Here is a 72,089-nt window from a genome sequence, read left to right on the forward strand (position 1 = left end):
ATAAAAGCTACCATTCACATTAAAATAAAGTATATTTTCAAATAACAACTAAATTCAATTTAACCACATGTTCAATCAAATATAGACATTGTTACTTTTACTTGATAAAAAGCTAAATTATTATGAAATCCATAAACAAAATATAAACTATGTTATATAAAAATAGAAAAAATGATGCACAATTAATGTGAACTTGTCAAACCAAGTCTCCCTCCACATTTATTCAAATTGCATCTTTCATTCATGCGTGACGATCGATATTTGCCACAAAGTATCGTGACGATTTATATTCGTCCCAAAGTCTCATCGTTGGATAAAATAACTAAAGTGGATAGACTTAAGTGAAGTGACCCAAAATTTGAAATTTTTTTAAGATAAAAGTTTGAGTGACCTAGTCTAATTAATAATGTTCAACTCTAAATTAGTGAAATTCCAAGTTTAATGAAAAATGTCTTTTTTTTGGTTTGTATGTAATTTAAATTGTTTAATAATTAATGGAATTATTAAAGACTATCCATTTAAGTCATTGTTCAATATTTGACTAAATGATATAACAATATTATTTTTTTCCAAAATAGTGATTATGCATATCAGAATCTTAATCATAGTCTTCCTTGTAATATATTTTATTGTTTTTTTTCCAAAATAGTGATTATGCACATCAGAATCCTAATCCTAGTCTTGGCTTATAATATATTTTATTAAATTTGATTAAAATTGCAAAATAATCGAATAAAAATCTTCATTATAGTATAAGTGGTCAATGTTTTCTTTTTACCCCCAAAAAACATCATTTTATTTATTTTCCAACTATATAAATATGAATGAGATTACATTTGAAAACTGAAATTGGTATAACTATAATTTATTTTTATTGTTTTTACTAAACTGAGGAATTTGTTATAAACCAAATCTTCCAAGAAAATTGGTCATAGAAACAAATGTTAAAAAGAAGGCAAATGAGTTTTCTCTATACTTACATATTCAAAGATTCATTAAAAAAATATTTCCAAATAAGGCTAGATGATTTAAGAGTTTGACAACAATTTCATTTGCAAATGAATTCCAACAACTTTGTTTGGATCACAGAAATTTGTCGTGTTTGTCGATGAATTCATTTGCAATTTCACAGCTAAATCCAATGAGGATCATTGTCAAAGACAATAATGAAATATCAACATCAAACAACTTTTAGTGGACCTAGAATTGGACCAATTTGAGATCAAAATCATTCCAGATCTTAAGCTTCTAACAAATTCTATCTATTTTCGTTCTACTCAAGACAAAACAATTCTAAGTAAACAGAAATTATCAATCTAGCATAAAATTCTGCTAAAGACTAGCGTACTTATTCCAATCAAACGTTTCAAATCAAATATAAATAGCTAAAAGTAAATAGTCAATTAAAACATCCTACTAGAAAAGAAGAAAATAAAATCATCAATAAAAGTCAAAATTCCATTCCACTCCTCAACCGGAGAGGACTCCAAGTTCATCCATCATTACTAACCAGTCCGACACTAAAATGATCTAATCAAACAAGGTACTCCCGGGGTGGATCTTGTTTGAAAAGAATTTAAGAAGATGTTGTTCAGCTTACTTGCTGTTGGTGGCTTCCATACATGGGATAACCTCCATATGCAGCAGCAGCATACATTCCAGGATCGTGATGAGGTGATGGATATGCGTATCCATAGCCATCATACATCTGCGCCCCACCATAGTAAGCCCCATTCCACGGGCTGCCATATTCACCTCTCATCTGCCAAACAAAATTAACTTGTCAGTAAGAATAGCAAAGGAATATTATAATATTCTTTTCATTTTAATATCTAAAAATCTATATTTGTGAAAAATAATATGATCATGAAAGTGAAAAGCGTCTTTGGATCAAGGTCTTTGTATACCAAATGAAGCAACAAAAATCACATTAATATAATCTGGATCATGATCAAATAGATAATCTGATTGTCATCCAGCAAAATCTTGTACCAAACAAAAAAAAAAATCCAATTTTAACTTCGCCTATTTTTCACTGGGACCATGATTGTGACAAAATACTTGTTTCTAAATAGGTTCAATAACTGTTTCAAAGAATAGATTCACATTTTATGTTTCTCAAATAAAATTTTCAGATCACCAATAAATATAAAGCAAGAGAAATCTAGCAGTGTACCCATAGCATTTTGACAATTATTACTACACCGTACCTTTTAGGCAGGGCCACCATAACTCTAAACGCTCTTTAAAATGTTACTATAACCTAATAACCTCATTTATAAGCATCCTATATTTCCAGTGATTTTCTACTCTCCTTTCGGAAGAGAGGCTTGATTTAAGAATAAGTAAAAGAAAGGGAATGTGTCCAACAAAATGGGCCAAGAATAAAAAGAAAAAGAATTAAGCAAAATAGAGGAGTTAGGAATGCAAGAAAATCACCTGCTTATTAGCTGGATTTCGACCCCAAGAAAGCCGCACAGTTTGCTTGCCTATCGTTGAATTATTCAGTTGACTGAGAGCATCTTCAGCGTTGTTTCTGATGTCAAAATTAAATTTTACTCAGAGATAAAGAAGAATTCATCTTTGCAACTCACAATAACAAAAAAACTATCATCAACAACAGTTACCTGTTAACAAATTGCACAAAACCACACCCTTTGCCAACAGGTATTTTCACAGAAACTATCTCCCCATATTGCGAGAAGGGTTGTCTAAGATCCTCGTCAGTAACAGATGGGTCGAGGCCTCCAACAAATATCTACAAAAGCAAAATTTGTGAGAAAAAAATTAATGAAATGATAGTATCAGTCCTGTAAATGCCAATGACAGATAACTGACTGTTGTGTTGGTAAAGTCAACTTCAGATTGAAGGCCTTGGTTTAAAGCACCATTTGATACACCTGATAGGAACAAAGGAAAAATAGAAGAAATAAAATGATATTGCAAAGCTCTCCATTAATTTTAAGTCTCAATTATGACATCCAACTTATAAGGTTGACTATGCTATAAAAGAAATATAAATAATTAATAACAAAATAGGTAACCTTGAGAAAAAAACTGATGCTGATAGCCAGATGATTTCCTTGGAGTAGCAGGACCAATTCTCATGGGTCTGCTTGAACAGTATACACCATTCATTTCATTCATTGCCTGTGCTCTCTCGCTCTCATCACCAAATCTAACAAAACCATATCCTTTTGAACGCCCAGTATTTGCATCAATGACCACTTTAGCAGCCTTAACAGATGGGTATTTAGTAACAAATGTTTCATGTAATAAGCTATCATTAACATCTGCAGATAAATCTCCTACAAATATAGAAAGATCAGAACCATTAGTGGAACGTTTATCACCCATGCTAAATGTTGCCCAATTTAAACGGAATTGTTGCTCTGCATTTGGCATTGATTTTCCAATATAGTTTTGCAGAACTTTATCAGCTGCAGCATGTGAATTGAACTCCACAAATCCATAACCTTCAGACACACCAGTTTGCTTATTACGAATAACCTTAATAGATGTAACCTGCAGAAACATACACACGTACAAGGATGTAAGACTTTATATATTAAATCAAATGCCTTACATAAGGAGGACTATGTGCAAACACTTTTGTTTCTATATTCGGAAACTATCAATAAGTTTCCAAATGTGATGTCATCTAGACCCACATCAGAAATTTGACATAAAAGGGGTTTCCAAAGGAACAGTGTATCTAATGTATAACTGCACCCCACGGGGGAAAGAGTCAAAACCAAAGCTTGACTTTTCAGGTCTAGGAAACTGCTGGCATTTGAAATCATTGCTTCGGAAACATCCATTAAGTTCAACACACTTCAAAAGTATTTCTAGAACTGGAAGTATCATGAAAATTGAAAGACTACAGAAAAAGATTCTCAAGAAGGCATAAGATCATTGTTGTTTTACAGTGATTTTCAGTTATTTTTTGGGGCAAATACAAAAGACTTCTTCCAAAAATAAAGATGGTTAAGTGACAAGGTCTTCCCATCAGTAGCATCATAGGGAGTTTACCAGCAAGAAAAAGCTATAAAATGAAATATCTAATTTTTCCTTATATTTCTGTTTCCATATCTCTTGTTTTATTACTTTTGGCACAAGCTCAGTGTCAGCTCGAATGAAATGAACCTTGTTAAAAAGAAACTTTTGCACGTAAAAGATAGAACAGTAGATGAGCATCTTTTGCAGATTATTTTCACATAAAATACTATAACAGAACATATTATTTTCAAAGAATGACTACATTTTTTTGGATCAATCTAAGACACGAGAGCTGAAATGTTTTATAAACTCTCACATGCGGCTCATTAATGGTAGATGAGAACGTAAATATGTTTCTCTTTATTTACTATTTTCGACACAAGTTCCACATCCGCTTGAATGAAATTACCTTATTAAGAAAAACATAGTTTGCAAGTAAAAGGTTATATAATAGCACTTTGCTTTGGCATGTACCAATATATTATTTGTTATTTCAAGCGGAGACATTAAAACGCACATCATCAACTAGTTTTACAATGAAATCATGATTTGCAAATAAGAAACTAAAATTCAAATAATGACATTCCTTTTATGTATCAATCTAAGTTACAAGAGTTGCAATATTTCAATTAATCTTGTCATGATTTTCATCTCTGATACAAAAATCCAATCATAATGATGAATTGTTACTGAAAAGAAATAGATGAAAAATACAATTAAATTGAGTAAAAAGCAGTGAAGGAGTGATGGCGATATAAGCCCGATCCTCAAGATTCAAAGCTTTAAATTGATCTATCAATAATAATAACTATTCAGTAAATGAAGTTATCTATCTCTACACAAATACAGTAACAACACTAAATTGGCCAATGAGTCTCTTTCTGCAGGGATATTGTATCTTAATTAACTCATTAAATGCAAAAAGTTTAATACAGTAATAAATAAGCATTCTCAGCTCCAGGTAACAGATGTTAAATAAAACTAATAAAGTTACCAGAAGCTTTCGTGGCAGAGCATTCACTATTGAGCTATTTATAGAAAGTTCTCCATATAGAAAAAAAAACTAGTTCAACATATATCATTCAAATCTTCAAAAACAATTACCCAATATGACAATCTCCAAACAAAGAACATTATTAGAAAAGAACTGTCTTTTCCCGAGTAAAGATAGCAACTTTAGCCATCCAAATTCCTAAAAGAGCATAATACAATACCCTTTGCGGCCTGGCTTACAGTTAATAATCAAGAACATGAATTTCTTTATACAAATAAGGAAAAAAAATTGAAATCATGGAGATCTAAACCTTATGCAGCATTGTTATTTAGTTTTGGTTTTGGTTTTGGTTTAGGTTTTTACCTCGCCAGTTGAAGCAAAAGAACTATGGAGGTAATCTTCATCCATCCAGTGATGAAGGTCACCAACCCAGATAGTCTTATTCTCTCCGTTGGATCCTCCTCCGTTTTGTTGTTGCTGTTGTTGTTGTTGTTGTTGGTGTTGATGATGATAAGGGTGATTCTGATAATGATGTGGGGTTTGATGATAAGGATGATGGTAGTGATGGGGATGGTAAGACATATAGTGCGGTGGGTAGTGAGGCGATGGCATCATCTGATGCTGCATTACCATCGCCGCCGCCGGATATTGCATAGTTACCCACTGTTGCTGCATAGGAGGAGGTGGAGGAATAGGAGAAGCCGTCGATGAAGACACAACCGTCAGCTGCTGCTGTTGCTGTTGTTGTTGTTGCGAAGAATCAGAGCCGTTATCCGGTTGCATCTTTATTATTGTTTCCTTCCTGTTTGATGATTATTATCTAAGAATTGGAAAGATTAAAGATTGATGATGATTATTATTATCTAATAAGAATGATGTACAGAAGAGAAGAGAAGTAACAAATCTAAGGGTTTTCTGAAGAATGATAAAATAGGGGGCGCGGAAGAGAAGGGATGCAATTCAAGAAGAAGAAGATGACTACTGGATTTATTTAGGGGAAGCCCTGGTATGACGCATGTTATATATTAACCGTTGGATCAATATGTAGGTATCTTTTCTACACCGTTGATTTCTTTTGCTACCACTTTTACTCTTTTTTCGCCTCCTATTTCATTAGCGGCACAATAATAATATTAATTATATTATTCTGTTATATGAATTTTTAAAATATTAATTTGTACCAATTTTTGCTAATTCAGTTATACTTTCTTCGGTAATTTTGTTGAATCTCATAGAATATAATATTAATAATATTTATTCAAAATTTAATAAATATTTTATGTAATCTACTAATATATTTATTTGTTATTTAATTAGATTTTATATATTTCTTTATATTTTATATAGTAATTAATAGTATAATTTCAATTGAATATGTCATTTTTAATTAATTAAAATTAATAACAATAAAAATAAATACTATTGATATAATTAGATTAATAAATATGTTATATATAATTTTGTATTATTAATATAGTTTATTATTACAAAATCATAAGAATTTAGGTTGTTTTACAAAATATTTTAACAAATACTACTTATAAATTAAAATATATATATATATATATATATATATATATATATATATATATATAATTTTGGCATCATTATATTTTTTGAAAATTAAGTTCAAATTAAACAAAGAAAAACTACAAATTATTATTTATTTAATAATACATTTATTGATATATACATATATTTTATAAGTTTAATAATAAATAATTAATTAAATAAATAGCTGACTTGGTTAGATTTATTATAAGTATTTATATTTTAAAAAAAAAGGTGTTTCTATTTCAAATAAATAATTTATTAATATGAATAGGTATCTTGTAAAAAAAATATCATTTTATAGTGACATAAAATTATATATTATTATATTTTATTATTTATTATATATGGTTATAATTAACATATAAAAATTTATAAAAAAAAAATTATAATTCTCTCCCCATTCAAACAGAATTATATATAATCCAATTTCAAGGAATAATTTTGAGAATAAAAAAGTTGAGAATATAAAAATTTGAGATTTTTAAAATTTTGTTTAATATTACATATAAATATTTATTAACAAAATTATATAATAATATTAAATATGTATGTAATTAATGTGAGATGAATGATTATGTGTTTTGTTTAATATTAATTGGTTGATAATAATTGATATATAAATATAAAATTATTAATATTATATAAAAAATATTATATATTTAATAAAATATTTACCATTTTGTACGATTAGTAGTTTTAATTCTCTTTTCCTTATTTTGAAACTAAATATATAAAAATGTTGTAAAATAAAATAAAATAAATATTATATATTCAATCATATATTTATAATATTTATGAAAATACTTATTTATATATCAACTATATAAAATTATCTAAGTGATATATACACAATTGCTTATTCAAATATTGTAAAATCTTTTTAAGAGAATAATTAAATAAAATCAACTGCGATTCTTATGGCATTTAATTTGGGAGAACAAATTCTACCCTATATGTTAGTTATAATAATCTTAAAATTGATATAAATAATTATATATAAAATATATAAATTTTACCCGATAAATTAATTATTAAATAAGTAATACATCTCTCTAATCCTTAGTGACATAGTACAACATAATAAAATACTAAACAGAAAATATATTATATGTTTAACAAAATATTTATCATTTTATATTATTCTAATATATATTTTAAGTTTTTGAATAATAATAAATATTTTACCTAGTCTCTTAAAATATCTTAATTACCTTTTCAACAAAATGAAATGGTATGTATTCAATCTTATAGTTATAGTATTTATAAAAATATTTATTTATACACCAATTACATGAAAATTATGAATTCAAATTAATTGTATAATTTTTTAAAGTGTTATAAAACTATTTAAGATATTAAATAACTAAAACTGATACTAGTGCATTTTATATCTTCAATTTATGATGACAAATACCCTACTTTTAATTAGTTATTTAAATTTAATACATAATAATATTAAAATTAATATAAATATAAATAATTATATATATAATAAATTAATTAAGGTAATATATTTTTTTGTCAAATTGACATGTATATTTTTTATAAAATATTATCATTATCATTAAGATTGAGATTCTCACATTTTCAAAAAAATATTATAAATATATAAAATTTATTAAACATGATCTACAAATTAATTTTAAAATATTAATTCTTAATAAAAAAAAATTCAAATTGAATAGATTAAAATTTTTTAAATTACAAAAAAGTTAAAAGCAATATAATAAAATTTTAAACCATAAATTAAATAACATTATAATATTATATGTGTGAATATGGGATTTTTTAAAAGATGAATTATATTAATTAAATTATGAGTTAAATTTACTTTAAAAAAAACAACAAGTTTGTCATAAATAAACGGTTCCTAATTGTCATTTAATCTTCGATATTTTTCCTCAAAACATATATATTACCATTATCACCATGTTTATTCACAATATTATTTTTAAAATCTTTAATATATTTTTGTATTCTTAAACAACTTTGATATATATAATATTATAACATTAAAAATTCTAAAATAATAAAATATTTACTTTTTAAAAAGAAAATCTGAGAAGGAATTATATGACCTAATGTATTAAGATTATATTAGAAGACTATTAGGTTAACTTCACACGTATATAAAATATTAATTTGTGTATGTATAGTGTTAATATAAATATTATATATATATATTAAAATGACTTTATAGATTTTATTTGTTAAGCTTAAATATATGATGAATATAAAATCTTTGATAAAATATAAGTGGATTTATTTAATTCCACAAAATTTATAAAATAAAAGATTTTTTTTAACCACTGAAAAAATTAAAAAGAAATATTATTTTGTTTTAATATTTCAATGATTTTTTAGTCTTTCATTTAATTTGGTAATATTTTATACTAAAATATCAAAGGAAAGAAAAATAGAGAAGGTAAAACAGTGATTTCATTATGACTGTTGTTATAAACATTTTTAATATTACTTGTATTCAGAATTCACATGCTACATTTAATTGTCCAATGAACTAAAAACAAAATTTTAGTATTATTTTAAAATACATTTATTACCTCAATGCATTATATTTTTTCTTTTTCTTTTTTTTAAATTAATAATCTCAGTGTGCATTAACTGCTCCTCCATTTATGGAGGTGCTTGATAATTAAACTAAATTATTGGGTTGTTTGTTTTGACCTTTTGGAATGTTGGATAAGTTAATTTTAAGATTGAAAACAATTTTAAAATATTAAAATTATTTTTGAAAACAAAACATATAGATAAATAGTACGTACTATTGGTGTCGTTTTATATATAAAAATAATTATAATATTTAAATTAATAATTTGACAGCATATTATTATTAATTGAATGTTTATGAGAATGTAAATAAGTATAAATACTAATTTATATAAATTAATTTTATACATAAAAATATTAGAATATAAATTTATAATTATAAAATGTACATTTTTTTTAAACTAAAATAGTTATGTTATTTAAAGATATTTTATTATTTTAACTTATTTTTGTGAGTTATAATATATAACCATTATTAATTTATGCAGTACATCAAATATTAATAAGTTTGACCTTATATTTAGAACCGTGTATTTAGTTTGATTTAATTTTTATTTGTTTGAACACTATATGTCTATGTTAATTTAAATAAAATAATTATAAATATATAATATTAAATTTTTAATCTTAATTAAGTATTTATATACACAAATAAATTCAGTTAAAAAATATATTTTAATATGGTATATAAATATATTTGAATTTAATTAAATACAATAAAAGAGTTTAGTCTCTCTTCATAATATTTAATTAAATAAAATATTAGGTACAATGCATTTATTAAAAATTTGAAATATATAATTTAAAATAAATTGTAGGTAAATTATATATTTTATAAAAAATATTTATTAATTTCTAGTTTAGACATTATATATATATATATATATATATATATATATATATATATATATATATATATATATATATATATATATATATATATATATATATATATATATATATATATATATATATATAGCATAAAGAGTCGTTTTAAGACTAGCCATGAAAAGCCAAAGCAAAGGAAGTAAGCCTTCTGACCTACAACAAATTCATTTCATATATATATATATATATAATTTTTTTAAAATTACAAATTAATAAATAATTTTAAATATATATTAAAATATATAAATATTTTAAAAATATACATTATTAATTTTAAATTATATATACAAACTTAAATATATTTATTTATATATTTACAAATATAAAATATATATATTTTGAGATTGAGAGGGGAATATAGATCACTTGACATTAAGACAATAAATCTAGTTTTTGGATTTTAAAATAAGTAATACTTCTATAAATTATTCAAAAAAATGAGTAATTACAAAAAATTGAACATTTGGTGTCATGAACGGTGTCGAAAAAGATGTGGCAACACATTAGTGAACTTAAAACCAATGTAGATCGAGGGATCCAAGGGTCGTATTTGCACCCGAGGATCCATTGAGTCATAGTCCTAGGAGTAACCACACAAGTTGAATTTTCAGCCCCTAGCCTTCTAAGGTTTGGCCTTAGACTATTTCTAATAATTCATAGTTATTGAAGAAGCCATAAAAAAAAAAATCTCCAACAATTTACTTATTTTATCTTTACTAAGTGGATTTATAATAGTCAATCACAAATGAAGATAAAGAACGTGATAAATAGCAAGAACTAAAAGCTTATTTATGTTATCTTTGTATCATCTGGGTAAAAAGGGGTAAATATATATACAAAAGATTAAACAAAAAATGATTTAAGGAATCCGAATCTCGCATCATGGATAACCTTAACAAAAAATAATAATCTCATTAGATCAAACTAGTATGTATCCCGTGCATTTGCACAAGTAATAATATAAAAAACCGTGAAAAAATATTACGGTAAAATTTTTATGGGCGGGTCAACCCACAATCCGACCCAAGTATCAATTTACTCTCACATATATCCAAATTAATCACAGTTCTCGACCCGACAATCCGGATTAAAGTGTCATTATATATATATAGATTAGTTAGTTAAAATGTTGAACTTATATTGTTAAAATGTCACGCATTTATCAAATTTTGGGTTGAATTTAAAATATAGTGTTATTAGCCTAGTTGGTTAAAAAGTTGTATCCATTTACTCTCACATATATCCAAATTAACCACAGCTCTCGACCCGACAATCCGGACACTTTAAAAATTAAGCATCATTATATATATAGATAACAAAAGTGATTCTTAAGATATCTAATATCACAAGTTCGATTATTACTTAAAATAAATTAAATAGAGGTGAGAAGACATTATTTTGAAGTGTCATGCTAATAAAAATATTTTAGGTGAAAAATTATCATAAAACAAAACTCGTTCAAGCTTATTTGTTACAATTATATTTTATTTTTATTTTTTTTAAAATTAAAATCAATTATTTTTGTTAATAAAATTTGATCAATTTTATTTTTCAGCTTGATTTAAAAATATATCAAAAACTTATTTTTTTCACCCTTCACATCTCACCTAAGAAATGTTTCTTCTAATTCAATTAAATTTTCCATATAAAATTAAGAAAAAAGACAAATTTTTATTTTATCAACTTTGAAAAATGATTAACTTATGAAGAAATAATTATCTTGCACTTATTATATTCTAGCATAATGAGAAAGAAAAGCACAATGAAGAAGCTAAAAAACATTATTGTCAAAGGGTCAAAACCCTCCAAATTCTATAAATTTTATGTATTGAACTAAATATATTTTTAAAAAATGACACTTTCTTTATTGGTGTTAGGATTATTTGCATTTATACATGTAAAAAAAATATTGAGTTATGTTACAACTATTCTCTTATATATAACCTACTTAATGATAATTTTTTTTATTAAGTTTTATTAGAATTATTCTCTTATATATAACCTCCTAATAGTTTAAATGATAATAACAAGTATTTATATAATTAAATGTCATGAGTTTTATTTTCACTAAACTGTTAGACTAGGGTGAATGTATGAATATGAGGAGAGTATTACTAGTTTCTTAAATTAAAAAAATAAACTCATATAATTTTCTTTTCTTTTCTTTTCCTTGATGCTTTTCTATCATATACAACCAATGGATAATATTATATCATAATAATGAGAAGGAGAAACAGAAGTAACCTTGACCAAGTAACAAAACTTAGTGTGATGGTAACATCCTCCGAGTTCTAATTTTTTAAATTTAATTTTGTATTGAATTCCTAAAGGTGTAAACAATGCACCTAGTGTAAATATTATTTTATTTTATTTTTAAAAGAAACACAACCAATTTAGGGCCACCAGGGGATAAACACCCTCCAATTCTTTAAATTTAGTTTGTATTGGAGTAATTGTTTAAAAAAATAGAAGACTTTTTTTTTTTTTTTAAGAGAAATGATTGTGGAGGAAATGATGTGGCGCAATTGTGGTCATTCCCTCTCCCTATCACTCAACCTTTTTTTTATCGGTGTTCGACTTGGATGTAAATGGTTTGGTTCAATCGTTTTTTGTACCAAAAAATTTATCTTAAATATTGGTGTGAGTTTTTCAAAATTTTCATCCGTCGGTTCATAAAATAAATGTCTGAGCCCAGGTTCGAACTGGGTACCTTTAGTGTGTGAGACTAACGTGATAACCAACTACACCACCCAGACTAATGTGTTATTTTTGAATAATGAAATATATTTAAATAAATACTATCAAGGATATTAATAATTCTTTTTAAAATGTTCATTAAATATGATATAAATAATATTGGTTTAAAAATGACAACAAAAATAATACAAAATATGAGTGTTCACATTGTTAACAAATACACTTAAAACACAACGAGATTAACCATTTGGGAACACTAAGTATGACAATTAGGTGGTTCGGGACGGGGAATGCATTTATCACCCCATCCTATTTTTATTTCGGGGATTTAATACTATTCTCATCTCGTTCGGTTTTATGGAATTCCCGCTGTACATCATTTATAAAATATTTTTTAAAAAACAAAAAATTATATAAACGAATTTTTTAATATAATATATTTTATAATATATTGAAAATTTTATATTATTATAGAGAAATAAAATTACAACTCTTATAAAATATAATAAATAAATAAATATATTGGTGATTTTATATATTTAATTGTGTTTATAGTGTTCGTGGTAAAGTTAGGGTGAGATCGGGGAGGGGGACACAAATATCATCCCCACCCATCCCCGTTCGGTTTCGGGAAAAACTACCCCAAACGGGGCAATTTGCTTCGATTACCGCGGGGCGGTTTCAAATTGTCATCCTTAAGAGCAACAATGAAAACATAAACAAAAATTTTCACCAACGAACAAACATAATAAAAAAATTAGCGTTAATGAGCTCTAATATATTCAGAAGATCAATGTATTTACCGACCCCCTTCATCGATTTTCTAAAATATATCTCCCATATCGTCATAATGATAACATTGTGGAGTAAACGCATCGGTTGACCGCGATTACTAAAAGTCCTAAGGTTCGTTTCGAACCAAACTTAACTATCATGAATGTTCAAGTATGCTAGATTTGATTTATCAGCTCGCCAAAACTACTATAGTGATTTATTATGCAAGACAACTTATTAACACTTATATACTGAATCAAACTAGTCTAAAAATGAAAAAAGAATAATTGTGTGAGAGTAAACGGTATCGAAACTCCAAAGGTTCCTTTCGAACCAAACTTAACTGATAAATGCTCAAGTGTGCTAGATTTGATTTATCAGCGGCACTTTATTGAAAGTCCTAAGGTTCCTTAACAGATATAAATAATGGCATGTGCAAGCCTTGAACTTGCGACCTTCATGTTATTAACACAACACTCTAACCAACTAAGCTAATAGGCATTTTTACTTGTATAAGAGTAACGTTGCTAAAAGTTCTAAGGTTCCTTTCGAATTGAACAATCATAAATGCAAAGTTTACTATATTTTATATATAAGCGGTACTTTATTCGTTAAAACTACTATAATAGTTTATTACGCAACAACACTTATTAACACTTATATACCAAATCAAACTAATTCAAAAAAAAATTGTGAGTAAACGGTGCTGAAAGTCCTAAGGTTCCTTTCGAATCGAACAATGATAAATGCTCAAATATACTAGATTTGATATATAAACGATATTTTATTCTCTAAAATTATATAGTAGTTTATTATGCTACGCAACTTATTAACACTTATATACCTAATCAAACTAGTCCAAAAATAAAAAAAATAATAATATTTTTGTGATAGTAAACAGTGGTTAATTAGTACGACGCTCTAACCAACTGAGGTACTAGGCCTTTATATTTGTATAAAAGTAAACGGTGTTAAACTCCTAAAATTCCTTTCGTTAAACTCCTAAAATTCCTTTTGAATTGAATAATCATAAATGCTCAAGTATACTAGATTTGATATATAAGGGATACTTTATACGCTAAAACTACTATAGTAGTTTATTATTCAACGAGACTTATTAACACTTTTATACCAAATCAAACTAGTCCAAAAAAAAATTTGTGAGTAAACGGTGCTGAAAATCTAAGGTTCTTTTCGAATCGAACAATGATAAATGCTCAAGTATACTAAATTAGATATATAAACAGTTTTTATTCGCTAAAACTACCTTTGTAGTTTATTATGCAACAAGCAACTTATTAACACTTATATACCTAATTAAATTAGTCCAAAAATGAAAAAAATAATATTTTTGTGAGAGTAGACGGTGGTTAATTTGTGGGTATTGCAAGAAACTCAATATTAAAGATTATCTATGTATTTCTCTATCTTGTTACACATTATCAGCACGAAGCTCTATACTAGATTTAATATATAAACGATATTTTATTTATTAAAACTTTATTATGCAACACAACTTATTAACACTTATGTACCGAATAAAACTAGTCCAAAATAATTGTGAGTAAACGGTGCTGAAAGTCTAAGGTTCCATTCGAATCGAACAATGATAAATGCTCAAGTATACTAAATTTGATATATAAACGTTTTTATTCGCTAAAACTATCATAGTAGTATATTATGCAACACAACTTATTAACACTTATATACTTAATCAGATTAGTCCAAAAATAAAAAAAAATATTTTTGTGAGAGTAAACGGTGGTTAATTTGTGGGTTTATTGCACGTCAATATTAAAGATTATCTATGTATTTCTCTATCTTGTTACGCATTATCAGCACGAAGCTCTATACTAGATTTGATATATAAATGGTATTTTATTCATTAAAATTTTATTATGCAACACAGCTTATTAACACTTATATACCGAATCAAACTACTCCAAAAAAAATTGTGAGTAAACGGTGCTGAAAGTCTAAGGTTCCTTTCGAATCGAACAATGATAAATGCTCAAGTATACTAAATTTGATATATAAACGGTTTTTATTCGCTAAAACTTCCATAGTAGTTTATTATGCAACACAACTTATTAACACTTATATACCTAATTAAATTAGTCCAAAATTAATATAATTTTTTTTTGTGAGAGTAAACGGTGGTTAATTTGTGGGTTTATTGCACGTCATGAAACTCAATATTAAAGATTATATATGTATTTCTCTATCTTGTTACGCATTATCAGCCCGAAGCTCTATACTAGATTTGATATATAAACGATATTTTATTCATTAAAATGTATTATACAAAAACAACTTATTAACACTTATATTAATATACCTAATCAAACTAGTCCAAAAATGAAAAAATAATATTTTTTTGTGAGAGTAAAGTGGTTAATTTGTGGGTTTATTGCACATCATAAATCTTAATATTAAAGAACACGAAACTCAAACAAAAATTAATAATGGCGAACACGAAACTCAAATAAAAATTAATAATGGCCTATGCAGGTCTCGAACCTGCGACCTTCGCGTTATTAGCACAACGCTCTAACCAACTGAGCTAATAGGCCTTTATATTTATGTAAGAGTAAACAACTGTAGTTAATTTGTGGGATTATTACTCGCCATAAACCCAATATTAATAATGGCCTATGCAGGTCTCATCTGCGACCTTCGCGTTATTAACACTACACTCTAACTAACTGAGCTAATAGACTTTTATATTAATAATGGCTTATACAGGTCTCAAACTTATAACATCGCGTTGTTAGAACTTAACTTTCATAAATATTCAAGTATTCTAAATTTGATTTAATTATAAGCAATACTTTATCCACAAAACTACCATAGTAGTTTATTATGCAATGCGATTTATTAACACTTATATACTAAATCAAACTAGTAAAAAAAAATAAAAATTATGTGAGAGTAATTTACGACAATTAATTTATGAGTTATTACCCATCATGAAACCCAATATTAATAATGGTCAATGCAGGTTTCGAACTTGCGACCTTCGCGTTATTAACATGAAGCTCAAGCTCAAGTATGATATATTTGATTTATAAGTGGTACTTTATACATTAAAACTATTATAGTAGTTTATTATGTAACACTACTTATTAACTAACACTATATACCAAACCAAACTATCTAAAAATTTATGTAGGTAGCATTAACCATAGGGATGACAATGGGGCGGTTCGGGGAGGGGAATGCAATTATCATCCCCGCCCCGTTTAATTTCGGGGATTTTTTTAATACCATCCCCGCTCCGTTCGGTTTTTTTCGGTTTCGGGGAATCCCGCGGGGCACCGTTAATAATTTTTTATTTAAAAAAAAATAAATATTATACAATAAAATTATATAAACCAATTTTTTAATATAATATATATTGTAATATATTAAAATTTTATATTATTATAAAGAAATAATTTTAACACTATTATAAAATATAGTAAATAAATAAATATATTGGTGATTTAATATATTTAATTATGTTTATGGTATTCGGGGCAGAATCGGGGTGAAAACGGGGTGAAATCGGGGAGGGTCGGGGCGGGGGACACAAATACCATCCCCGCCCCATCCTTGTTTGGTTTCCGGGAAAAACCGTCCCAAACGGGGCAATTCGGTTCGGTTTTCGCGGGGCGATTTTAAATTGCCATCCTTAATTAACCATGCAGAACGTGTCATTAATGAAAAACAAATGTGATATGTTAAAATGATATCTTCTTGACCCACAACTCACTCCACGGATGAGTTTCGAGTTTCTTACGAAAGCCATCATTTTTTAGAGGTCTTCCATAATAATAACAACGAGAAAGGAGAGCGTGGATCACCCTGTCTGATCTATTAGGAGCTCTCGAATAATTAATGAGAACTCCCATTAACAATGACAAAAAACTTAACCGTTGAGAGGAAAAATCTAATCCAACTAATATATTTTTCACCCATTCCCATTATGTCCATTACATCTATCTTTTTTGAAATAGAACAAAATAGATATAAATAGAAAGTAAAGAATGTTTTCCACAAAAACTCTCAATTGACGCAATCATAAGCTTTTTCGATATCTAAATTGACAAAAACACATGTGAACTCTTAAATTAGCGAGTCTATGCACTCATTAACTATTAATACGACATCATAGATTTGACGACATTTGATGAACGCAATTTAATTACTAGATATATATGACCATCTCTAACACCATTCGAAACTTGTTAATCAAACATTTTGCGACAATCTTATAGAAAAACGAAACGAGACTAATACACCTAAAGTTATTCACATCAATAGTCCTTAAAGCTTTACGAATGAGACATATCAAAATAGAGTTCCGACTCTTATCAACTAATGAAAAACAATAAAAATTATATTTTTCTCTTATCTTTTTATAATAAGTTCAAATATAATTATATTTTTGTTTTTTATATTTGAAAATATTCTCATAAAAATAACAAGATAAATGATGATAAAAGAAAGAAGAAGGAAATTTGTTATACTTGTAATGAGAACTAAATGGAAATTTTTTATATAGCCGTCCTTTTATTAAATTTAGAAGGATAAAGTAATTTTTTGATGATTTTTTTTAGAAAAGTACATTTAGATTTTTTTCACTTTTAAAATAATCTTGATATTTTAACTTATTATTTTTATAATGTTTTCACTCCAACTCTAGAGAAATAAGTGATTATAAATATATTTTTTAAAATATATTTATTTTAAATAACTCCTTAATATATTGAATTAAGTGATAAGTCAAATTATCAAATATTGCCTTAATCTTAAATAAAATAGAAATCAAATATTTCCTAATTAAATATATATATATATATATATATATATATATATATATATATATATATATATATATATATATAATTTTTAGCTAGGTACTTCATTTAAAAATAAAATTAAGGAAAATTAATAAAATAAAATAAAACAAAACAAAACAAACGGATCCTAAGAAATATATTTTGGTTGGAAAATATTTATTTTATCATTTTTTATTTTTTTAGATTAATATAAGTGTAGAAAAAAACTGAAAATCAGCCACCAAACAAGGCTTAGCACCACAGGGTAAAACCCTGTTTTGGTGGTTCGGTCGAGGCTCGAGTGACTCATGGGTAGCCTGGGCTCGGTCGCAGCAGGTGGGCTGATCGGATTTAAGCGCATCGGTCGAAAACCAGGACAAACATCCTTGGTCTTCTGTCTGAAAATGAAACTAATGTTCGGAAACCAAGTCATCCGTAGAAACTTGGCCACAGTCGAAAATTGATTTTTTTTAACCAGAAACCATTAGTATTAAAGACTCCAAATCCAAGAAGAATCTCCCTTAAAGACAAAATAGTTTCTTTCTTAAAAAATGCCTCAACGTTCAGAACAGATAAAAGGACAAATTTCTTTGACCCCTACACTAATTGAAAACGTATCATCCAACCAAGTGTCCAACTTTTAAAGCAAAAATGGAACCTAAAATAAATGCATGTTGACATTTGAAGATATAGACATGTACCTGTTTTTATTATTATTAAAGAGTAATGGTTTAAATGTTATCTTAGTTATATATTTCAATGAATCTGAATGTCTTAACTTAAATCACAAACTTGAGTGGTGTACAATCATTTAGAAAATGAACCGAGCCTAACTCTATTAGTCTATTTGAGCACTCTTATCTCTTTCCTTCCATTATTATTTTATTAAATAAATATAAGATGTATCAACCATGAAGGAATGAAAACAAACAAAAATACAAGTTATAACAACAAATTGTCACTAGATTAAGGTTAGGACAATAACAACATAACATAAAGATAACATAATAAAAAAGTCAAAATATGAAAAGTTCATGAACCGCAATCTTATTTGCGCCGTTTAATCTCCACTTTCATTTTACTAAGACATACACTACATCAAAACAGAAACAAGTACTACTCTAGAAAGTCAAGATTCTCGAAAGATTTACTCCACTCGGCGTGATTCTGGATTAATATATTTTGATCCAATTTGGGTAATTCACTTTCCTTTATTCTATTGATCCTTGTTTTTGTGTGATTTAACTTTTATTGACATTTCTTTCTAACGTTCCTTTTTTTCGATAATTTTTGTAATCTTCGTTGCTTTATTTTGTTTCCATAAAATCTCACCTAAACATCTCCATATATTTTGTGACAACAACTCATGGATTTGCATACATTTAATGGTAATTTTACTGTTGAGTTGTCTTGAATTGATGATGCAAAAAAAGAGAATATTGAACAAAAAAAATATATCTTTTTGGTGTATAATTTGTTGAGTAGACTTGAATAATTGAGTTAACAAAGAAGATGTTAAGTTGTCTTGGAGACAACTCTAGATTTAAAAGATAAACAATAGATTATCTAGGTCATCTGGCATTGACTAATGTTTTTGGGCCACCTCTGGCATTGCCTAATGTGTCCATGCCACTTCTAGCATTGACTAATGTGTTTGGCCACATCTATGACATTGTCTAATGCATCTAAGTCACCTATGACATTGACTAATACATTTGGGTCACCTCTGACATTGACTAATGCATCTGGGCCACTTCTAGCATTGACTAATGCGTCTGGGTCACCTCTGACATTTACTAATGTATCTGGACACCTTTGGCATTGACTAAAACTTCTGGGTTATCCAACACCAACGAGTGAATATGGGTCATCCGACACCGACAAGTGCATCTAAGCCAGCCTATATCGAAGAGTGCATTTGGGTCATTCGACACTAACGAGTTCATCTGGGCCATCTGACATCGGCGAGTGCATATGGGCCATCATTAGGTACCGTCGAGTGAATCTAGGCCATCCGATACCGACGAGTGCATTTGGGTCATCCGACACTAACGAGTTTATTTGGGCCATTCTACATTGACGAGTGTATATGGGCCATCATCCGACACTGTCGAGTGCATATGGGTCATCCGGTACCAACAAGTGCATTTGGGTCATCCGACCCGATGAGTTCATCTGGGCCATCTAGCACCGACAAGTGCATATGGGTCATCTGACACTAGTGAGTGCATATGGGTCATTATCTAGTACCGTCGAGTGCATCTGGGCCATCCGATACTAACGAATGCATATGAGTCATCCGACACTAACGAGTTCATCTGGGCCATCCGACATCGGTGAGTGCATATGGGTCATCCGACATTGAAAAAAATGTATCTGCACCATCCAACATTGACGAATGTATTTGGGCCATCTAACATTGACGAAAGCATATGAATCATCCGACTCTAATGAGTTCATCTGGGCCATCCGACACCGACGAATGCATATGGGCCATCTGACATTGACAAAAATGCATCTGCGTCATCCAACATTGACGAATGTATTTGGGCCATTTAACATTGACGAATGCATCTGTTAAGTTGTCTTAGGGCAACTCTAGATCAGATAGAGGAGCTAGAATATACGGGCATTGATTAATGCATATCTATAAGTTAAATTTTAGATATTTTTTAACATATATTTTATATTAATTATTTTTAAGTTTAAACATTTCATATTATTGACTGCAGGTAAGTACGTGTTATGCTTGAAGAACAGACTTAAAAAAGATTAATATATTGAATGTTCAAACAATTTATATTATTTTGTACTTTAATTTTGAAATTTTATGTTTTATAATTTTGATTAGTAATGGTGGTTTGATGTTTTTGGAGTTTGGACTATCATTTTTGAAATTTTGAATATTTATGATTGTTTCATATTTTTATTTTAAAATATGTTTTAAATGTTGAATATGTATGAAAGTTTGATATTTTCATTTTGAAAATAAAGATTTGAGTTTGAGTTCAAGCTCGATTTCGAGTTCGAGCTCGAGCTTGAGTTTGAAAATTTAATTTTAGTTCAAGCTTTTTGAGTCGAGCCGAACTTGTAGTTTAATAGTCGAGCTCGAGTTCAAACTCAAATTTATAAACTCGTTCGAGCTCGAGTTCAAGCTCAAATTTATAAACTCGTTCGAGCTCGAGTTCGAGTCGAGCTAATAAAAACTAAATCAAGTCGAGCTCGAGCTCAAGCTGGTTCGAGCTCGACTCGACTCATTTGCAGCCCTAGTTTTAATTACAACGAGATGAGACATTACTCAACACAATGTCGAGAAAAGAAGAATGAGGTAGCACACCTTACCCACGCGGACAACGTCGAACCAACATTGCTTGTAGCAATCTCGGAGGAGATTCCGTCAATTAATGTTGTCATGATGAATGAAATAAAGCTAACTCCAGAAATTCGAGAAGCTAAGAACGACAAAACATCAAAAGATGTTTGGTTCTTGGACAACGGTGTCAATAATCACATGACTGGCGATAAAGAGAAGTTATTTGAACTAGACGAGGTAGTCATCGGGAAGGTGAAGTTCAGAGACGGATCCACAATACAAATTTGTGGAAAAGGTTTTATCATGTTCGAATGAAAAAATGGCAACCAGTGGCTTCTCGATGGAGTTTTTTCATTCATTCTTTACAAATTAATCTAGCGAGTCTCGGACAACTTACCGAGACGGGTCACAAGGTGGTGATGGATGGAAAAGAGCTTGAAATCTTCTCTAAGAACTCTTCATGACTTATCTTGAAAGTGAGACGAACTCATAATCGACTATATCAAATTTGCTTGAAATTAGTAAAATTGGTTTGCTTTTTAGTTAATCTTGAAGATCCAACATCGTTATGGCATGCTCGTCTCGGTCATGTTAACTTCCAAGCACTAAAGTCCCTCATAAATAAGTGAATGACTACTGGTGTTCCGAAAATTTCTCCTCCAAAACAACTTTGTCGAACATACCTAGTTGCAAAATAGACGAGACAATCGTTTGCGCTAGAAGCCAAGTTTTGAGCAAAAAAGTCACTCGAATTGTTGCACATTGACTTATGTGGGCCAATCACGCCAATAACCCTAAGAGGAAATTGATATTTTATGCTGATTATTGACAATAGTTCCAGGTAGATATGGCTCCATATGTTGAAAGCAAAGGACGAAGCATGCTTTTCGTTTAAGAAGACGAAGCAATTGGTCGAGAATGTGACCAGACTTTGAATCAAAGTCATTCGTTCGGATAGAGGAGGTGAATTCTTCTCGAAGGAGTTTGCAGAGCTATTCGAAAAAGTAGGGATAGAGTGACAATTCACTGCACCATACTCTCCTCAACAAAATGTGTGGTGGAGAAGCGTAATCGAACAGTGATGGTCATGGCTAGGTCATTACTCAAAAACATGATAGTCCCGAGCAAGTATTGGGGGGATACAGTTCGTCAATAGTCTATCTTCTCAACCGGGTTCCAACCAAAGTTGTTATAAATAAAACCCCATTTAAGATGTGGATTGGAATGAAACCGCACCTAGCACAACTTCGTGTGTTTGAGTGTACAACGCATGTCAAGGTGACCACTCTCCATCTGAAAAAATTATATGATAAAATCCAGTCATATATCTATTTTGGTGTCGAAGAAGGAAGAAAGGCACACAGATTGCTCGAATCACAAAATGGCAAGATCCATGTGAGTCGTGATGTTGTGTTCGAAGAAAGTGTAGCATGGGATTGGCAAATTGAAAAGAGTGATTAACCCTTCAAAGTTTAGGAAGAGGTTAATCACAAGTATGTTGGAATTCGAACGGTCCCATTCAAGAGTGGATCGAAAATAGGACAATCTACTTCAAGAATGTTCCAATAGCTTGTCTCGAATCCTCCGCAACTCGAATAAGTGATTGAACAAATGGACCAAGGCGATGGTCTACCCACTCCATGGTCAGGTTGACACGTTGGGAGTGATGAAGGACCTGTTCGATATAGAAACATGACCGATATCTTGGAAGAAGCACATCGAGTGACATTTGATTTTGAAGAGTTGATGTTAGCATAAACGGAGGAGCCGTCTTGCTACAATGAAGCGACTGGACAACCACAATAGGAAGAAACAATGACTAAAGAAATTGAAGTCATCGAGAAGAATGAGACGTGATCACTCGTCCCATTGCCAGTCGGACACAAGGTAATTGGACTCAAATGGGTATTTAAGATCAAGAAAAACTCAGAGAGTGAGGTGATCCAGCACAAAGCTCGTTTAGTTGCAAAGGGATATGTGCAATGACAAAGCATTAACTTCGAAGAAACCTTCGCTCTAGTCACTCAAATGGACACAATTCGAGTCATTCTTGTCTTGACAGCTAATTGTGGTTGCCAAATACATCATCTCGATGTCAGCTTTTCTCAATGGAGAACTGGAAGAGGAAGTGTACGTGACTCAACAAGAAGGATTCAAAGTCATAGGGAAGGAAAATATGGTGCTTAAATTAAAAAAGACATTGTATGGCTTAAGGCAAGCTCCTCGTGCGTGGAATCTAAAGTTGGACATATGTTTGAAGCAAATGGGCTTCGTAAAGTGTACACATGAGCAAGCGGTGTACACAAGAGGCAACGCTAATACCCAAATTATTATTAGTATTTACGTGGATGATTTTATTTTAACAGGTGAAGATCCAAAGGGTGTCGAACTTTTCAAGAAGTAGATAATGGGGGTGTTCGAGATGAGTGATCTTGGATTGCTTTCATACTATATTGGAATTGAGGTATCTTAGTTCGAAGGAGGTGTCTCGATCAAGTAGACAACATATGCAAAAAAGTGCTGAACCAATTTAGAATGCTTGATTGTAACTCAACAAAGACACCAATGGAGCATATGGCTCAACTCTATAAGGATCCCGAAGAAAAACCAGTTGATGTAACTAAATATTGAAGAGTCATTGATTGTCTATGCTTTCTCCTTCATACAATGTCAAATCTTTCTTATGATGTTGGTGTTATTAGAAAATTCATGGAGAGGTCAACTGAGATACATCACAAGACAGTGAAGCATGTGCTTCTATACCTTCAAGGTGCTTTCTCCTTCATATAATGCCAAATCTTTCTTATGATGTTGGAGTTATTAGCAAATTCATGGAGAGGCCAACTGAGATACATCACAAGGCAGTGAAGCAAGTGATTCTATACCTTCAAGGCACTATACACTTAGGTCCAGTGTTTTGAAAAGGAGGTGGTGACGAAGAAATAACGGGTTACTCTGATAATGATCTCTCAGGTGACCTAGATGACCGGAAAAGTACAAGGGGCATGGCGTTTTACATTAATGATAGTCTTATTTCGTGGAACTCCCAGAAACAGAAGACATTGGCACTATCCTCATGTGAAGTAGAGTTCATGGCTACAGCAGCGATATCGTGTCAAGCAGAAATCATTGTTGTTCGAACTAAGTGGTTCGAAACCTAAAGTAGTGAAGCTCTACGTCGACAACAAGTCCGCACTTGCACTCATGAAAAACTCTATTTTTTATGGGCGTAGCAAACACATCGACATGAAATATCATTTCATTCGAGAGTGTTTTGAAGGAAGTCAAATCAAAGTAGAGTTTGTTCGAACTTACGAAGGCTTGCCATCATCAAAACTAGTGATGATGCGACACATGATCGTGTTCGTGATCGTGATCTCGAACCACGCCATGACTAAAGGGAAGAATGTTGTATTACTAATTATGACTAATTATGACCGTTACAACTGTTACAAAGAAATAAAAGATTTGAAATAATGTGGGAAAAGAAGATTTGCATTAATGAGTAAAACGGAAGATTTGTAATAAATTTCATTAAATTAGAAAATTGAGAGTTTTTTTTCTATTTAGTATAAATAAAATGTGTGCTGCTCTGAATTAGATAAGAAAATAAGAGATATAGAGTAACTATTGTAACTAATATATATCTCGTGCATTTGCACGAGTAATAATATAAAAAATCGTGAAAAATATATTACGGTAAAAATTTTATGGGCGGGTCAACCCACAATCCGACCCAAGTATCCATTTACTCTCACATATATCCAAATTAACCACAGCTCTCGACCCGGCAATCCGGACACTTTAAAAATTAAGCATCATTATATATATATATAGATTATTTTAAGATATTAAAGATTTTATTGAAAAATTATCTAAGTCTTGTGAGTGATTCTCCCTAGGCCAAATTGAAGATGCCCTAAAGGCACTAGGAATCCCTGTTACCAAATTGACTATGTGCTCATGTGCCCTCCCATAGGAGGGTTAATCATTAAAAAAAAAAGTATATATATATATATATTTTTAAACGTTACTTTTTTAGACACTTTGATAATAGATATCTCAATATATATACTAATCAGGCTAAAACGCTGATTTGACTAGCTAGTTCTATGATACATGTTAGAGATAAAATACTCATCTCATTCGCAAACATCTATTTTGTCATTTGATTCCGAAGGTAGATATAGATAAGATCATGCATTATCGGCAAGAAAAAAAGTGTCTAATTATTCAAAACGTTTCCTAATCAGGCTAAAACGTTTCCAACCCGTTTCTAAAAAGTCCCATCAACAGGAACGATCAAGACAAATCATTTCCACATGTATTAGTATATATATATATATATATATATATATATATATATATATATATATATATATATATATAGGCTAGGCTACACTTATAATTCATATTGTTATATAAATATTGTAATTATTTAGGATCACAAATTAAAAGGCAATGACACCACTAGTATGTCAAACCCTTGCTAGACTATTTCAAATATTAAGTAATTTCTAGATATTTAACACCTTATTTATACTACTTAAATATATTTTTACATATTAGATCAATAACTATATACATATTGAAGGACCTTAATTACTTAACTAATCAATTATTAACTCGAATAGTTGTGGTTCCAAACGAGTGGCCTACACCGGGGCTATGACCGGGGTCTGTCTGCCTGTAATCGTCGGTTTCTGCGGTAGCTTTGTGGGTTAAGGTTGATGCTTTTACAGCGGCTGAAATGATGGTAGTCTTGATCTCTTCCTTCAGCTGCCTTCCTTCAGAGTAACAAATGATCATAACAAGTGCTAAAAGAAAAACAGAGTTGATCATGAGTCTGGCCATATTTGAGTGTTAATTTTCAAGAGTGTGTGTGTAGAAGAGAATTACAAATGGGTTTGGGCTTTGAAGGTGTTGGTAAGGTGGTGGAATCATTAGCTATTTATAGAGAATATGATAGGATACCAAAGTATAAAGATCCACTTGTATTTTGACTTGTGAGAAGTTGTTGAGTGGCCATTTTTTTTTTATGAAGACCTTGTTATATCACACTATACATGTTAATTGAAAAAAAAATCACACACATATATATATATATATATATATATACAAATAATTGTAAGTATTAATATAACTTTTACCTAACTTCGGAGAGCCGACTGTCCATGGGCTAGAACTTACCCAATCTTGTACATTTAAAAAAAAGTTTAGGGCAACACAATATTTGGAGTTGCACTAACTACACTAAATTGCTAATACTCAATAAAATGAAAATTAAGGAATGCAATGAAACTCTTCCAAAATAAGAGTGTTTGCTTAAACGTGTATAGTTAACTCAAACTAAACTTATTCAACTCACATATCCAACATATTATCATCTAGAATGTGTTGTGCATAGGTTTAGGTGGGGTGGTTAAACATTAAAAAAAAACTATTAATATTTTTTTTAATGCCTTTAGAATTTCATATATTTTATTGATAAAGGATCGTAATACGAAAATAGAGGTGGATCTAAACAAATTTTAAAACGGACTATAATATCTTTCTCCACCAACTACAAATAAACAAGTTTTTAATGGCACTCGGTTCTCAACAACAACATGATGTCATCGTATGAAAATTTATCAGCTTTTCACATCGTCCATTATCTAGTATATATGTTACTTACTATTAAAAAAAAATCCATTTTCTGAAGTTTCTCAGTTACGAAAAGCACCAACTCTTTTTTTATATCTCTATAAGTATTGTGGCCATAATTTTCAATCCCTTCTTCTAGCCTAGCGGCAAAAGAGATGGATATCCCTAACTTCCTTGAGAGGTCTTGAGTTCGACCTCGTCAGATACCAAGTTCTGCGCCTTATGCCTTATTAAATGGTTAAGTATGTTTGCGGACTATCTGCTTAATTCTTGTGCCCATAACAATTTTTTTTTTAAATTTCGGTTATTTATAAATCAGCCCCTCATAGATATTAAAATAACCCTTTGGTCTCTATGCATTTATTCCATAACCTACGTACCCCATAAACCTCTTTAATATCGTATTTGATCACTCCAGTTTAGATTTATTACATAATAGCCCAATACTATTAAATATTGCATTAAAGGCCCAATAATTATTGAATTAATTATATTAATCCAACACAACCATTTTTTCAAACATGTGTTAACTGCTACTTTTTGTACATTTCGTTGAAGGCTTCACTCACTTCACATGGTCTATCCGATCCAAAAGAAATTTGATGTATTACTTACCTTATAAATAGTATAAAACTCTGGAAGAATTACTTTTTAATACAATAAGTTTGAATGACACCTAACAACCCTGACTTCCACTTTTATTTAAGGCGTTTAAAGTGGAAAAATCTAGTAAAAATTAGTCAACAAGAATATTAAAATGCTTCGAACAGTTTGGATGACAAATACTGTAATTTTAGATCCTCAACCGAGCTTAATAAGATTTAAAATCTGTAATCTATTTAAAATATATCATGTATTAATAGCTCGATCCTCTGTGTCATCTGAATATTATGACGAGCTCTCATCGCTGCTTATCTCATCAATCAATCGTTTTGCAAAAACTAAATTCTCATTTGTTTGTATAAACTATAATATCTAATGGCATTTATGATTTTTTTTTTTTTTTTTGCATGTGCATGATATCTTCTAACTGGTTCATACAATCAACATAAAAATAGATTTTAAATACATAGTTTATTTGTTACGATCTTGATCACAAAGGCTATTAATGTCTACATATATTATTATTGGTCGAATCTAAATTTCACGACATATTTGCACCTTTTTACGTTAGTTTATACAAAGTCAAAATTCATTTAGTGAGCAAATATAATTTGTGTAAGTACTCACAAATTAGAAGTTGGAAAGAAAAAGTTCACTTTAATAAGCAAATGTAATTTATGGAAAAAAAAGAAAGAAGAAAACATATATAAGTGGTGAATCAATTTGGGAATTCCTCTTAAAAAATACATGTTAATTAACTAACCATTTTAAATGAATGTCTCAAATTTTCTCAAATCCAAATGAATTATTCTTATAAGTTATAACCAGTCTGTTTTCAGCTTTGTTCAGTCCTAGCTAACATAACTAACAGAACTTTTGAAAAAAATAACCAATTAGTGTAAATTTTTGCAAAGATTAAGAAAGATTAGAACTTTCATTAGAATTGTGACATTATTAAAAAAGAACAACATTGGCATCGGCTTTTAATCAATACCATTTATCAATAAATAAAATAGTGAGATGAGTGAATTTTGGGCACTGACAAACAATTAGTTCCACTTAGTGAAAGAGACCTTTCTGGTGCAGATCAAATGTGATGTTTTAGATTTAGTTTTAGCCCTACATAACTCTTGTCTTTTTGACTCATCACTGATCATGGATTCATCTCCTCACATGCTTAATAAACAGTAGCTTTATTGCACCACTAATAATTACCACCCTATAACTTGGGATGGACAGTATTACAATACACACCCCACCATTAATTCTAATCTGAAAGAGTTTTTTCCATTAGTATTCCTTCACAGCTTTGTGTTGGCATATCTTGGGAAGACACTTCAATAACGCAACGATTCTTTTCTACACTAAGAAGATTCCTTTCTTCTCTTTATTTGAAAAAAAAGGGAGAGTTACAACAACTGTTGTAGTAGTGAACATACAGGAAAGAAGTGAAAGGAATAATTATGAAGGTTTTGGCTGGCTCCCATTGTTGGGGAACTCACTAACTGTCGCCACTCATCCACTTGCCTCTCAAGCAAAGTCTCTCTATATGATGAATAGGTGAAAGTGAAAAGGTGGGGCATTTAAGATCATTGATGTTGGGTTATTTAGGAGTTTTATTGTTTTTTTGAAAAAATGCTTATTTGGTTTGAATTATGTTGAATTATTATAATATTCTAATTTTTGTATTTAAAATTTTAATTTTAAAATGTCTTTGTGTTTAAATTTTAATTTTAAATAATAAAGTAAAAATATTTTAGTATTATTGTTAATGAATAAACTTAACATGAAAAGTTAACGATAGTGTATGATCTATTGGGCATCTTGGATATTTGATCTTATGATCGATTGAATCACTTGAATTGTTTTGAAAATGAAAGCTGAAGAGCGGCCTAACAACTTATAACAAATTATAATGAGTCTTTTTGGAAACTATAATTTTAACATAATCACGATTAGTTTTGAAAATTGTGAAGGTAGAAAGTGATGTTGATTCTGTTTTCATTTGATACTAAAGATTTGATTAAATTATATGAAACTTTTTTAAATGAAAAATGGATGAAAAAAATGATTCATTGATAAATTTTAAAATCATGTTACATACAAACAAAACAAACAAAATTTGATATTTATTTTTTGACAAACATGATTGGTTTATGGGTTGTTTTTTCTCCTTCCCTAATGGTATTGTTTTTATTCCTCATATTTGTAAACATTATTGTGAAATAAAAGTTTTTGTTTGACAATATGTATTTTCAAATAGGGTAGTTGGATATTTCTCTGCCCTTCTGTGTTTAAGTCAATGCACATTTACGACAAGATGTAGTGGTTTAATTTAGATCTGAAGGGTCATTGCGTGTGAAAGTCTGCAATCTTGAAGGGTGATTTCAGTGGAAGGATATTTGTAGAAGCCAAGAGTTGGACAATTAATAGTGATCAATGTTAGTAAGGGTTTTATGGTTTACATATTTATGGGTATTTTTGGAAGTATTAACTTTGAATGGTAATTTATTTAAATTTGAAAAATCAAGTTTTATAGAAGACATATACAAATAGCTCGATTTTCCTAAAATTATATGAAAAGATAAGCTAGTATATATCCATCGGAGTTGTAAGTTTTGTTGATGTTCGAGAATTTTAGTCAAGTTAAGAGTTAAATTTATGTACATGTATGTTAACCAATTGTATGAATTAGGTTCTGAAGAGATTCATCTCCATGAAATCTAAGTCTTCTAAGTATTGAGTGGAGTAATTAAGTAGCTAAGTCAATGGTAACCTCGATTGTTAGATTGTTACCACGAGATGTTGGTATCGAAAACTAAATCAACGAATACCCTTAACTAGCTATCCGATTGCTTCATGTCTAGTGTTGGTTAAAGACTTTTTGAGAGGTTTGGATTTATTGTGGAAACCTTAAGCACTTTGATTGGTGTTGAAGAGTTTTAGTTTCTTCATTACCAACAACAATATTAAAGAAATCTCTCCTTTCAATTCTGATTTTTTATTAAAAATGTGGCTAGGTCTATTTAGTTGGCTACACTAGGGGCATTATGAAAATGCTTTTAAACAACGGTATATGATCTTTCACCTTTGTGTTGAGGTTATGTTTTACTTTTTTCTTTTCTCTAGTGTTCAACATCTTCTATATTTGTTGCGGCTATAAAACTGTTAGTTCAAAGATCGAACATGTCCACATTACAAGTACTTAAATTCTTTCCAAAAGTCACCAAACTTGAAGAAAATGTCTTTTGTGTTCTTAAATATAAGAGATGGATGGCATCATGCCCAACTCGGAGATTAGACAAGCTAGGCACAAAGTTAGGGTCAGTGCCAACAAGAGAATTAGAGGCCATGCAAGAAAAAAAAAATTGTGGTCCACAAATTTAAAAAATGATATTAATTATAATTTTAACAAAATTAAAATATATACATAAATTAAATATATAATTATAAAGTCTCACAGTGAAATTAAGAATAAAAGCAAGTTCATAAATCTGACGTGGTCTGTCACTTGTGCAGAAAGAGAAATAAAAAATAATAATTCCTGAACATGGCCATTTTCCCCTAAAAAAAAATAATAATACGTTTTTTTTTTCTTGACAATATTTGGGATAAAAATCTTCAGAACATAGCAATGTTCGGGACAAAAGTCTCTCGAACATAGTAATGTCCGGGACAAAAATGACAATGTTTAGGACATTTTCCCAAAATCAAAAAATTTTAAAATTATTTTCTCCTTCATACACATGGACATGTTCGAAACAAAATCTCTCAAAAACATGATAATTTTTTCGAAAAAAAATTATAATTTTTTTTTCTTATCTCCTGCACATGTGACATGATACATGAAACATTGTTTTCTCATTTCTCATAATTATAATATCTACTATATAATTTTTTTATAATATACAGAAAAATATAATAATTAATTAATTAAATAACTAATAATATTATATTTTAAAAAAAAAATTGGGCCTTTAAACGATCACATTACCCTCTCTCTTACATTAGATCAATATTCAGGGTAACCAGCACCTATACTTACCATAATATATAGGGTGTGGTAGCATTTTTGAATATAATTGGAAGAGTAAGAATTTGTATTGTATTATACCACCCAAACTAATTGCTTAGTCTAGAGACTCTAGACCATGGTTTATCACTCCTTGTGCATAGCTTTTTGAATTGGCATGAAATTATTCCACATTATCTAACATTCTACTTAGAATTAATGCTTTTTAAAATAAATAAATTAAAAGATGTAATCATTTCACTATTTCATGTCTATACAAAATTCAATATCTTTTGAGAAAACAATTTAACAAAAATATGAATGTATTATCTTTTACAATCCCCTCACGAAAAGAAAGATGAAATATCACAACCTGAGGATTATAATGGATAACTCGAATTAAAGAGCGACGGTCTTGAGAAACCGGGAAATAAAAGTGAAGTAAAATCACAAATTGTGCAAGCTAGAGATTTCGGTCCAGTGTTAGATCGGTGTATACACTTTTGAGTCTTTGGCTAGTATAATGATTTAACTGTTTTCTTTAATTTTCAATTTTTTGTAGTGTTAAGAGAATGTGGGATTGGAGAAATGAATGGATTTAAATTGGGTTAAATAACTCAGAAAATTTGAAATGAAATAGGCCAGCTTGGCCATAATAGATACAAATGGCACCTTAAGATTATAAGTCCATATTATTAAACTTTGAATGAGTTATTGTTCTTGAATGAATGTCTTTAAATGTCTTCTTAATTATTAGTTATATAGATGATGATTAACTTTTTCAAGCTTTTCTAACTATTGACTGATCTTCTTAAATTTATAAATTGACATGATATCTTAAAAATTACTTTTATTACTTCAACTTTAAAAAATATTTACAAAAATTTTATTTGATATCTTAAATATTTACAAAAATTGTAATTCTTGATTATTTTTCTCAGTGCTTCATTTTATAACAATAAGTTGTTCAGACTTTATTTTTATATTTGCTTAACTATTTTTTTCTCCATAAAAAGTCGAGATCATACATCATACCAAGAGGAGCTGTAAACATTTTGAATAATACTCTGCCACTTGATCGGTAAAGGCATAACTGTCACAAACTAAAGGCGCAATGGTTAAGGACTTTCTTGGAGTCTAACAAACTCATTGCAATGTAGCTAGGTCTCTCCCAATGTAGATCGAGGAATACAAGGGGCTGTGGTTGCACCCCGAGGATTCCATTGAGTCATAGTCCTAGGGGTTTGGCCTTCTAAGGTTTGGCCTTTTACTATTTCTAATCATATGCATATATAGTTATTGAAGAAGCCACAAAGCAAAATTCACCAACAAATTATTTCTTTTATCTTCACTGAGTGATTTATAAAAAACTTACTTGCATTGTGTTATTATGTCTAGTATCATTTGTTACAAAGGGTAGTAAATATATAAACAAAAATCAAACAAAAGGGAATTGATTCAAGGAATCCAAGTCTCACATCAAATGGATAACTTTATATTGTTAGTTGTGTCAAACCAAAAAAATTAATCTAGCTAGCTCAAGTGATAAAACTCATTCTTAAGAGATCAAATCTTACATGTTCAATTATCATTATAATTTATACATTTAGAATATCATGCTAATTTTTTACATTTAAAAAAATTGGGTGAAATGTTTATCAGAAAACAAAACTGCAAAGCTTATTTGTTACAATTATATATATATATATATATATATATATATATATATATATATATATATATATATATATATATATATATATATATATATATATATTATTTTTTCTAAAATTAATTGAAACCAATTATTTAAAAAAAGTTGATTAATTTTGTTTTTAACTCGATATAAATATGTATAAAAAATCAATTTTTTCACCTTCACTTTTCACTTAACAAAATGTTTATCTAATTCAATTACATTTTTCATATCAAATTAAAAAAATAATCAAATTTTATTTTATCAACTTTCAGAAATAATTAACTTATGAAGAAATAATTTCCTTGCGCTTAGGAAGAAATAATATTATCATAATGAGAAAGAAAAACACAATGAAGCAATACATATTTATATTGTCAAAGGGTCAAATCCCTCCAAATTGGTTAAATTTAATTTGTATTGAACTAAAAGTATTTCTTTTAAATGAAACCTTTTTTTATTGATGTTAGGATTACTTGCACTTAAGGAGAAAAAATAATATTTGAGCATGTTACAACTATTCTCTTATGTATAAACTACTTAATGAGAAAAAAAAATGATTGAGTCCTATTATTCTGAATGTATGAATAAAAAATTATTAGTGTTCACCTTGCATATGCCTTTATAAGTGAATGATAGCCATTTAAAACAAATTATTACTTTTCACCTTGTCACCGATTTTTCAGAAGAGATTCGTGGATCGCGATTTAACAAAAATATTAGTGTTCGTTCACCTTAAACTAAAAGTTTATTATGAATAAAAAATTATTAGTGTTCACCTTACCTAAGCCTTTATAAATGAATGATAGGCATTTAAAACAAATTATTAGTTTTCACCTTGTCACCGGTTTTTCAGAAGATATTCATTGTTCATGATTTAAAACAAAAATTTTAGTGTTCACCTTGAACTAAAAGTTTTATGATGGCTTATGCACGGTTTTTCAAAAGAGATTTGTTGATCGCGATCACTAAAAGTACTATTTTGGCCTATGCAGGTCTCGAACCTGCGACCTTCGCGTTATTAGCACGACGCTCTAACCAACTGAGCTAATAGGCCTTGAGGTAAATTTTCAATTTTGCGACATTTATGTTATTAGCAAAATGTTTTAACCCACTTATTAGCACGACACTCTAATCAACCGAACTATAAGACATTTTATTAATTAGAAGTAGCTCTGTGTAGCTAACTAATCTAATATATCTTTATATAATTTTTTCTAATAATTTTTTATAAAAATAATTGTGATTTTACTTTTTATTATTTTAGGAGTACAAGTTGTGTTTTATGAGGTAAGTTAACACATTGTTTCATAGTCCACAAATCCAACTTTAATTAATGTTCTTTTAGTAATAGAATATGTGATACTCACATTTATTTTGGTTGACTCATGAGTCTAACACTTAAACTCATTTTTTTTTCTAGAGTATTGATTGACAAGTTTCTTGATATTGGAGTATTTATCACATCGATAATGGTAATAGTAGATGACGCTATCACATAGATGTTGAAACATATCTAATAAGTAAGGTAGTGATTATAGGTTACTTAATGTTACTTCACAAAAGGTTGGGTTATATTTTTTTACTTTATTATTAAAACTATTGTTTATTATTTGGAGAAAACAAACATAATATTAATGTCAATACATCATTCTTCCATCAAAATTCCACTCCCAAAACCTAAACATTTCATCCCTCTGTTTTCAGCTTGACGACAACAATTGTGGACGCTCCAAACAGGAGGATGCTAGGAAAAGAATAGTAAAAGTTTTTTTTTTTTATCGTATGTTGTGATTGGGCCTTCATGAATGATTCATAGTTCATTGCAAATGTTCTGAAAAAGGACAATGGCAATCCAACTCTTTTAAAAATGATTTGATTTTTTTAACTAATTGTATATATTCTCTCGAATGATGCCCTACTAACCTCTCCTTAGTCATTTTTCTCCTTGTAACCCCTCACATTGGACTACATACAACTAACAATACCCTATCAGAGTCTCTTGATGTGCACCGAGTCCTTTGGAATTATGGTGCTTTATTTGTTGAACAACAATAGATGAAATAAGAATATCATTTGAATCCTTGTGATTTCATTTGTTTTTTTGAAACGGTTAATATCATTTCATTAGAAATTCAAAAAGTGAGAAGGACAAGAATCAAAGTTAGACAACCCTAGCTATAATTAAATGATGACAATCAAAGGATACTAAAAAGAAAACTGATTAGTAGCATTTCACAAAAATAAACAATATAGATTACGAACAAGAATAATACAATCAAAAACAGATCATAACTACCCCCAATCAATGTGTTTATTTCGATAAAAACTTTTTGTGTCATAAGGAATTTTTTCCGTTCCCCTTTCTCTTATGATGCAAGGAGATTGAATTGAAAAAGATGATAAGGCTTGCTTATTCCCATTGTGTAATCTTTTTTTGTACGAACTCGTGATAATCTGATAGAAAGAGTTCTTTTTTAAGACTTCAAAGTTCATATCTTTATTGTCCTCTACTTCAATTTTAGGATTCTTACATTTGTTTCCTTCAGAATCAGCTTTGGTATCCTATGCATCAACCTTAGTATCATCTACTTTAGCTTGATTAGTCTGGGTATCTTCCTCTCTAATTTTCTTTAGTACAACTTGACTTGTTTGATAAACAATTTCCTTCTTCTTCCTCAACCTCAATTTCATTACAACCTTTATCATTTTCTTAATCATAGTTCCCTTTACCCTCTTTCTTCAATCACATTGTTTTCTTCCTCTTTAGAGTTCTCTTTGGCTTCAACTTCATACTCTTTCTCCACATTTTGCTCTTTGATGTTAGACTCCTCTATTTTGTTTTTTTTTGTTTTTTTTCTCCCTGGCCTTTTAGTATTCTTTGTTATTCTTCCTTAGCTTGATCACATTTCGTGCTAACATGTTGGAAATTATTGTAGAATGAACACTTGTGTGGGATCCACTCATAAGTGATTCCCATGACAATTGATTTTCATTTCCTGTCAACCACTGTCATTTTATCTAGCAATGTGCTTCGAAGATGCACCTCAATGTTAATTCTAGCAAGGAAAAATGCTCTCCTTCTTTAGTAATTGAGTCCATATATAATGGTATACAAATAAACCATTAACATGACTAAGAACTTCTACATTATACATGCGTGCAATGATATTCCAAAGTTTGAACAATATCTGAGTTGTATCATTAGATTTTCATAATAGGTTCAAATCTTCAGACCATCTTTCCAACTTCATGTAGTTAGATCCAATATATGCATGCCCATTTTTTAGAATTTCATCTAGATTTGATTTCATTTTGAATTTCATAAAGTAGATCATCCACATTTGCAAAAAAAAAAATCGCTAGTCTCTTTTTCTTCCATTGTTTCATAAGTGCCTCTTTGGTGACTAGAAAAGAAATAATATTCTTTCCTACGTAATTTTCCATCACTATATTTTCTCATTCCTTAACACAATTTTCTTCTACTACAACAGACAATTTAAATTCAAAAGGAGAATTCAATACCTCCACTTTTGTTTGTACATTGTCCAAATAGATTTTCCTTTATATGTATGATCTTCAGCCTTTTTCTCAATGTTGTTCTTTCAGACTTCATTGATTTTCCATGTAGAATTACTTCTGATAGTATAGGTCTTCCATTTAGGAGTCTTCATTAACTCTATCATTGTTACAACATACCATTTTACTATCATTTCATATTCATCATTTTGAGTAAATTTCAGTCTTGGAGATAGTGATTTTTAAGCTAGACTATTGTGTTTTACATTTTCTCTTTGCTAAGAACAATCTCTCCTCTCTTACCATGCATCAGGAGTTTGATGATTTGTTTTTTTAGTCCAAATATTGGCCCTTTCATATACCCTATCAATCAAACTCCTTATTTCTTCTTCTTGATCCATGCATTATATTCCAAAGGTTTTTGAGCAGCAATTGGGTCTTTGCTGCTTTCTTGCACTTTTTCATTAATTACATCTTCAACTATTCTATTAATTTTCTTTTTAGCAGTTTCTTTAATTCCATTAAGAACAAATTCATGCACTTCTTTCGCCTTGTTATTTTTCCTTTTACCCATATTCCAATAAGACTTCAGAACATGGGAATAAATTCAGAGCAACAATCTTGAACGACGACCTTGTTCAATCCCTAAGCGATATTTCTTGATTTCGCAACTTATAACCCTAGACAATTTTTCTCCGATGTGCCGAGCATGCCATACATGTCGGTCGTGCCTATTGTGCCAAACGTGCCGACGATCTTTACTCTAACCACGTTTCTCGTAACCGACTACAAAATCAATCGAATTGCGCGACCGTGCTGATTGTGTCAAACGTGATGATAGTGTCGATCGTGCTAATTGTGATGAACGTGTTAAACGTGCCAACGATCTTAATTTCGACGCAATTCTTGTTGAATATGAGAATGTGCACATTTTTGGGAAAGAAAATCAAGATTCCGTTGCTAGAAAATTCTCACCGAAAATCTCCAGAGTTTTTTCAGAATTTGAACATTTCTTAATATGTGTTCTTTAATTTGTTGACTTAAACCACATTTTTTTTATTTGTCCTAAATCATTTTGATAGTGTGTCGTTTTGATTTCCAAATCTTTTGAACGTCCTTATCTATATATCTATAATGATGTGTAGTTTTCAACGTGTCCGGATTGTCGGGTGGAGAGCTGTGGTTAATTTGGATATATATGTGAGAGTAAATGAATATTTGGGTCGATTGTGAGTTCACCCGCCCATAAACTTAAAATGGTTAAAAATAAAATTAAAAATGTTATATGTATGTTTCAAACTTGCAACCTAACAAAACAAGTACAACTCTTTAAGCAACTAAGCTAATAAGACTTTATATTTTAAATTCAACACCAAATTTGATGAACGTGAGACATTCTTAACAATATAAGTTCAACTTTTTAAATAAGTAATCTCAATATATATATATATGCTTAATTTTCAAATTGTCTGAATTGCCGAGTCGAGAACTGTGGTTAATTTGGAATGTGAGAGTAAATGGATATTTGAGTCGGATTGTGGGTTGACCAGCCCATAAACTTAAAACAGTTAAAAATAAAATTAAAAATGTTATATGTATATTTCGAACTTGCAACCTAACAAAACAAGTACAACTCTTTAACCAATCAGGCTAATAAAACTTTATATTTTAAATTTAACACCAAATTTGATGAACGCGGGACATTTTAACAATATAAGTTTAATTTTTTAACTAACTAATCTATATATAATGCTTAATTTTCAAAGTGTCCGGATTGCCGGGTCAAGAGATGTGGTTAATTTGAATATATATGTGAGAGTAAATTGATACTTGGGTTGGATTGTGGATTAACACGTCCATAAACTTAAAATGATTATGAATGTTTCGAACTTGCAACCTAACAAAACAAGTACAACCTTTTAACCAAGTGTGATTGGGATGCTTTCTGGGAGCAAGAAAGAACTCGTTTTTTTAAGAAAGAATCATGGTCAAAGTAGTTTTCGAATTGGAAAACAAAGTCATCAGCTTGTGGAAGGGTATTTCCAATAGGATTTCACATAGGAGGACAGTTGACTAGGAATCATCTTATTAAATCGAAAGAAATACTGTATTTCTATTACTATGAAATTCATAAATGAAGTAGTTAATGGTGGGTTACCATTATCCTCTTTTGTAGTGACGAATCTTGTATGAATTTGTCCATTTTTCAGGGGCGAGAAAACACATAAGAACTCTTGAATGGAAATTATGTAACTCTAGTTCCTTAGGAAATGTAAGTTCATTGACAACATAACCTGTAAAACAAAAAAAATAGTTAGAGTCTATGGGGCGTAGGCCTCCCAAAAGATAACGGAGGCGTGCAAAGGCTTCCTCGAGCCGGGCGGAGATTGGCCCTCAGGTGCAAAGACATAAGGGAGCTTGACTGCAAGACCCACCCATAGCGCAGGGATGAAAGTCGGCCTTAGTGATCCGACGGTGCCATCGTATCGAATTATCATATTGTTGTCACATTTTTCAGTAATCGCCTGCAGTCCAGACCCAACAACATGATCGTCACGCATGAGATCGCACGAGACCCCTTCAATTATGAGTCGAGGGATGTGAATATACCGGCCCTAAAATACCTTTTGCACTATCGAGAATAAAAAATTTGTATCCTCCCCTGTTCTGGTCATGGAATAGATGAAATAAATTAAAAAAATGATTTTTGTTCAAGAATGAAATCTTGTTGGAACTGTCCATATCCAGTTCATTCTTCGGAAATAGAAAGTTTGTTATTTAACAGTATAACATGACTTATATGCTCATGTCAACCAATGTATCTATTTTGACTTTTCAGTTTAGACCTATCAAGTTTGTTTGTAAATAAATAAAGTAGATTTTAAAAAAAGAAAGTATGAGTTTCTAAACATAATATTTTTATATGAGAAGTGAGTGGGTTAACCGAAAAGAGGTTGACCCCTTGCTTCTCTCAGGGTACAATCCTCCTCCCATTGAGCCCCCTTTCTCATCGGTCCACATAAGCAAGATTGATGATGGAGGTTGGTGGGACTCATATACGGATTGGTTCTCGTCGGGATGGGAAAATGGGTCTTCTAGGTAGTAAGAGTCAGGATGGGCATGAACCAGTGGTTTGGGTGCTGCGGCGGGAGGAGGTACCACCGCTGGGAGGCGCTCTTTGAGTGTGATCGAGGCGTGGAAAAGTTGACTATGATAAAGTCAATTTAGGGTTCTTTATCCTTGGTAGAGTAGAAGGATATTTAGACTAAGTTAAGGCAAGTAAATTTTCTACCCAACGGGGATAATTCAGATACTTGTGAACTTATCGGATGGCGTCAGAATCTAGATAGACTAAACTCAATTGAAAGACGGAGCAGGTTCGTCCTAGATGAAAATTTGGCTATCCTTTGTCCGGCTGTCATTTTGTCTATGGAACGATGGATCATTACCTGCACCTCATTGATAGAATAGTTAAGGGGTACGAATAAACTTTTTAGTAGTGTGGGACAAAGGGCGCCATCTACATCTACTTCTAACTAAAAGACCATTTATAGAAAGGAAAGAGATATTAGAATTGGGGATGAATGAAGCAAACATAAATGCAAATAGCACAAGCAAAGCCGAAAACGGATCGCATCAATTAGGATTCAACTCGTGTTCAATTGATTCTATAATCTCATATTTTCTCGAAATTATTTATCACAAATTCCATGGTATTTTTTAGTTATTTCTTGGTAGTTTCATCGTTTCAAAATTGCATTTTATTTCTCGACCGAACGAGCAACAAGCATCGAGTATCGTCTTCGTGTCACATTTTTTCTCGACATAATCAGTCCGAAATTTATCAATTTTAAATGTCCGTTCAGCGACATTATGATGATTCAAAGTCAATCGCTGAAGTGAAAAAATGTAATCAACATCCACTGACAATCAAACGATTCAAAGTCACTCACTGACATCAACATGTCATCCCCTCATTAGCATCCTCCCCACTCTAACAGTTTCCCAATGCTCTTCCTCTTGGGTGGATGACATTCTCACCAAATCTCTTTCTAAGTCGAATTTTGAAAAACTATGTGACAAGTTGGGAACTCTCAATATCTATTACTCAACATGTTGATTGTTGTCATTTTTTTGCTTTTATTACACTAAATATTCTTTATACATCAGCTATCATGTAAACCACGACTCAACATCTAAATAATATTATCCCTCCTTTAATATTCTACACCTATAAAGGGGAAAATTTCTTTGACTCTACTCAAATTGAAAACATATCATCCAACTAAATGTCCAACTTTAAAAGCAAAAATGAAACCTAAAATAAGTGCATGTAAGTTATGTAACATTTGAAGATATAGACATCTGGAAAGACCTTACCTGTTTTTTTTTATTAAAGTGTAATGGTTTAGATGTTATTTTATTGTATATTTCAATGAATCTGAATGTCTTTTTAACTTAAATCACAAACTTGAGTAGTGTACAATCATTTAGAAAATGAACCGAACCTAACCCTATTAGTGCTTTCATTATTATTTTATTAAATAAATATATTCATTCGTACAAGTCCACTATTGACTATGAGATGTATCACCCATTAAGAAAATGAAAACAGACTAAGTACTAGTTATAACACAAACAAAGTACAAGTTATAACAAGAAAATTAAGTTTAGGACAATACCAACCTAGCTAACATAAAGAGTGTTGTAACGGAACGCGTGAGATGACGTAAGAAATAAAGAACGACACCGATTTTAACGTGGTTCACCAAGATAAAAACTTGGCTACATCCACCAGAAAAAGAGAGAATCTTATTAGGAGATCAGAACAGAGATTACAACAGTACAAAGTAGGGTTATGACAGGATGTTTATATAACACTCGGTCCCCCAAAACCCTAACAGATACAGAACTGTGACTGGAAACGATGCTCTCAAGGCAAAGATTTCAACTTTCTGAAGTGCCCGACTACACTTTTAAATAGGCTTCAACTAGGTCAACACAATATTTTGGCAAATAATATCCAAAATATTATCACAATACTTTCCTAGTTATATTACCATAACAAAATATCACATTTCCTTTTATGTTAATCTTATTTCTTTAAATCAAGATTACACAACAAAAATATATACTTTCCTTTTGTTCAATATTTTTTTTCTTGCATCATCAATTCAAGACATCTCAACAAATCTCCACCTTGACTTGAATTCCCTCAAATACCCCAAATGCATTAATCAATGCCCAAATATTCTATCTCCTCTCTCTGATCCAAAATTGTTATAAGACAACTTAACAGATGCATTCGTCAATACCAGATGACCCAAATGCACTCGTCAGTGTCGGGTGACCTAGATGCATTCGCTAGTTCTAGATGGCTTAGAAGCAATCGCCGGTGTTAGATGGCCCAGATGCACTCGTCGGTGCCGGATAGCCTAGATGCACTCGCCGGTGCCGGATGACCCAGATGCACTCGTCGATGCCAAATGGCCCAAATGCACTTGTCGATGCCGGATGACCCAAATGCACTCGTCGGTGTTGGATGACCCAGATTCACTCGTCTATCTCTTTTAGATCCAGAGTTATCTCCAAGATAGCTTAACATCCTCTTAGGTAACCCAAATATTCAAGTCTACTCAGTAAATCTCCACATTGACTTGAATACTCCAATTGTTGCAAACCATAATAGCACAAACACGTTAATCAATGTTAGATGTGACCCAGATGTATTTGTCAATACCAGAGATGTCCCAGATATATTTATCAATACTAGAGATGGCCCAAATACATTAGTCAATGTCAGATATGGCCCAGATGCATTAGTCAATGTCAGAGATGGCCCAAATACATTAGTCAATATCAGAAGTGGCCCAGATACATTAGTCAATGCCAGAGATGGCCTAGATGCATTAGTCAATGCCAGAGATTGCCCAAATACATTAGTCAATGTCAGATGTGGCCCAGATGCATTAGTCAATGTCAGAGATGGCATAGATGCATTAGTCAATGTCAGAGATGGCCCAGATATATTAGTCAATATCAGAGATGGCCCAAATGCATTAGTCAATATCAAAGATGGCCCAAATGCATTAGTCAATGCTAGAGATGGCCTAGATGCATTAGTCAATGTCAAAGATGGCCCAGATGTATTAGTCAATGCCAGAGATGCTCCAGATGCATTAGTCAATGCTAGAGATGGCCTAGATACATTATTCAATGTCAGAGATAGCCCAGATGCATAAGTCAATGTCAGAGATGGCTCATTTATATTAGTCAATGTCAAAGATGACCCAGATGCATTAGTCAATGCTAGAGATTGCCCAAATAAATTAGTCAATGTCAGATGTGGCCCAGATGCATTAGTCAATATCAGAGATGTTGCACAGATACATTAGTCAATGCCAGAGATGGCTCAGATGCATTAGTCAATGCTAGAGATGACCCAGATGCATTAGTCAATGCTAGAGATAGCCCGGATGCATTAGTCAATGCTAGTGGTGGCCTAAATGATCTACCGCTTCTCTCTTCTAGATTTAGAGTTGTCTCCAAGACAACTTAACAACTCCTTTGTTAACCAAAATATTCAAGTCGACTTAGTAAATCTCCACATTGACTTGAATACTCTCATTGCTGTAAATCATTGTGTAACTTCATAACCGAATACAGTTTCTTCGTAAGTGAATGGTTCTGACGTATTCACCTCCTCCAGAATGGAAATCTCAATGGTTGTTCTACTCTTACCGATAACTTTAGCAAAACCATAAGCCTTGTCGTTTTAGTAGAGTTTGTATCTTGATCTGCACACTATCTTCTCCTCCAGAATGACAATCTCAACGTTGTTTCTACTCCTGTTGACAACTTCCGCGACCCCCATAAGCCATGTTGTTTTAGTGAAGCTCACATCTTCATCTACCACATTATCTTCTCCTCCATGTTTCTGCTCCTGTTGACAACTTCCGTGACCCCCATAAGCCTTGTTGTTTCAGTGAAGCCCACTACTTCATCTACCACATTATCTTCTCCTCTAGATTGATAATCTCAACGGTTGTTTTTGCTCTTGTCGACAATTTTAGCGGCCCCCATAAGACATGTTGTTTTAGTAGAGTCCGCCTCTTGATTTGCCACATTGCCTTCTCCTCTTGTACGTGTCGTCTTGATTCTTACTACTCCCATCTCAATTGAAAAAACAAACAATCGAATAACCTGAAACTCTAATACCAGTTTATTGTAATGGAACGCGTGAGATGACGTAAGCAATAAAGAACGACACCAAATTTAACGTGGTTCACCAAGTAGAAAGAGGGAGAATCTTTTTAGGAGATCAGAACAGAGATTACAACAGTACAAAGTAGGGTTATGTCACGAGTTTATATAACACTCGGTCCCCCAAAACCCTAACAGATACAGAACTGGGACTGGAAACGATACTCTCAAAGCAAAGACTTCAACTTTCTGAAGTGCCCAACTACACCTTTAAATAGGTTTCAACTAGGTCGACACAATATTTTGGCAAATAATATCCAAAATATTATCACAATACTTTCCTAGTTATATTACCATAACAAAATATCACATTTCCTTTTGTGTTAATCTTATTTTCTTAAATCAAGATTACACACCAAAAAGATATAATTTCCTTTTGTTCAATATTCTATTTCCTTGCATCATCAATTCAAGACATCTCAAAAAATCTCCACCTTGACTTGAATTCCCTCAAATACCCCAAATGCATTAATCAATGCCCAAATATTCTATCTTCTCTCTCTGATCCAAAGTTGTTATAAGACAACTTAACAGATTCATTCGTCAATGTCAGATGACCCAGATGCACTTGTCGGTGTCGGATGACCCAGATGCACTCGCTGGTGTTGGATGGCTTAGAAGCACTCTCTAGTGTCGGATGGTACATATGCACTCGTCGGTGCCGGATGGTTCAGATGCACTCGCCGGTGCTGGATGGCCCAAATGCACTCGCCGGTGTCGGATGGCCCAGATGCACTCGCCGGTGTTGGATGACCTAGAAGCACTCGTCGGTGCCGGATGGCCCAGATGCACTCGTCGATGTCGGATGGCTCAAATGCACTCGTCTCTCTTCTAGATCCAGAGTTGTCTCCAAGATAGCTTAACATCTTCTTAAGTAACCCAAATATAGTCTGCTCAGCACAGAGAAAGTCAAAATATTCAAAAGTTAATGAACCAAAATAACTAAATCAGAAATAGATATTTGTCGAGAAAGTCAAAATTCTCGAAAGAACTCAACTGGCGTGAATATACTCTATGGATTAGCTTATTTTGATCGATTTGGGCGTGCATTCACTTTGATTTCATAGTTAATGTCATTGTAGAGATTCTATTCATCCTTATCTTGGTGTGATTCAACTTTTTTTGACATTTTTTCTGATATTTGTTCCTATTTTTCTTGTATTTTTCGATCATTTTCGTAATCTTAGTTGCTTTATTATGTTTCCGTACAAAATCATCAACAGGAAACCACGACAAATAATTTCATGTATTAGTAATGAATATATATGAATGCTTCTACAGCCTATAGGCTACATTTATAATTCACACACAAATATAAATTGCTAAAATAATACATGGGTATATAAATATCCTAATTAATTAGGATCACAAATTTAAAAGCAATGCCACCACTAGATTATATGTCAAACCCTTGCTAGACCATTTCAAATATTATTAAGTCATTTCTAGATATTTAACACCTTATTATGCTACTTAGATATATTTTTACATATTAGATCAATAACTATATACATATTGAAGGACCTTAATTACTTAACTAATCAATTATTTACTCGAATAGTTGCGGGTCCAAACGAGTGGCCTACTCCGGGGCTATGACCGGGGTCTGTCTGCCTGTATTCGTTGGTTTCTGCGGCAGCTTTGTGGGTTAAGGTTGATACTTTCACAGTGTCTGAATTGATGGTTGTCCTCATCTCTTCTTTCATCTGCCTTCCTTCAGAGTAACAGATGATCATAACAAGTGTTAAAAGGAGAACAGAGTTGATCATGAGTCTGCAGGCCATATTTGACTGTTAATTTTCAAGTGTGTGTTTGTAGAAGTGAATTATCAAATGGGTTATGAGCTTTGAAGGTGTTTGTAAAGTGGTGGAATCATTAGCTATTTATAGAGAATATGATAAGGTATCAATGTATGAAGATCGATCCACTTGTATTGTGACATGTGTGAAGTTGTTGAGTGACCATTTTTCTTTTTTCTTTTTTTTTTGTTGATGAAGACCTTGTTATATCAGACTCTACATGTTGATAAAAACACATATATGAAAAATTGTAAGTATTAATATAGTTTCCATCTACATTTGTAGAGCCCGGGTGGTCCTAGTGAGTCCATGGGCTAGAGCAGACTCAATCTTGTATCATAAAAAAAGTTCAGGGAAACACAATCTTTGGAGTCACACTACCTACACTAATTTCGTTAATACTCAATAAAATGAAAATTAAGGAATGCAATGATACAATTTTCCAAAATAAGAGTGTTTGCTTAAACATATATACATAACTCAAACTAAACTTATTCAACTCATATACAACATAGTATAATCTAGAATGTGTTTAGCATAATAGGTTTAGGTGGGGTAAACATTATAAAAAAAAAAATCTATTAATATTGTTTTTTTTAATATTGGCAACTCTACAATTAACTTTGTACCATACAATTAAATCAACAAAATAGTTTTCATGTCTAATAACGTCTTTTCTAAATTACATACATTATATTAATGTATGATAAATTATCGCAATACGAAATACGAAAATATAAGTGGACTGTAAGTCTGTAACAAACTTAAAAACAGATTATACTATATTTCTTTGCCACCTACAAATAAACAAGTTTATTGGTACTCATATTCATTATCTTATATTGTATGTTACCTATTATTGAAAATAAAAATATTTCATTTTGTGAAATTTTTCATTTATGAAAAGTATATCAACTCCTTTTTTTTTTACATATTTGTTACGAATTTATATGATTCACTTGACTAAATTAATTCACTATGATAGGTAAGGTTCAACCACTATTTTTTTCAAACTTGTGTTGCCGCTAGTTAGTTTGTACATTTCGTTGACGGCTTCACTCTTCACGTGGGTCTATTCGATCCAAAAAAATCTTACGTCTTACTTATCTTCAATAAAATACAAAATTGATAGAAAATTAGTTCAACAAAGCTGAATAACATAACATAAAATATATTTTAAATCAATAAAGTTTATGTTCATTTGTTACAATTTCGCTCACAAAGGCGCCTATTGATGTTTACTTTTAATAAGCAAATGTAATTTATGGTGTGTGTGTGGGGGGGAAGAAAGAAGAAAACATACATAAGTGGTACGTGAATCAATTTGGGAACATTTCAGCTCAATTCGATGTCTCAAAATTTCTCAAATTCAAATGAATTATTCTTATACCCTACAGTATGTTTACAGCTTTGTTCAGTAAAAAAATAAATTATTATGAACTTAAAAGCTTAAGAAAGATTACAACTTTCATTAGATTTGTGACATTATTAAAAAAAAAACATTGTCATTGGCTTTGGCTTTTAATCAATACCATTTATCAATAAATAAAATAGTGAGATGAGTGAATTTTGGGTACCTTGAAACAATTAGCTAGTTCCACTTAGTGAAAGAGACCTTTCTGGTGCAGATCAAATGTGATGTTTTAGATTTAGTTTTAGCCCTACATAACTCTTGTCTTTTTGACTCATCACTGATTATGGATTCATCTCCTCACATGCTTAATAAACAGTAGCTTTATTGCACCACTAATAATTACCACCCTATAACTTGGGATGGACAGTATTACAATACACACCCCACCATTAATTCTAATCTGAAAGAGTTTTTTCCATTAGCATTTCTTCTCAGCTTTGTGTTGGCATATCTTGGGAAAACACTTCAATAATGCAACGACTCTTTTCTACACTAAGAAGATTCGTTTTTCTCTTTATTTATAAAAAATTATTTGACCCACTAAAATAATTGAAGTGACAAAAGTGAATCCTATGAGACCAAATGTCACGGGTTTAATTCTCATTTAGAACGACTTGCATAAAAGTGAAAGTAATGGTTTTGAAGTGTAATGACAGCCCACGGAGCGGTATCTTATGGGAACATTCCAAGTCCACCGTAGATGATAGCCCTTCGAAGATGAAAGCCAATCATTCATATTTATATTATTACCGGTCGGTTAACCAGTTAACCAGTTAAACGGTTCCGGTTATTACCGGTTTTGGCTTTTATTTTACAAACCGGTTAACCGGCCGTTAATGGTATCGGTTTTACCGGTTCTGGTTCTGCTGGTTTTGGTCGGTTCTGGCCGATTAACCGGGTTTAACCAGGAACCGATAATTCGATTTTTTTAAATTATGTAATAAATTTATACAATATATTTTTTTAAATTATTGTTTTCACTTTTTTATTATACTATTCTTCATCTTTTTTTGGTCTCTATTATAATATATTATATTATAATAATATATTTTATTGATATATTTAGAAATATGTTATAAATATAATTTTATTGTAACAATATAATATATTTTATAGTTATTCGGTTAGGTTTTTATATGTTCCTTAATAAAATTCAAATTCATTATGACGATTAGTCTTTGACCAACCAAGTATAAGCAAATATGATAGAATCCCCTTCTCAACCGATAGAACGGGAAGTAAAATCGGTAAATTATAATTTATAACTTTGATTTTATGTGTTTCCGTATTGGACGTGTTGAAGAGAAAGTTAAAACAAAAAGTGAAGGTTGAATTTTGAAGACATCAAATTTTAATTTGCTTAACTATTTTGATTTTGTTAATTTATAATTCCTAAAAACAATTTTACATATTTTAATGAAATTATTTCAATTTGTTTTTAATTTATTTTTGTAAAAATTTATATAGATTATAATGTTTTTTAAAAATTATTCTATAAAAATTATTTATAAAATAACTATTACAAATTATAAAATATAAAAATATATAATTAAATTATTACCGGTTTACCGGTTAAACCGTTAGAAAAATAAGAAAACCGAACCGTTTAACCGGTAAAAAACCGATTAACCGGAACCGCTAAAACCGGTTAACCAATAAACCGTTAAAATGAAACCGGTTAACTATCGGTTCGGTTGGGTTACCGGTTTTCCGGTTTTTTTGCACAGCCCTATTTATATATATGTATATACAAAGACTTACAAATTTTGTTTGTCTGAAATGTCTTAACACGTCTTAATCAATGGTGTCTGAATGTGGAGGTCATATCCGGGAGAACATCCACCGGGCCGGTCTTCCTCCAACGACAGGTCTGGAGAGTAAGTGTTTAATGGGATCGTACTTTGTCATTAGGATGACCTTGTGGATCCCAAATAAGGAAAAATAGATAAAAAGTAAGTCCGATTTGATTCCATATACTCCTAATCCTAAATTATATATAATAATAATAATAATAATAATTAAAAAAATGGAAAGTGAAGGGGGGGAGAATAATTGAAGGTTTTGTCTGGCTCCAATTGTTGGGGAACTCACTAACTGTCGCCACCCATCCACTTGCCTCTCAAGCAAAGTCTCTATATGATGAATAGGTGAAAGTGAAAAGGTGGGGCATTTAAGATCATTGATGTTGGGTTATTTATGAATTTTATTATGTTTTTTGAAAAAGAAAATCATCTGGGTTTTAATTAGTTGAATATTATTATAATAGTGTTTTATATTTAAATTTTTAAATAATGAAGTAAAAATATTTTAGTATTTTTGGATGAATTAACTGTGAAAAAATTAAAATTTGATACAAATTTTGTTAGAAAAAAAAAACTAACATCAAACAATGGTGGTTAAAGAGCGGCCTAGCCTAGCAGCTAACAAATTAGAAAGTGAGGCTGATTTTGCATTAATACGATATTAAATAAATTTTGAAATCATGTTATATAAAAACAAAATTTGATCATTTGTGTTTGACAAACATGACTTGTTTTATGGTTGTTTCTTCTCCTTCCATAATGGTAATGTTTTTCCTCATATTTATAAACATTATTGTGGAATAAGTCATTGTTTGACAATATATATTTTCAAATAGGGCAGTTGTATATTTGTCTGCACATACATTTACGACAAGATGTAGTGGTTTTAGATCTGAAGGGTCATTGCGTGTGAAAGTCTGCAATCTTAAATGGTGACTTTAGTGGAAGGATATTTGTAGAAACCAATAGTTGGACAATTGTGATCAATGTTAGTTAGTAAGGGTTCTACGGTTTAAATATCTAAAGGTGTTTTTTGAAATATTTAATGTTAGTTAGTAAGGGTTCTATGATGTTGCGAGAATTTTAGTAAGTTACAAGTTAAATTTATTTACATGTATGTCAACCAAATGCATGTATGAATTAGGTTTTCAAGGGATTCATCTCCATCAGGGGCGGAACCAGGATAAAAAATTATCTGGGGCTGACTCCAACTTGCATCTCAGATTTAACTTTCTATGTTTCGTTTTTTTTTTTCAATAAAATTTTCACGATTAATCGAAGATGGAGACTCGTCATGCCCTCTCAATGCACACGCTTGCAAAGTGAGCCACCGAGTGCTTTCAATAGTAGTTGTAAGTCGTAATCTGTTATTTTGTTTTTCATCTGAAGACTAAGCATTCAGTAATTTGTCAATATGACAAGGATATTCATTAAATTATCAAGATATTCAACTGCCCTATTATGTGGTGAAATATTACATCCTATATGCATAACAAAAGAGCATTTATTCACATCATTAACTCGCTTTCAATATTTGAATTCATCTATTGTAAATGTAGGTTTTTGGGGTTGCTTATGTTCAAACAAGAAACATGAGAAACAAAAAGCAACATCTTTCAAATGAGAGTATTCTAACCAAGTAAATTTCTTAAACCAATGAATTTGGAACTGTCGATTTTGATTTCCAAATTTGGTCGGCGGGTACTCATCCTTAATATGTTGATATGACTTCATCTTGATATAAACTCGTCTAATTTCATCCATTTGATTAAAATGATATTTCCATATCGGAATACGTAACGCTGGATCAAGTTTAAGAGAACTTACATGGATATCAAATTCTTTATTTAAATACCGAACCAAATCAATGTAACTATTTTAACTTGTTTATTAATATTAATTTATATTTTTTTATAAATTTTTGAAATAGTTTAAAATTAATAAATATAAAACACTATTATTATTTTAATTTTTATATTTTACCCTTATAAATAATTTATATTATTAATTACATTGAAGTAAATAAAAAATAATGTATAATTATTATATAAATATAATTTTAAAATAAATAATATTATTATATGATTTATATTATTTTATATATAATTTTTTAAATTTTATTTATATAAATAAATCTTATTTATATATTAATTAAAATTTATGTATTATTATAAATATTTGTATATTAGAAAATATTGTTAGTATAAAATAAAATATTAATAATTATTATTTTAATAAAATTATATTAGTTTTTAAAATATAATAAAATTAAAGGTGAGAGCAGGTGTTCACATGAGAGTTTCAGGTTAAAAGTTTAATTACTTTGCTATGAGTCATATATTAAATATATATAAAATATTTTATTTTAAGTTTTTAATTTAGGTGGGGCGAGAGCCCACGGCCATGCGTGCTCCGCCCTGGATCTCCATGGAATCTAATTAAGTCTTTTAAGTATTGAGTGGAGTAATTAAGTAGCAAAGTCAATTGTAACCTCGATCGTTAACATGAGATATTGTATCAAAAAATAAATACATGAATACCCTTTAACTACCTTTAATTATGTCAGTGTTGATTAAAGACTTTTTTGAGAGGTTTGAGATTATTGTGGAAACCTTAAGCACTTTGATTGGTGTTAAAGAGTTTTAGTTTCTTGAAAAACAATATTAAAGAACTCTCTCCTTTCAATTCTGATATTTTTTATTAAAAATATGTGACTAGGTCTATTTAGTTGGCTACACTATGGGCATTATGAAAATGCTTTTAAAACAAGGGTATACAATCTTTCACCTGTGTGTAGGGTTATGTCTTAACTCTTTTTTTTTTTCCTCTCTTTAGTGTTTGAAATTCTTCTATATCTCATGTGGCTAGGAAAACCGTAAGTTTCAGGATGGCCGAAAATGTTTTTTGTGTTTGTAAATAGGAGAGATGGCTGTCGTAATTCCCAACATGGAGATCAGACAAGATAGGCACATACTTAGGGTAGCCGAATATTAAGGGTCCACCCTGGTTGCCATCTCCGCTACCTATATATAGTTACCACATATCTAATGAACATTACTTGTAATTTATAGGGTGTGGTAGCATATGAATATAATTGGAAGAGAAAACAATTTCTTAGTCTAACTATGGATTTATTAGGGACGAATCCAGGAATCTTTGTAAGGACAAATCTAGAAATCTTTGTAAGGACGAATCTAGAAATTTGAGTTATGATTGACTTGAAAAAAATTGAGGTGGGATAAAAAAATAACAAAAAAATAAATAAATAAAATAAGTGCATAAAGGTATGTTTTGCAATTTTTTTAATAATTAAATAAATAAATATTTAAATTAAATTGAAAAAAAAATAAATTAGAGCTTAAGTCACATTATTATTGTAAGAAAACAACTTTTTGAAGGAGTGTGAGAGCCCTTTACCTAGATCCACCCCTAACTCCTCCTGCATAGCTTTTTGAATTGGTATGAAACAAAGTCGGCCCCGATTTTGGGCTGTCCCAACCCGGTAAAAAAATGGATTTTTTTTTTTTTTTTTACGTAAGTCTAGTTTAAATTTTTTTTTTTTAATTTGAACTCATAATCAAACCCCTATGCTTTAACATTTTATGTTTAAAAATATAATAAATTTATCTAACTATTTTTTTTTGTTTTATCAAACAGTCTGTCATGCGAGTAGGAGTTTGTTGGGTTTATCCAAGACGAAAGAGTTTGTTGGGTTTATCCAAGACGAAATTATCATTACCTTATATGTCTATTAACACCGTGAATTAATGAATAATTTTCTTAAAAAGTACGTAATCATTTTACTATTTCACGTCTATACAAAATTCAATATCTTTTAAGAAAACAATTTAACATAAATATTAAAGTATAATCTTACCATCCCAAAAAAAAATTGAAATTTCGCATTAAAGTATTAAAGTGTCAAAAAGGATAATTTGATTTAAAGAGTGACCCCTTGAATAAATGAAAAAATAAAAAGTGAAGTAAAATCACATGCAAATTCGAGACTTTGGGTCCAGTGTTTCGTTACCGGAAGAAAAGACCGGTCTATACACTTTTGAGTCTTGGGCTAGTTTAAATGATTTAATTTTGTCTGTCTCAGAAATTTGTGAATGGATACAAAATGGGCCTTAAGTGATAGTTCTTGAATGAATGAATGTCTTTAAATAATTCTTTATAGAGGTTGATGAAGTTTTTCAAGCTTGTCTAATGATTATTATAAATTAAGTGTGCTCACCTTTCTTTCATCATAATTAACATTATTTTAAATTTTGTGTGCTTAACTTTCTTGTCTTGATTTTGTAATTGTCACATTCTTTTTTCTCATTTTTTTCCAAATTTCTTATCAAGATTCATTGAGTTTTCCTTCAATGTGTATGTAAAATAAATGTTTAGTCTATTATATCTACATTAGAATTTAGAATTTACTCTACTTAAAATTTAAATTATTATTCTTTTATATTTTTTACATTTTAAATTTTTTGTTATTAATGGTTAGGTCTAATAATTATTTTTTTTTGGATAAATCGTGTGCAGCTTTTGCCTAGTTTAATTATTAAATACACTAATAAAAAAATTATAAATGTATAAAATAACCAATAATCCAAATTCACTTGACCTAATATTCCCTTATTAGCCATTCTCCAACAATAAAACTCTCAATTCTTTCCAATCAAGTTCTAATGAAACTATACACTTCCCCTTATAAGAAATGACAATTTTTCAAACCTGAAATGTACTTCTCCCAATTTTTCATTATTTATGGCCTAAAATTACAATGTGCAAGTTCTGAGATTTGGAGCATTACAAAATGTACAAGATATGGTTATCCGATGCATGAGTAATTCTGTTCAAATAAAAAGAATGAACAAATGAAGGTTCCATTGAATTTTCCATGAAATCAACACTTCTTTCGCCTTTCCAAACCTCGACCTCGTCGTCACAATCAAAACCAGAAACTAATATATATTGTTACATTTTGTTTCCTCCATAATCTGAAAATGGTGGCAAACTCTTTATTTGCCGATCCCATAAATATTGAACTCCTCTTCCTCTACCCGTAATCAATCCATTACGGGTAGAAGTCTCCAAACAACTATAATTCGTAATCAGCTTGAAGAAACCTTTCATACATTGTTCCTTTAATAATTCTTTCAATCTCATCCCAATTCTCGACCTGCCCTTGCAAAGGACCCTTGTGTATCTTAACCTGACGACTACTAAGTTCCATATCCGGCACACCCAAAAACTTCTGAACTTCCGACAGTTTCTGCAATTAATTCAAAAAAGAAAAACTAAGGCCTTGTTGGTTATCCAAATTAGACATCTTAGAGTAAGCTTACGGTTTTGTTGCTGACTACATCCTCGTAGTAAACAACAATGTGTCGGGTTTTGCTAAAATACTGCAAGGCTCTTGAAATTTGATCTTCTTCTTGCATCATATCGCGAATTAGAATTGTTGTATTAATCTTCGGTTTATATGTCGCCAGAATGTCCGCCTGCAATTTCGTGTGTGAGATAGATAGACAGGCCTTGTTCGATCTTGGGTTAGTTGAATATAATCACAAATAACTAAATATTCCATAACTAGTAACCTCTTGTGGGGAATGCACATGGGATTTGTGAGTTCCATTTAATAGTTTAGCTTGACTATCATAACTATTAGCAAGTAATGAAATCATTCTTCGAAGAAGATTCCTTCTAAAGAGGATAATTGCAGAAACACCTCTTCTATTGAAATACTCCACTATCTCTTCATGATTCTCCATCAATCCCTGCAAATAAAAATCCATTCTTGTAAGTAAAAACTGTAAAAACAGAAAGAAAATACAAAAGAAAGAATCTAACCTGATTAAGCATCCATTTGAATCCAACAGCAGCAGAACACTCATTCTTAGAAGAACTAGATATCCAATCAAGGCTATAAACTCTATCCAATGTCTCAACAACTACTGATGCATTACTTCTTCTATATCTATCACCAAATATTTCCCCATTTGAGCTAACATTCATATGACTGTTCAATAACGTCTCAAACCAACCACTTCCCGATCTTTGAGCAGACAAAATCGCGAAATATCGAACAGGATTGCAGCCACATTCCTCTCTGCCAACCAACAATATGGAATTGATTTTAATATTGTTAAAACAATCCGAACATAACCCAACATTAGTAGTTACCTGTTGAAGGTTTTAGGTTTGGGGAAATGTTGATAAGGGATGTTTTCCCATGGCTGAAAACCAGGAACAGGGCAAGGCTGCTGTTCTATGACTTGAAGGTTTAAGAATCGAGCTTTTGTATGGAGGCTTGTTTGTTTCAAGCAAATTGAGAGAATATATACTCCACAAACCATAACAAAGAACAATACTACTGTTCTAAATACCAAAGGAGATCTCTTGGGTGTCTTTATCACCAATGTATCCTGAGATTTAGAAGGTTCCATGGAACGGCAACATAATGAAGAACAAAGGGTTATTGAGTAAATAGGGATCTGGAGACTGTAGGAGACAAATCTGTTCATATGTTTCGAGGAAAATAAGGCAGTAGAACAGGTCTTTCATTTGAAAAACACCAATTTTTTGTTTTTTTTTTCTTCAAAACTTAGTACAGCAGACCATGAAAATTAATCGTTTGTTTTTCTTGTTTGGAATTTACCCAGAAACATAAACAGACAGCTTTGAAATGGGAAGCAGCTAGAATGTTGTTTGCAGTGAGCTTACCTTGTGGAGAAGACAAATAATCTCGGTCATGTTTTTCTTCTTCTTCAACTTCTCTTTCTTTCTATGTCTACCGTCTTCTGCAGGGGCGGCCGGGCGGGGAAGAAAGAAGAAAAAGAAGAGAGGGATAAAAAAGGAAGAGAAGGGGAAGAAGAAATGCAGGTTTGAATCATTTTCCTCCTCGAGAGAAACGCCATTATTGTTTAGAATTCCAATTTCTCTTTTTTGCTTTTTTCTATTCTTCACTCTTCTGAATCCCCACCCACTCATCTTATTTTAAGTATTGGATTATTTGAATAATCTATAGGATTATTAAACTAATCAATTTGAATGAGATTTAAAAAATAAAAAATAAAAATACTCTATGATAATAGTTTAAGCAAAACAAAAACATATTTCAGACAAATTAAATTTAATAAATGGTAGAAAACAAAAATAAGTAGTCCCGACTCACTATATATTTTTCAGAACTAGCCTAAGATAATGTCGTTAGGGATTATATGCCTCGGTCGAATATAATCACTAAAAATACGTCAATTCATTTGATATACTATTGATAGTACATGAAGAGATAATAGGGATAGTAATTCAAAGAATTGGTCCGACATATTTATTGTTTCGATTCATACCTCTTAATAACGATTGAGAGGAGCTTGATTTAAGAGTTAGAATAAAATGATTGTTAATTTATTTGAAATGATTAAAAAATTATATATTTTTGATATGGCAATTTTATTTCCCTATAAGCCCAATCAAATCAAACAAAAAGTTTACCGTATGTTGACCGTTAATTGACCAATAATCCAAGACTTGGGATGATATGTAATAAATATAAAACAATTATTTAAATATTGAAAAAAAGTGTTTATATATAGATTTAGATTGTACATTTTATTAAGTATCAAAAGTAAATAATATTAATTTCACATGATTATAATAAAAAATAAATAGATTCAATCTATTATAATTTACAATTGAGTTCAAATTATAAAATAAATAATGAAAAAAAATTATTAACTAAAATATTTCACTATGATTATAACGCAATCACTATTGTTGAAATTAAATAAGTGCATAGTCAATAAACGTTTTTGTTTTTTTCTTTACATAATATTTGTTTTAAAGATTCCAATTATATTTTTTAAAATAATATTGGATATACAATTGTGAGTATTCAAACACTTGAATATTTGATGCACAAATAACTGTAACTTACTTCTTCAATTGTGTTTTTAATTAAAAACATTATTTTTAGTGTAATTCTCCATTTTGATTGAGACTATTATTGTCAAACTAAAATTATTACTTAGAAAAAAATAAGATCATGTTATGTAATTTTATATGATATAAAATTTTAAAAATAAATAAAGTAGTTATTGTTTTAATAAATAATTAATTTTAAAAATAAGTAAGAGTTTGCAAATTGTAATATTGAAAATTTGTTTGTTAATTTTTTTAATGTTAATTAAAATCTTGCATGATCCATGATTTCTGCTTAATAAGATTGAAAAATTATCTATTATAAAATTTATTTTCTTATATAGTTATTTTTAGATAATTTTTTAATTCAATTGAAACTATTCTTGTGTCATAAAATTGTACCATGGTATTATCAAATTGTTTTTCTTTATTTTGAAAAAAATAATTGTTATACTTTATAAAATTTAAGAAAAAGTTGAATAAAAATAATAATGAATATTATTACAAGATAATAATAATAGTAAATTATAAATAAATTAACCAAAATGAAGCAGTTTCATTATTTAACATCATCTTATTCATTTATTACAGTAAAAGTTATTTTAAAAAAATAATAATAATAGTTATATCTCTTAGGGTGAGAAAAATTATCGATATTATAAGTATATCGAAAATAATGTACCGCGATGTATCGAAAATATCGATATTTAAGTTATACCAAACAAAATGTAAGATAAGATACTGATACCGAAGTTATTTGTATGGTAAATGTATGAGATTTTCAAAATTTTAATATATCGAGATATATCGAAATAATATTTATAAATTAATATATATATATATATATATATATATATATATAATGTTTATAAAGAAATAAATAGATTTAATATTAATTAATTATAAAAACATAAATTTTAAAAATTAAATTAAAATATAATTATACTGTAATATTATTTAATATATGTCATTTCTAGACGATAAGATTGAAAAAAGATACAACCACACTTCCAATCTCTTGGAGAGGTGGAAAGAGTGAAACTATTTAAGTATTAAATTCTTTCAATTATTGTTAAGGATATTTTTGCAATCTCATCTTCATCGATTGCTAATGAATCCGTTTTAGCTTGGATAAAAAAATAATTGATCTTTATAGGAACAATTTGAGTCCTAAAACCGTGAGGCATTGGTGTGCATAAATGATTGACTAAAAAAAGATGAATTCAACTTAGGATCTTATAGGTGATAAACTTGAATTATTCAATGAAAATGAACAAATTAAAAAGAGGGTGAGATTTTTATTAATTAAGTTTATATTAATTAATATTTATTATTATTATTATCTAACATTAATTGTATTATCTATTTATAAAAAGATTACATATACAAATGCGATTAAAGACCGTTCTGAATTTGTTCTCTTATCCACTTTAGTCTAACTTAAAGTCTATACTTATATTTATTCTTGATAATTTCAATTTTATAATTAAATTTAATTTTTATCATTGGCTAGTTTTTGAAAATGTTAAATTTTAAAAAAAATATTTTATTTTATGAAAAATATCTTTAATTTTTAATTTTGTGTAACGTTTATGTAATAACTATATTAAATAGATTTTTTTAAAGTTATTATGTTTTTTAGGTATGAAATGTATAATACCGATACTGTATCGAAATTAAGGTATACCAAAATTAATGTAAGGTAAATGTAATAATTTTTTTATATTGAATTTTTTGATAAGGTATAAGTTATGAATAAAAAATTAAGTTGTATTATATCAACCCATCCCTAAATTATCTCTTATTGAATACTTTGAAACATATATTTTTTTAAATATACAAATGGTAAAGACTCGTTATTAGGCTCACTTATTCGATTATTTTATGACATTCAAAACATTATCCACACTAATACTTTTATTAAAAGAATAATATATGTCCGTTACTTAACAACCCTAATGATTTCAATTATTTTTATTTTAAAGTTAAATATATAGAGTTAGTTCGGTTGTCTATTTTGAATAAATAAAAAAGTGACTTTTGAATTGTAAAAGCAAAATGAATAAAAATAAAAAATAAAAAGAGATGATCTGTAAAGTATTAAATAATTAAATGATGCATAAATTTTTAATAATTGAAAGATAGTGGAGGGGAAGGAAGTGGTGATGATATAATGACTCACAGCATGCAATCCATTCCATAGAAGTTGACGGCCGGCCGGAAAGGCAAAACTCCTTTAGAACAACCAAAGGGTGTCAAATGACTTATTTCTCTATCAAAATGCTCTCATATTTAATAACTTGTTTTTAAATTTGTGTTTAGAGTCTACTTTAGAATATGATTAACTTTATAATATGATTAATATTGAGTAGGTGGTGTTTAATTCTCGTTTGATGGAAAATTTGAATAAAAACCGCGAGCTCGGTTGAATTAAGTCGATGAGTCTTTATTTTGGCTATCTTCTAATATACCATTTGATTCGAAAAGAATTCTAGAACGTTCAGTGATCGCGGTCGACCGTTTCGTTTACTCTACAAACATTATTATTATGACGATAGAGATATCTCTTTAGGAAAACCGATGGAAGCGGTCGGTGAATTCATCCAAACTCGTATTTATGTTTATAGTTGGTGATACTTTTTTTTGCTCATGTTTTAATTGTTGTTCTTCGAATGGTTAATTTTATTGTGTTTTTTTTTTTTTATGTATTTGGTGACATTTTAGACACTAGTATTTTGTATTATTTTTGTCGTTATATTTAAATTTCTATCATTGACTTTTTTTTTATTTTTTTTATAAAAACAAACCTATTTCTAAATTAATATATTTTTTTCTATTAATTACAATTATAAGTAGAATAAATTAAAATTAAGAGTATTTTTTTTATGTAAAATTGTCTTTTAAATATTTATTCAAATTTTAATGTAATGCATGCATGCATTCATTCTATGTATAGATTATTTTTTTTTATACATAATTAAGAATATAGTGTAGTTAGAATTAGTTTGGTATCAATAATATTTTTTAGGTTTATTTTTAATAATTTATTTACAAACATAACCAACTTTATTTTTTTAGGATCATAGTTCCAATGTAATTAAAATTTGATAACAAATATATATATAAATAACTTACCAAATTATTTTCAAAAAGAGTGAAAATAAAAATATATTTCTCTCATAGATTGCAATAAATATTTAAGTAGTAATATATTTAATATTAATCTAATGCATGTGAATGGGGTGACTTAATTGAGTAGTAAAATTGATTGAAAATAATGGGTATCATAATTTATCACAAATATGCTATTCTCACAACATAACATTTTAGAAAGATATTATGATTAATATATATTTTTATTGTGTTTGGTATATATATATATATATTAGAATATGATCATAATTCATCAAATAATTAACCCAATTATTTGAAGTGACGTTGTTCTAAAGAAAAGGTAGAGAGTGATATGTATGTGGGATGAAAGGGATTTTACCATGAGTCCATGATCGTGATCGGAAAAAAACATTTTTTTAGTTTAAATATCTTTTCATTTTTGAAATGACAAACTAATTATAAAAATAAAGTAAGTCAAATTAAATCAATATAACAAAAAGATCATAACAAGTTAAATAAACTGTGTACAAGAACAATTTTTTTTTTTTCACAGGTCTTTCTAAACTTTGGCCGGTCCTTGACTACATTAATCATACTCATTCAAATTTAATTCACTTTAATTTAAGATATTATAAGTAAGAATTAAATTTAAGATTTTTGATTTTTTAAAAATCATTTTAGAAAATGATTTAATTGTAATATTATTAAATAATTTTAATAATTGAGGTATCTTTTTAAGTAAACACTATAATTTTACGTGGTTTTGTAGGGATGATTTTAATAAGATATAATGTTTTTTTTTGATAAAAAGACTTAAAGAGTATTAATATATATAAATAAAATAAAAAATAATAATTTAAAATAAATAATATTTTTAGTTAATGAATTGTTTGATTTAATTGATTAGAGGAGGAGTGAAGTGATGTCTGAATTTTTTTTTAATAATTTGAATAACTCAAAATCGAATCAAGGCACTAGAAAAAAACATTTAATGGTTATAATAGAAGGTCAAAATCATGAAAATTATAAGGAAATTATTTTCAACGTGCAAATGAAAGGTAACTTATTTTTATATCTATTTATTGAAAAAATAAAATATAACATGCAAAATAACAATTTTTTAGGATCGGTGTAACTTGAATTTTGGACATTTTAGTAATTCTTTGACACTTGTACGGTAGTTGTACCAATGACATAATACCCATAAAATAAAATTCAAGAAAAAAAACACTGAATAAAATAATATATATATTACTATTTTTGGGAGGATGTAGAAACAACGTGACGTCCACCCAAAGGTCATTGTTTTTATGGTCAAAGTCGTCCAAAAGTTTATTATATTATATTTAAATTTAGTTTTTGTTATATATATATATATATATATATATATTTTTAAATAACTATTCTTATTCTTATTATTCCGTTTTGATTCAAAACGTTACCAGATAAATCGAACTCGTGGTACATGTCTATTTTTAAAATAATTAAAAATTTTCTTAATGGAGTATTTATATATATTAAGTTCTTTATAGTATAAATATTATAAAATAAAAAAATAAAAAATCGTGAAAAACATAAAATGAACTTTAACAACAAAAAATAATATTAATTACAAAATCACTGAATTTTTTTTAAGAAAATAATGAAATCAACCTTTAAGTCCACATTTTAGCGATCATATGAGACATCGTTATACTAATAATAACGTTGTGATTATAAATTTATATATATATATATATATTTCAAATTTGTTTTAATTTTAAAATAATATTTTAAACACTACAGTTTACTTAAGTATAACATTGGAAGATGTAAATAACTATTATTATAAAAGAAATAATAGTGTGGTAATAAATGCATACCAGTTTTCAAGAGCAAACAAGCCTAGCCCTCAAGCAACGGCATCAGAACAATAGCAATATAGAATGATAGCAATAATAAAAAAAAAAAGATAAAATCTCAATAGATTTTGTACTCTATTTTGATTTCAATGATATTTTATGCATTTTTAAGATGAGATTTATTTATTTCTAATTAGAATTAGATTCACATTTAAAATTGTAATCGTTGGAGTTATATATAGAGTTTAATTTAAAGGCACACAGATTGTCGGACCAGTTTTCAGATTGAACTTGTGACGGTTGGGTGATCGGTTTACTTAAAGTGTGTGGGTAAAGGAATTGTGATTTTTGTGAGATTGAATTTTATTGAACAAATATTTCACTTTTTTTTTTTTTAAATATAAAAAATATGTATACCAACATCATTTGGTGTGATATCAGCCCAAATCACAAGACTCCCAAGCCAAAATAGTTTTTTAAATTTCACAATTTAAATTATCAACTGTTGTTTCTAGGTATTTTTCCAGGTGATGCACCAGAATGATATAAATGCATTAATTGAGAAATTGTTTAATTTTTTAAACTTAATTTAATAATATGACTCAAGTGTTAAAAGTAGAGATTAAATGTTAAATATTCTCACTAAAAGTTAAAATCAAAATTATGATTATATATAGTTGTGCAAACTTTCTAAATTAAACATATTCTTTCTTTCTTTCTTTTTTACTTGTTGGCAAAAGTAAAATTCTATAAAGTTTAGAACTTTTTCATTACCTTTTCCAATTGAGCTTATTAATAAATTACCATGGACGAATTTATAATAGAATAAACTAAACCCCAATGAACTTTTTATTTTTACATTGTCAATATACAGAAAATTAAATGAGACAACCGACACAATTAAAGATTTTACCGTAATTAAATACTGGCCGGTAGAGAATAATTTTAAATGCAGAAACATGAGAAATTTAAAGTAAAAATATTAAGGTATTATAAATCTTTTATTTTGTTTTCTATAATACAATATTTTTTTTGTACTCGTACAAGATATTATTTTATTGTCCTATAATTCATAGTAAATATGCACTTCTTATCACAGTAATACTAATAAACTAATAATATAAATATTTATATGAATATATCTTTTGAGTTTAGCGTGGTGATGATTTAATGAGTTTATTCATTAATGATATTTATAGTCTACTTTTATCTATTCAATACAATATTTTTTGAGTTATTGAATTTTTCATTATTAAAATAAAAAAGTATTTTATTAATTTGATAGAGATATGTATAATTAGGATGAATTGCTTAAAAATGATTTAAATAATAGTTTCTATATGGAATACAAAATATGAATTATTATATATATTAACTTATCCCATAATAAAGTAAAACACAAGTTACAACATTGACGTACGTTGTTGTTACTTGTTACTATTACTAATGAATATGATATATGTATATAATTAATTAATATATGTTAATTAACTAATTAATTAATTCAAGAAAGATGAAAGCTGGCACCGCGTACGTAGGCCCATTGAACTTAGTATGCTTCGAGAAAGATGAGACTCTTCAATAACAAAAAACAATATGATAAGTCAAAAGTACAGACAAGCAAAACCAAAATCAAACCAATGTTTGTTTCAGCTTATATAAGATTTGACCTAGCTAAACGTACCGTATAACTACAATACAAGTTATAGCTTGTATTTTTAAATCGTTTTGTGAACTTAACATATCTACGTATAAACTACTACGTATAAACTACGTTGTATTGAGCTTAAGTTTTATTTAAAACATAAATATTATTACTTATATGTACATGTCTCAATCTTTTATATTGATGATATTGAAAAACTTTTGAGTAAGTATGAAGAAAAAAAAAAGAAAAATTAACTAAATATTTTATTGATATTGAATTAGATTGAAAAAATTAGAAAATTAAAGTCACCTATTACATTAAAGAAAAATGAAAAAGATTTGATGATTTCCACTTCCATCCACATCGGGCTTAATGTAATTTTGTTTGCGATTTATATTTTATATATTATAATGAAAGAAAAAGAAAATAGTCTAAAAACTATTTTTGAACAAAAACTAATTTAAAAAGAAAACCAATTATTGTACAATTATTATGTCTAGTCCCTCACTGGGAAATTGGACGAAATGACCCTAAAAATTGGGTTATTTGCCTCCGTGGTCACCCAATAATAAAATTGATCTGGTGACCATTTTATTTTTTTAGACGAAATTACCCTTTTCGCGTAACGCAAAGGGATTTCGCGAAACGCGAAGTGAAACAGTGTGAATATATATACTAAATTTTTTTCATTTTCTTCATTTCGTTTCTCTCTCTTCTCTTTCTCTCTCTGTTCTTGTTCGTCGGCGGCGGCGAAACGGCGGCGGCGGCGAAACTTCGGCGACAGCAACTTCGGCTATGCCTTGAATCTACAAAGATAAGAAACCTTAACCCTGATTTATGTTCTTTTTAATGAAACCCTAACCCTAAATCAATTAAATCGGTTCATATTGGTTCATATTTGTTCATATTTGTTAATATTGGTTCATATTGGTTCATACTGGTTCATATTGGTTCATTTTTTGTTCATCTTATTGTTCTTATGTCGATGATGATATTTGCAGATCATATGGGTTCCGTTTCACGAAGGGCTTCTCGTTACGCGAAGGGCTTCTCGTTACGCGAAGGGCTTCTCGTTACGCGAAGGGCTTATCGTTACGCGAAGGCTTCTCGTTTCGCGAAGAGCTTCTCGTTTCGCGAAGGGATTCATGAATCTAATCTTGGGCGAAGATATTGAAAGAAATGGGTCGGAATTCAGTGAAGAAGTACTTATAGCAAGACGAAAACCGGCTAAGTGTTATGGATGAAGGGTTTTCTCAATAGACAATACAATTGAGTTGTTTTCATTTAGGTGTTCTATAATTATATGTTAAAGGGTTTGTTTGTAGAATTGCATTTTGATAGGGGAGACATAGAGAAATTGAGATTGAACTATTATTTAATATCATTGTTTTACTTCTCACAGCTGATGGGATTGAGGTAATCTTGATCAATTTGATATGGGTTGTTTTAGAATCACCTTAGAGAATGTTTGTGTGTCTGGCTGGGTCCCGTTTTTGATTTGGTTATGATTTGAGGAAAACAATCTTTAATATTAATATTGATTGATTCCATTCAAGTTGTCAAGCTCATTCTTTAGGTCAAAGATTAACATGTCTTATTCAATAGAATTAGTCCATCAAGTTAGATTAATAGGTGAAGAGGTTATCTTGGGCTAAATCTTCTATTTTTATATTTAAAAAAGCTTCTTTAAGATGTTTGACTTGAGATTAACTCAAGTGGCAGATCGCGGGTTCGAATCTTATTTAGAACGCCTTAAGTTGAAGTGGATATGATTGCTAGCTTCCAACATTCAAAAAACAATAAGATGACGAGAAGCCCTTCGCGTAACGATAAGCCCTTCGCGTAACGAGAAGCCCTTCGCGTAACGAGAAGCCCTTCGCGTAACGAGAAGCCCTTCGCGTAACGAGAAGCCCTTCGCGTAACGAGAAGCCCTTCGTGAAACGGAACCCATATGATCTGCAAATATCATCATCGACATAAGAACAATAAGATGAACAAAAAATGAACCAATATGAACCAATATGAACCAGTATTAACCAATATGAACAAATATGAACAAATATGAACAAATATGAACAAATATGAACAGATTTAATTGATTTAGGGTTAGGGTTTCATTAAAAAGAACATAAATCGTTTGAAATGAAGATAATAGACAATAAGAACATAAATTGATTTAGGGTTTTCAGATGGAGATATTAGAAACATGATCATAAATCGATTTGGGTTAGGGTTAGGGTTTGAAATTAAGATATGGAAATAAGAGCATAAATCTGTATTATAAACATCGATTCAGGGTTAAGGTTTCTTATCTTTGTAGATTTAAGGCATAGCCGAAGTTGTTGTCGCCGAAGTTTCGCCGCCGCCGCCGTTTCGCCGCCGACGAACAAGAACAGAGAGAGAAGAGAGAGAAGAGAGAGAAACGAAATGAAGAAAATGAAAAAATTTTAGTATATATATTTACACTGTTTCACTTCGCGTTTCGCGAAGTCCCTTCGCGTTTCGCGAAAAGGGTAATTTCGTCTAAAAAAATAAAGTGGTCACCAGATCAATTTTATTATTGGGTGACCACGGAGGCAAATAACCCAATTTTTAGGGTCATTTCGTCCAATTTCCCCCCTCACTCAACCAAGTCAAATGAAAACTATTTTAAATTGATATATGAGAGAATTTCTCTCGTAATCAATCAAAAAACTTGAGAAATATAACAACAAAAATCATAAAAAGTAAAACAACACAAGATTTGATATCTGAGTTCGATTCATAAATGGTCTCCGTCGAGCTCTATTAAAAACTCGATTTCACTATCACATTCAAACATTTCAATTACACCATTGTTCTTTATATATATCACTCACACATACATAAAATCTCTTACTATCTGTGCAAATTACTTATCTATATATAAACAAATTGTCCTAACTAATATAACCGATAGCAAACTTAAGCCACCATGAACTCAATACCAAAAGTATCAATAAAAATTTCTTTAACCTCAACATCTCCAACATTCACCACTTTCATTATGTCATAGAAGAATCTAGCTAGAATGATAGGTAGGATAAACTTAAAAGAAAGCTTAAGTTAATTAAGCTTGAAAATTATATATTAAAAAATTAAGTAAATAATTTAATTGATAATGAATTAGATTGAAAAAAATCAAAAATTAGATATTCATGTCACCTCCACATTAAATAAATTTTGGATGGTTTAAGCCCACCAAACCCTAATGTAAATATTTCACCTCTAATTATGTTACATGAGATTAATGGTTGTAGAAAAATAGAAATATAAATGGTAATTTTTAAACATGGGTGGATTCCATATATATTGACACCTCACCAAATAGATATTAAGAACAAATTGGATAGAGTTGTATAGGTCTGAAACATAATACTAAAGGAAAATTCATTTTTTCTTTATTCATGACCCATGTTTAATCCCAAAGATGATTAACACAACTTTACACAATTATGACCCCTTTGATTAAAGGGGTGGTCTTTCATCCTCACTTGAAGACGTCAAATACAAACGGTAAGTAGTACTATATACTTGTAAAAAAAATTATTATTGAACTCCTTATAAGTTAGACTGTGTAAGTATTTTTGAGTTTATGTTGTGGTGTCTTAGTGGTTTACTCAAGGAATTTGTAGTTTATTTCTCACGAATAGCGATATTTAGGGTCAGAGCATTACATGTGGTATTAGACCGATCCGGTGGAAGGAACAAAGTGTTACAGATAAACACATCTTGAATTCCGCGTGGACAAAGTATCACATGCGTGCGACGAGTAAGTTATACTACTAAGTTGAGGAAATTGTGATGTCTCACGTTGAAAAATCACAGTAAATATGAATTATTTATAAGAGTGTATCTTCAAATGTATATTTTGATCGAGCTTAGAATGTGGTAGCGTAGTTCTCGAGATATTTATAGTTTATTTCCTCTCGATAACGAGACCCGAGTTCGGGAGTTACAATACTAATGCTAAATTTACATTACTTGATTATAAGCCTTTCATAAACAAACATTAATTTTAAGTATTGAAGAACTCTTGTTTATCTTATGATATTGGATGACTTATAAAAGAATGTAAAAGTCAGAATGGTTAGAATCTTTAATCTAGATAATTATTTCTTTAAGTATATAATCATTATATTCTATGTCGATAAATTGAGATAAACATAAGTTGCGGAAACGTACCTGAATTTGGAATGAAGAACGGTTCATTAAGTCGTTCTTCGTTATTCTCTCTTCTTCTTGATCTTGGATCTTCTCTTGTTCTGTATCGGAATGTCTGATGTGTGTGGGGTTTATGTCTTCAAACCCTTTATCGATAGCCCTCTTGAATGTTCTTGAGAAATGAATATAAACTTTTTGTCTGAGAAAAACATAATAGGTAGACTATCTATATGGGTTGAGAACATAGCCCTAATATGCACATTTATTATTCGGACATCAACGAAATAATAAATAGTATTTCTGTTTCTACACAAATATATCTCCATATTTATTATAAATTGTCTAAATAAGTCTCATAATCTTTATACTTTAATTGAGTTTTAATTTTTATATGATAACAACTAATACACAATTACTAAATAATATATGTATCCAAATATTAGAAATAATTTCAAAAAGAATATTATTGTTATTTATCTTTATCACAATAAAAAAAGAGAAGATAATAAATCTGTATGAAGAAATCATATTACAAAATACCATTATGGGCAGTGATAAGCAAACTCTTATTTTGATATCAAGAACATAATTTAGAGTTTCCATCCCACTGCATCTCCATTTGAAGTATAACTCCCTTGTATCCATCACCTTCAATTATGGATGTTTCTTTAAGAAATCAAATTCAAATGAGTAGTCACCCATTGAAAATACATGAAAAGTTAAGCTCTTTTTTTTTTTTTTTTCTGTAAATGAATTTTTACTCCACACTTTTTCTTGTAAATTTCAATTAGCTAATAATTGTTATAATAATTTCTATTATCGATCCATTAGATTTGTAAATTTACTAATGTTAAACCAATTAAGTAAATGATAATAAAAGAAACACCATTAAATCCCTCTTTGCAATCTGTTCAAAATTGTATAATTATTCTACATATAATATTTTCATTTTAAGATCATGAACTATAACAACTCCAAGCAAAAAAAAAAACAAAATCACAAGTATTATGTTCAGATTTAGACGAACTAAAAACATTTGAAATTCGAGAAACTGTATCATTCACTAGTAAAAAAAAGGTCAATATCAACGGTTTTTATTGTTGTTATTAAATAAAAAATGGTTAGTATTGAGTAATAACAACAGCTCAAAAAGCGGTTGACATCCGTTACTAGAGCCTCCGTAGGCATTGCTCAAACATGAAATATCAACCATTTTGGGGCGGTTGTTATTACTCAATAACAACCGTTTTGTGAGCGGTTGTTATTAAGAAATATCAACCGTTTTCAATGCAATTGTTATTAAGCAATATCAACCGTTTTAAAAAATGTTATATCATTACTCAATATTAACCATTTTGTAGGCGGTTGTTATTAAGAACTATAAAAGTGGTTGTAATTTCTTAATTGTAATGGTTGTTGACATTTTTTATTCCGAATTTATAAAAAAAATATTTCAATTATTTAATTAAAAATCACTTTAAAATAAATTTAATTATTTTATACAAAATTTCAAATGACAAGATAATTTTTAAATATAATTCTAAAATTAACATTAAAATAATTTAATTCCATTACATACAAATACTACATTTAAATAAAAAATTCATAATACAAAATATAAAAAAAAATAATTCGAACTTCATCTTCAATCATCTATTTCTTCTTCCTTGAACTTCATCTTCTATCTCTTCTTCCTTGATCTTCATCTTCTATCATCTATTTCTTCTTTCTTCAGCATAAACCTCATTTTCTTCATAATTAATTAACTACCTCCTCTTTTTTATAATTAATTCCGTCCAAATTTAGTATACCTAGATATAAAGACATTTACAACATAAATAATTAAAATTAAAGTTAATAATATAAACATTGTTGGAGGAATCTGTTTAATCTATTTAACAACTTCTTAATGTATCTCAAAAACCTGATTATACAATGATAATTTTACCTATAAGGCAAATGAGAAAGGAATTAAGAGCATTGATTTGAAGGAGGAGAGTTGTCTCTGGATTTGAGAGCATAGGATTGATGGATGAGAGAGAGGTTGAGGGATGAGAGAGAGATTGAGGAGAGAATAAGTAATCGAGGTCATAGAAATAAAGATTGTGGGAAGAGAGGTGATTGAGGAGAGAAGAAGTTATCGAAGTTAAGGAGAAGTTATCAGATAATGGATAATTAATTAATTAATTATTTTGTATAACAACCCACGATTTTAATGATATTTTATTTATTTATTTTAATTATATATATATTATATTTAAAAAATTTAATTACTTAAATATTATATATATATATATATGAGAAATGATTAGGTGAGGGAATTTGGTGAGGGAATTTGGTGAAGGAATGACGTGGCATAATGTTATTCGCTGAAAAAATCAAATAATTTCTCTATTTTCTCTCTTTCCTCTCACTTTTACATTTTCCAACCAATGAAGGTGATGACACGTCATTCCCTCACCAAATTCCCTCACTAAATTCTCTCACTCTATCACTCCTCTATATATATATTAACTATTAAATATTATATATAAATATAAATTATTAAATTGAAAATATTAAAAAATATTTAATATCAACTATTTTTAAAATAAAAATGGTAATATTATATATATTTACTCTATTAAATAACAAATCAAATTAAATTAAATAAAAATTTTAAATTTTAAATATTTTATATGTATATTTTATTAAATAAATATGAATATTTCAAATTTAATTATATATATATATATATATATATATATTTTTATTACATAAAATATGAAATTATATTATGTTTTTAAATTTAAAATATATTGTCATAAAATTTTGTTTTTTTAATTATTATTATTATTATTTAATATTATATAATTCATATAATTAATTATTAATAAATTCATATATATTTATATAAATAATTATTAATTATATTTTAAATTTAATAAAAATATATAATTATATATCTTTCCTAGTTTCTCTCTAATCTCTCTCCACTTATTAATTTTTTTCTTTAAATCTTAAATTTTAATTCTCCTTTTTTAATAATATTTTTTTTTTTTATTAAATATTAAAATTTATTAATATTTATATTTTTCATAAACACTAAATTTTGTTAATATTTTTATTTTTACTTTCCCTAAAAAAAATAATCCTTCGTGTATATATTTTTTTTTTTATCTTATCTCACTTTTATTCCTCATATAAAATAAATAAAAATAACTCAAAACTTACAAATAAATTCTCGTAACAACTTTTAATAAAAATATTGAATAATTTCTTTTTTACTAAGAATAAAATTTATTCAAACATTTTGCCAATAATAAAATATAATATAACAAAATATATATCAGAATAAGTCTTAATAATACCTGTTGATATTTCCCTAAATATCTAAATATCAACGGTTTTTAAAATGGTTGATATAGATTTGGTCAATATCAACGGTTTTTAAAGTGGTTGATATAGATGTGGTTAATATCAACGGTTTTTAAAACTGTTAATATAGAGTGAGTCAATATCAACCATTTTAAAATTCCGTTAATATAGATGAGTTAATATCAACCGTTTTAAGAGAGGTTGATATTGACCCCCTTTATATCAACGGTTTTTGAAACTGTTGATATAGAGTGGAGTCAATATCAACCGTTTTAAAATTCCGTTAATATAGATGAGTTAATATCAACCGTTTTTAAGAACGGTTGATATTGACCCCCTTTATATTAACGGTTTTTAAAACGGTTGGTATTACCCCTTTAATATCAACCGCTGAACAAACGGTTACTATTTTTGGTTACTATTAATGATTTTTTTACTAGTGATTACTCAACAAACAGATACCCAGCAATCTCATCAGAGCCATTGGAATAGTTGGATTCAGGATCTCTTCTCTGTTGGATTAAAAAAAAATAGAAAATCAGAATAGTTGGATTAAAAAAATTGAGGATCAGATTAGTTGGTTTTAAGAAAAAAATATTTGTCATAAATTGAAATGTGAAACTAAGCAATTAAATTTTGATTATATTTGTAGAAATCCATGGGGGT

At 29.4% G+C, this 72,089-nt stretch overlaps 2 protein-coding genes and 3 non-coding genes across 5 annotated transcripts; all 5 read right to left on the reverse strand.

The window, feature by feature from the left end:
- Positions 1 to 1,295: 1,295 nt before the first annotated feature.
- On the reverse strand, positions 1,296 to 5,948 carry LOC124938736 (polyadenylate-binding protein RBP47-like). The gene is made up of 6 exons (XM_047479236.1): positions 5,357 to 5,948; positions 3,045 to 3,525; positions 2,839 to 2,900; positions 2,628 to 2,758; positions 2,440 to 2,536; positions 1,296 to 1,762 (listed from the first exon to the last, which is right to left on the reverse strand). The coding sequence occupies exons 1-6, from the start codon at positions 5,774 to 5,776 to the stop codon at positions 1,592 to 1,594; spliced, it is 1,362 nt and encodes a 453-aa protein (XP_047335192.1). The 5' UTR covers positions 5,777 to 5,948; the 3' UTR covers positions 1,296 to 1,591.
- Positions 5,949 to 12,685: 6,737 nt separating this feature from the next.
- On the reverse strand, positions 12,686 to 12,759 carry TRNAV-CAC. Its single transcript has one exon. It is a non-coding gene; the product is annotated as a tRNA-Val (tRNA).
- Positions 12,760 to 15,973: 3,214 nt separating this feature from the next.
- TRNAI-AAU lies at positions 15,974 to 16,047 on the reverse strand. Its single transcript has one exon. It is a non-coding gene; the product is annotated as a tRNA-Ile (tRNA).
- An 18,503-nt stretch (positions 16,048 to 34,550) lies between these two features.
- Positions 34,551 to 34,624, reverse strand: TRNAI-AAU. Its single transcript has one exon. It is a non-coding gene; the product is annotated as a tRNA-Ile (tRNA).
- A 19,467-nt stretch (positions 34,625 to 54,091) lies between these two features.
- LOC124938754 (nodulation protein H-like) lies at positions 54,092 to 56,285 on the reverse strand. The gene is made up of 6 exons (XM_047479255.1): positions 56,085 to 56,285; positions 55,545 to 55,786; positions 55,212 to 55,470; positions 54,959 to 55,138; positions 54,707 to 54,862; positions 54,092 to 54,633 (listed from the first exon to the last, which is right to left on the reverse strand). Exons 1-6 carry the CDS (start codon positions 56,112 to 56,114, stop codon positions 54,460 to 54,462), a joined length of 1,041 nt encoding a protein of 346 aa, XP_047335211.1. The 5' UTR covers positions 56,115 to 56,285; the 3' UTR covers positions 54,092 to 54,459.
- Positions 56,286 to 72,089: the final 15,804 nt, after the last annotated feature.

This window comes from Impatiens glandulifera, chromosome 5, assembly GCF_907164915.1.
Source record: "Impatiens glandulifera chromosome 5, dImpGla2.1, whole genome shotgun sequence".
NCBI classification, from domain to species: Eukaryota; Viridiplantae; Streptophyta; class Magnoliopsida; order Ericales; family Balsaminaceae; genus Impatiens; species Impatiens glandulifera.

Bases quoted from the DNA above. Each gene is read 5' to 3' on its own strand.
- LOC124938736 (XM_047479236.1), bottom strand. From the start codon at position 5,776: ATGCAACCGGATAACGGCTCTGATTCTTCGCAACAACAACAACAGCAA. The intron at 2,901-3,044 runs GTTACCTATTTT...TGTTCCTATCAG, and splicing joins GCATCAGTTTTTTTCTCAAG to GTGTATCAAATGGTGCTTTA. The intron at 2,537-2,627 runs GTAACTGTTGTT...TTTTGACATCAG, and splicing joins TTTGTGCAATTTGTTAACAG to AAACAACGCTGAAGATGCTC.
- LOC124938754 (XM_047479255.1), bottom strand. From the start codon at position 56,114: ATGACCGAGATTATTTGTCTTCTCCACAAG. The intron at 55,787-56,084 runs GTAAGCTCACTG...TCTAAATCTCAG, and splicing joins TTATTTGTCTTCTCCACAAG to GATACATTGGTGATAAAGAC. The intron at 55,139-55,211 runs GTTAGATTCTTT...TTTTATTTGCAG, and splicing joins TCAAATGGATGCTTAATCAG to GGATTGATGGAGAATCATGA.